Below are 72089 nucleotides of genomic sequence, written 5' to 3'. Positions count from 1 at the left end.
GGTGTGTTCTGACATAAAAGGGCAATGCAAATATCCTTTTCAAGATGCTTTTGTTTGGTATCTATGTTACATCCATTCTGGAAGCAGCCACTGGGAGGGAGGTCTGGCAAGCAGGATCTCCCTCCCTATGGGCACAGGCTGTGAGAGAACTCACAGACTGCTTTGCTTTATGTACGTGGAGAAACTTCAGGGTAAAACAAAAGGCCCAAAACTGCAAAAAACCACTAAATAAATACTGTGCAGTGACTAAATAAACACACATGCACAAAAGCACAGGTCAAAATGTGAAGCTTCAGAATTCAGTGGCCTCCAGTGCTAGGTGATAACTGAGCAGGGATTTTCACATATTGGTCCTGTCAGCAAATCACATTTTTAGTTCTTCATGTTTTTGAATCTAGTATCAGACACCTGAAAATGCAGGCACTCCTGCAGTCACATAGAGCACAGCTGGGTGCCTCATACATCTTGTTCAAAGTCACCTAAGTCCATACCAGAGCTCCAAATTCGATGTTATGGTAGATTCACACCTGCAGCCTTGAGCCTTGAAAGCTGCTGTCTCTGATATAAAAATTTGTCTCACTTTCTCACACCTGTAAGACAGCTGTCACGGACAGCTGCCACCCACAGAAGAGCTAAATCTCCACCAACACTTTCAGCAGAATTCTCATCTTGTTACAGCTGGATTTCCTCAGGATGGTTTCACTCAAGGAATTATTGCCAGAGCTGGCCCAGTCCTTTTGTGTGAGATTCAAATAGCTCCTTGTGGTCAGGACCTTGAGGACAAGTACAGTTTGTTGGTTGTATTGCTGGTTTTGCCATTGTGAATATGCACCCAGTGGAAGGTTTTAATGAATTAACAATGGTTACCCTATGGGTGTAATATCTCACCACAACACACAACCCTTGTTACCTTGCTTAAGAAATGTCCCTAAGCCTGGTGTGGGTAGAACAATGATCCCACACCAGCCATGGATCTGCCATGAGACAAACCACACAAACTGAACAGTTATACAGATTTCCCCCAAAATTCCCCAAAATGAGTTCTGTTCTCTCCTTTCTCCCTCTAGCAGACACTACATCTGTTCCTTTAGCAGTTGCTGGCACACAAGACAAGCCCCGGTGCCAGCTAATACTATATGATCTGCTGCTGAATTAATTTTCCACTTAAAAATTAAATTATGGGCCAGATCCTCATTGGATTTAATACAGCTATCACCTATTAGGCATCTGATGGCCTGGCTTGGTACAGAGATTATTCGCCCTCTCTCTTTGTAGCAGGAACACAACCAGAGTTAGATTTTGATCTGATGTGTGAAGGCAGTGAAAATATTGATTGTTTTGTGCCTGATGCATCCATCGTTGAGAAATTACGACTTTTTCAAAAAGCTGGAGAAAAAAATGCCATTCAAAAAAACAAAGAACAGAAAGAAAGGTTGTAAAAGATACTATAAATCTTTTATTTCTTTTGACTTACTATGCAATGCCCTTCATTTTGAAGGAAATGGTACAATCAATGATGTGTACTTCTTTCTCAGGAAAAGAAGATATTTGCACTAACATTTCAACATTTACTGACAAAAGACAGCTTACAGAAAATGCTCATGGTGGGAAAAAATCATATTTGTGATTACACTTCTTATTGTGGATGATTTCATGAAGTGTTACAATGTCAGGAATTTCAAGTGTGCATTTAAAGAAAGCTTCTAATCCAGTATTAATGCAAAGGAATTTAAACCATCTAAAACCACTGGTGTTCAAAATCACCCTGATTTCTTAGAGAAAAAGCTTAATCTGAATACAATACTCCTGGCCTTATCACTGCACACTGATTTTTAAGAGTAGTCAAGCATACTTAATTAACAGTGGATTTCTTACTAATAGAAACTGCTGATAGAAACAATGTATTTCCTATCTCTACTTAGTTACTAGTCTGTAATCTCTTGTACAAAGTTAAAATTTTGCTTTAAAAATATTTGTTCCTACATGGCTGTTAGTTTATGGTTGGTGCTGTTAACTGTCAGAAAAACACAGGTGGGAAACCACTCAACAACACATTTCACATACCCAAGGACAGACCTTTGGTAAAACTTAACCAAAGGAGAAGAGAAAAAGAAAACCAACATTACATTCAAAATCTGAAACAGATTAATCACACAATATCACCTATCATAGTACTGAGTGGAACAGTGAAATCAAATGAACAAAAAGAGTTTGCCTACAGTTTAATTTATACAAAATAATTTAAAATTTACTTCCATAGTCGAGGGTCCTTCAGACCAAGTAAGAAAATACAGTTTTTGAAGTAGCTTTTGGGAATTTTCCCTGCCTACTCTGCAACTGCCTACCACATTGGCCAGAGGAGTTCTAGAGCTGCTGTAATCAATACCTGGCACTCACACAGAATCAGGGATAACAAAATAGTCTTCAGTTTATGTCTTTGTTCACTGCCATGGAAGGTGAATGTCTAAATTGTGTTTTTAAAATTAATCAACAGATAATTGTAGGTTTTACTACAACACCTTTTCCAAGGCATTATTTGCATCAAACACACCAATACTCCAGGGAAATAAGGCTGTTCATCTACATTTCCTAGCTGGAGCTGCATTTACACTTCTGGGGCTCAGCCTTGCCAGCCTTCACATGTGCATATTGATATTCACAGCATTAGATATGCCCACATGAGTAAATTCATATAGATTAGGTGTTTGCACAATCAAAGGGCTTTTAAAACAAATTATACTAACTTTAAATGTTAAAAATGCAAGGGAAAGTTCAAGCATGACAAGACAAAGATACCGGAGAAGTTTGCAGCAGATCACCAGCTTGGCTTACAACTGCTGTGTAACACACCTCTCACCAAATCAGTGCAGCTCCAGGATTTCCAGGGGGAAACTGAGGCCAAAATTTGGGCTGGGATCCATGAGCCCTTGTTTGGACAAGAGGCCCTTTGAGAAACAGCTTTCACTGCACTACTTGTTCTCCTGTTGATTATGCAACCTCAGATTCTCCAGGCTCTCACCAGAGACATCACATTGAAATTCCAGACCCTCGTTCATAAAGAAGTGTAAACATACACTTAATTTCAAGCACAAGAATAGGCTTACTGATTCTCAAGTGGCCTCAAGTAGGTAAGGTCTACTCAAACTTTAAACTCAATATAGGCTTAAGACCTTTGCTGGGGCACAAGCTCTGCAGAAGGACCACACCTGCATTTCTCTATGTTAAAGCAGACGCAGGAAAGAGCACTTTATTCCTTTCCCCTCTCTTTTGTGATCTATGTAAAAATCCTGAAGCAGACACACACACAAAAGAGTCAGTTTTCCTGGGAGATCTCTTTTTTTTCCAATCAAGCTCCAGAAATCCCAGCTTACTCTGCAGACAGTAACTGAGCAAAGTACAGCAAAGACAAGAAACCAAGAACTCGAGATGTGCTTCTACAGCAATTTCTGTTCTCACATCCAGGTCATTACAGGTCCATGGCTTTAAAACCAGACTGCTTAGAAATGTGTGCAGTGGTGTTTAGTAGCACCTATTAAATAACACTGCCTAATCAGCAGGTAGGGGAAAAGGACCTGCCTGTTAAAGATTCAACAGTTGCATCTTTATCTGCTGGAATAAGAAATCCCTGTATGGAGGCAGCACTCCTTCAGACAAAGTTTTAAAAATGCCAAACTTTCCACCCTCTTCCACTTTTACACATAATGGAATGTCAGGGGACAATAAATTCCCAAACACAACTTGCAGGGAATTTTAAGATTCTAAATATCAAACACCTGTATCCCGGGTGTCAGAGGAACACAAAGGTTTTATAACACAGCAGAATGCATGCCAAATTCTGCTGTGAGGAAAGCTCCCCCTTCACCCTCTGTGCAAGCAAAGCACTGCAAGCTCTGGAATTCTTTGCTAAGGCCTTATGCCTGTGGGGGAATTTATCCTAAAAGGCATGACCGGTACAGAGAAGCACCAAGACCAGCATAAGACATAATTTCAGTAGGTCAAAGAAGCTTTGCTCTCCATTCCCAAGCAGATTTGGTCCTTCTTTTAATTAAAAAAACCCCAACCAAACATAAAACAAACAACAACAAACCCACAAAAAACGCCCACAACAACAACCAAACAAAAAGTGGCAAAAAAACCAAAAACAAAACAACAACAAAAACAAAGCCAGACTATTAAGGTATCTCAGAAGGACAGAAAAGAAATGGCTAGGTGTCATAGTTCTGATGTTTCAGACACAAGGGAAAAATATTTTCACAACTAGTTTACAGTTTAGTACCCTGTAGATACATAATAATTGACATTTATAGCAGTTTCTATACTTTATGACCTAGAATATACTTTAGATCATGAATGAAAAATAAACCCATTCAGAGGACTGGAAAATAACGTGCATAACAATTTACTTTCAAAAGCAAGGTTATGAAGGGTTTTTCCAAACTTCCAAAAATATCTCTAGGAAAATATTATTTTACATAGCTATATTACACAGTGAAATAAACTTTGTTATGTACAAGGTTTCAGTATGAAAGAAACCACAGCTAGACATTTGCTCATGGTCTAGATAATCTGTTGTCTCATATCAGTCAGAAGTACAACAGAGACTCTCCTTCGCTCTTTTTCAGACTGTCTCAGTGATCATTTCAGCTTTTAGTAGTTACTAGTAGTTGTATAAAACCTGTGTGCAGACATCCACATATTAACCCTATCACAGGCAGATATGGGTAGATATGCTTTCAAAACAAGGTTAGACATCTGCTTGACAACCACAGTAACCTGAGAATAACTCAATTGCATATTGGTCAAAAAAACAACACTTAGTGTAGGCACCTGAGCTATAGCATTCTAAGGGAGCTTGGTGTTAAACTCTCCCCTGGACTTGGGTGTTTCACGGGCCAAATCCTAGCTTGTATATTTTAGGCAGAAAACATGACACCACAATGCACTCGACTCAAATTGGCAAAGTTGCTTCACATAATCTTAACTAATCAAAAGCTTATAACTTCCTATTCTTAAACAACAAACTTTGCTCCTGTCACAGAGGTGGAAAGGACATGGAGTACTTTGCTATTTGTGGTATAACTGTAAACAACTGCAGGGAAGACCATATTAATTATGCTTCAAGTTTACATCACACTGTTCATTTCCAGTATTTAAAGGAACTCAAGCTTATCTTCAAGTTCACATCATCATATCGGGTTTTAAGAGGAAGGAATTTTGAATTAGAAACTGCCTCCAAATCAGTGCTTGTTTACACACCCCAGATCCCAGGACAAAGATCAGACAGTGCTGCCTGTGTGGGAGATCAGTTCAATAGCTGAATAAAAGTTCAGGCAATATTCAGGGCAGGCAGCACTGCACTCCCCCTTCCTGAGGGACTTGCACAACTTTGGAGGTATGTCCTCTCCTCTAATGCTATAGCTCAGCTGCATACCACAGAAATTAGCAAAAAAAAGGAAACATGAAATCCCTAATGAAGAGGAAACTGCTTTGGAACACCCAAGCCCCCTGCCTGTAATGTCTTCCAGCCTGTTCTCCCCTCCATCCCAGCTGTGTTCACTGTGGTGCAGAACCCGTGGCATGCTCACAGCCAGAAGCATCCAGCCAAGAGGTCACTCTCTTGAGGGACAGCTTACTCAAGACATACTCTTACACATAAGCAAACTGCTTCTGCTGCCTCTGTGTGTATTACAGGCATGATCAGGAGCCCTGCCTTTTGCTTTAGGAAAAGTCAAGGCAGCTGTACACAGCTCAGCCTGACACAGCTCAGCACTTGCCTTTAGGAGTCCCAACACACACCAGTGTGCAGAGAATAACTGGGGTGGCAAGCTTCCTTCCCTGGGACCTGTTGGCAGTAAACACATCCTCTGTCCCCAAAGCCACACACTGATGGCAAAGGAGCAGGTTCCCCAGCCCACCAGCAACCTCCTATCAATTAGGAAGGCACCAGGCACATCAAACCCATTTCATTAAAATCAGTGGAGATTTCTGCCTTACACCTTCTGGGGAACTGGTTACCAAACCCACGAAGCCTTGAACCAAGAGAGAAGCAGCTCCTTGCAATACCAACAGAAGCCACAGCTGAAGAGAAACAGTGGCAGAGAAGGGAAAACAATATCCTCATGCTCAGAGCTTCGTGGTCATGTACTGGAAATTGTTGGCTACTTCTTAATGGTATTAAATACTATTAACTTCTGCTGATAAGTAGATGTCAAAGGCATTTAAAATCTTGTAGGGTCAGGCCTACTGGCAGATGGTTGACGAAAAGGCTATGCGTGAACATGGCAGAGAGGAAGGGAAAGAAAGAAGTGAGAGAGGAGAGGGATAGAATTGCCCTGAGTTTTATCCTCTACAAATAAGTCAGGGGTTTTATCATCAAGCACTGAAGGAGTTAAGCACTAAAGCACAGACACTTAATCAGCTTTCCCCCTTCCTTTCACATGTGATTGGAATGAAGCTGCACCGAAGCAGCCCAAAGGGCTTATAACAGCTCAATTTCGCAGCCTTCAGTTTTAATCCCCATCACCCAGGCTAAGCAGAATGGTGGTGCTGAGGCTGCTACTCCACAGCAGTCTGAGCACCTGGATGATGATGGTCTTCCTCCTCGTCTTCCTCCTCCTCTGCAGCCTGCAGGTGGCTGGAGAGCTCCTGGATCACAGCAGCCCTACCAATCTGGTCATTTCTCCTCTTCTCCATGATCAGATCCTCCAGGCTCTGAAACTCCAGCGTGTGGCTGCGCTTGTCACCCAGCCGGATCTGCAATCGGTAGGGCTGCTTGCCTATGCGCAGCTCCCCGCCGATTTTAAACTCTCGCTTGCCGTATCGGCACCAGGCAGCAAAACACTCCGAGTTTCTCCAGCTCAGGTCCCGATCCTTGCAGCCCACCTGCTCCAGGGCATTGCGCACCACGGCGGCCGGGCTGAGCGGTTTGTAGCGGTACAGCTGGTTGGCAATGCGGCCCCGCCTGCCCTGGCTGGCATCGGTGAGGAAGCTGTTCACCACCTCCAGCCGATGCAGGTGCACAACTTGGAAGTCCCCGACATAGACCACCCAGTGCGGATACTGGGCTTGGCACACAAACTCCACCAGGTCACCCGGTTTACACCTATTCAGCAGGTTCTCCGGGGTGTAGGTGCTCAGATGCCCCCCACCGCCTTCATCACCCTCCTCTAGCTGCGTGTCCTCCTCTGAAAAGCTCTTCTGGTAAATACACTCATCCCGGTAATAGACTGAGCACTCCACCTCGTGCAGCTGGGGATCGTAGGGCTGCAGGGCAGGGTTCTCACCCCCCAGGTCATGCACCGAATCCTGCTGCTGCTCCAGCTCATCATCGTCATTCGAAAAGATGTAGGAGACCCCGATCCTGGGCCCTTCATCTCTGTCCATACCTGTCGGGTCGGCCGTGGGAACTTCCTTGTAGTTGAGATGGGTCAGCTTCTCCACCTGGTTCCCCATGCCCGCTGCAACGACAGACACACGGCGGGGCCATGAGGGCGGGCGCGGGTGAGCGGCTCCCAGAGAAGCAGCGCGGCTCCCCCTCCGCAGGCGCCCGGCTCTCCCCGCTCAGCGCAGCGCCCCGGGGCTGCGGGAGCCCGTCGGGGACGGGGAAGGGGAACGCGACACTTCCCTACCTGCACGCAGGAAGGCGCGGCGGCACCACCACCTGTTAGGCGGCGGCGAGGAGAAGGAGAGAGGCGCAGGAGCCGCCGGGGAGCGGGCAGGCACCGAGCCACCTGTTAGAGAGGGGCTGCGAGCGTCCGGGGAGGCGGGGAGGTCCGAGCTGGGGACGGCACGGAGCGCACCCCCCCGCCGCCCAGGTGAGCCGCGCCGGGCCGCCGGCCAGGTGCGCCTCCCCCGCCCTCCCCCGGCACCGGGCGGCCGCGAACTTACCCCGCGGGGCCGGCGGCTGCGCGGCGCCGGGAGCGGCTCAGGGCGAGCGGGCGGCGGGGCGGCGGCGCGCCCGGATCATGGCCCCGGCCCGGCGCGGCTCCTGCTCCCCGCGCAGCGGCAGCGCCCGAGCGCCGCGCCGCCGGCTCCGCGGCTGGGCATGAGCGCCGGAGAGGCACGGCCGAGGGGAGGGAGGCAGGCAGGCAGGCGGGATCCACCGCGGACGCCCCGGCAAGCGCTCACCCCCAGCATTTAAAGAGGCAGCTCTTTTTTTTTTTTTTCTTCCTTCCCCCCCAGGTTTCCTCCCCCTTCACCTCCCTCCGCCCCGCACCTTTTCCTTCTCTTCGCTCCTACATGCCAGGCGCTTCGCTCCCCCGAGGCTGGTGGCGGGCGGAGGTCGGGCGCGGGCTGTCGGCGCCGCCGCTGCGCAGCTCCGCCGGGCAGCGCGCTCAGCCCCGGCTCGCCCGGGCGCGGCGCCTTTAAGGGAGCGGTGCCTCCGCAGCCCGGCCCGCCGCTGCGCCCGGGGGAGGCTCCGCAGCCGGAGTTTGCCCGGGACGGCGCCGGGAGGCGAAGCGGAGCCTCGGCGCGGAGCCTCGGTGCGCGGCCGTGCGAGCGCCGCGGGGCCCGCGCAGAGGCGCGGAGCTGCCCCGGGGGAGCCAGGAGGGGCCTCCCTGGGGCCGAGCACAGCCACAGGGAAGTTGTAAAGTGAACGCAATCAAGGAGCCCGGTTCTCCTGGGCTGATTTAGCGCCTTCGATTCCTCCATGCGCGGAGTGTGTAATTAAGTTTATTAATTTATTTTCTTTCTGACTCCAAGAGCTCAGTCTCCTTTTCAATATAGAAGATTATAATTTTTTTTTCTCCCCTGAAAAAGGCATTATGAGATCTGGTGGGAATATTTTGCTTTCTGTGTTTTGGAGAACACAAACCAATATTTTGCTTTTTCATTAATGCCTAGTTAGTGTGCTAGGTGGGTTTATTTTTCATACCATTTTAACATACACTGGTATATTCACGCTGTTAAAATAGACTACAGAGATAATTTATGGGATGTAGGAGTAATGTCTTTAATTTTCCCTCATTTATTCCCTTTGTTGTCTTGTAATTTGTAAGCCCAACTGCAACTGCTGTTCTGAGTATCCGCTAAATAGCGGCGAATGAAGGAACAATTGTGGTGTTACCAGGGCCCTGGGCACTGCCCTCAGGCTCCAAGGATACGGTTTCCATCACATTCTACATCTTTGTGATTTCAGACATAGACCTGCCCTTTGGGGTGGGAAGAATTGCTCCATCTGGGACTGGAGAGATGAGCACTGCTTGGGATGGTGGAGCATTGCAAGCAATTGCAGCAGTGACACACGGCCAGATCAGACCCTTTTGTTTTGTATTCAGCTGGTGGCTATGTCCATGCGAGCATTTTTGAAATGAACCTCCCAAACACCCAGCCCTGACACACAGGCACTTTGGTTTGCATCCCGGTGTGTTTTCAAACAGTGCACGTGTTTCTCTCACATTCAACCAAACTAGATGTACTCACGTGGCAGGGTTGGATCAAGGCTAGTTGAGCAAATGTCCAAAATGTATTGAACGTAGATGTGATTTCTGGGCACTGCATGTTTCCCTTTGCAGCTCCTCTCCTCTGTAGCTGCTGTTGGACAAAAGAGGGCCCTGCTTCGTAGTCAGAGCATTGTGAAATTGCTTTGCTAATTAAAGATGGGCATGTGTGAGAGTATCCTAAAAGGAGGAGCTAAACTGAACATAGAAGTGATTTTTATTGTTCTCTCATTTCCATTGGAACCTTTGTCTCAGCACTGTGTTGTACTATCTCTGGACCAGTTATACTTTGTTAAAATGTTTGGCAGCCCTGTGTTCAAGGCCAAGTTTTTTTCTGAATCTTCTGCAATGTATGGAAAGATGTGCCTGTGCATGAGTGGAAACTCAGTATGGTCCGGGCAGTCACTTGTGTGTTCGTGCACATCCACAAAGATTTGCAGCTCTCTATCATGTTTTCTCTTTTTCTTGTCTGCTGCGATTAGGCACCTCAGTGCCTAATTTCCTGCACCTTGTCTGCTGCTTTAATCTCTTTAATCTGAGTTTCCTTGCCATGACTGCTCTATTGAATCCATATTGTCTGTTCAATCAGCTGCATTCTAGGGTTAGAAACCATTGGTGAGTATTTTTGTATCATAAACCACATCCATAATGGCTTAGTGCACACATAGGTAAGGGATTGGGTGGAAAATCACTTTGACTAGTGCCTAAAATTATGATGCCTAAATTCTTCATGCTTAACCTCTAAGCCTCAAAGCAGCTAAAAACTCTGCAGGCCAATGGGTGGCAAGGTGGCTGAGACACTGCATGCTACCTCAGCAACTGTGGTTTTAGAGAGAGAGTTGACCTCTCATATAGTGTTAAAAAAAAAAAAAATTGGTGCTTATCTGCTAAAAAGATAATGCAGCCTTTGGATATCAAATGGAGGCAGGAGGGGTTGTGCAGTTCCTAAGCTGGGAGCCCAAACTGCAGCAGGGCAGAACTGAAGGCACACCTCTGACCTTGCTGCTAGCAAGTCCTCAGTTAGGTGAGTCCTTGCTCAGGGTGCTGGCATTTGTTACCCAATTTTGAGGCACTGGGCTTTGTGCACATGGAGGGAACACATGGACACCACGGTTACAGCCGTGCTTGCACACGTACTGAAGTCAACAGGGAAGCCCACAGTGTTAAAGGATACCTCCCTGGGTCACTCCCAGGTGCCAGTGCTTGTTCCGATTGCAGAAATATTTCTTCTTTGTAAATTCTGTTTTGGAGAGAAAGCTCCATCCCAGACAAAACACAGCTTTGCTTCTGGGGTGGGTTCATTCCAGCAGCTCCCTTATCTGAGTCCCCACAAAGACTGCAAGGAAGCAGGGTTGAATCTACATCAGATCTGTCTCCCTCAGCTCTACAAGAGCCCTCCAACATTCTGACAGCTGAATTTCACACCCATATGCTTTCAGTCTATTGTTGAATGCAGCAACACATATCTACAGGTTCCTGACATAAAAATACCATTCAGGTGGGTCTCAATATGGCTCATATGGTATTTGATATACCTGAAACTTTGATAGCCCATTTTCAGGCAAAAATACCTGCCATGCTGGAGAGCTCTCTGGGAAGCCAAAGCTGCTTGGCCATATAGTCCATTGATGTATACAGAGGGGACTGCACCTCTTGGCTTAGAGACTGTGGGAAACCTATGGAGCAAATGACTTCTATTAATCTATGTAGCTGCTGTGATCCAGGGACCTTTGTAGTGCTACTTGTGCTTGCTTTAAACTTAAAGCTAATTTTGAGAATTAGATGTAGCAGTTACTTTGTTGTCCCAATGGTTTATCATCTTGTTGCTCCAGTTGCAACCTTGCACATATTTTATATTCAGAGATTGGAAAGGTGATGTTGATTTGAAATCACATGTCACCCTTACTTGGATATGGAGTGCTGTGGTCACATTGTTATTGTTATTCAAAGATATCCGGGGTGAGAAAAAAAGTCTTGCTCTATGTTTATTTTTTTTTTCTTAGCAGTGCTTCTGAGTAAGACAAGGTTTAGTGTCATATTCTGTAAGCACATTCTGTTTCACACATATTCAGCCAGCTGATGGCTATGACACCCTTGAATTATTTAATAGCTTCCATTTCTCTTTTGCAGTAGAGTTTTATGAGAACTGAGATAAACTATGCTCCATTTGGTGTGTAAGCACTCTACATCATAGACCTAGTGAACCAGAGTGCTTAAACACCGTGGTGGAATTAGGGGCACTGGAGAAGTAAACCACTTTCTAGTGAAGTCCATGGAAGTTCTTCCATGGAGTTCTGTAGAAATCAATCATGCACTTAATTGAGGGAAGTATGACCTGAGAGTCACTTGATGGATGGTGTCCTTCCATGACAGCCATAGGTAAGTCCTCCAAGGATATTTGGATTCAGAATTGTAACCATTTGTGACCTCTTTGTCCTCCGGTGGAAGCTGCGTCCCTGAGTCAGGCACCAAGGTCCTGTAAAGCCAGGAATGCCACCTAAAATGAGATTTATCAAACCTGGCATGCCAGTGGTAGCTGGTAGGGAATGGGACAGAGAGTTAGTGTCCTGACAGCTGTTGGAATATGGTGCTTCTTTTCACTTGGTCACAGTGATACTCTCCCAAGGTTAAGTGCTTTAATGAGGTTGGATTTTTTCACACACAAGAGGAAATTGTGCCAGTCAGTTAATAAAAAGCATTAATATTTAAGATTGCTTCCTTGGGGTATGAAAGACCAAGGTTGAAGTCTCTTGCCTCACTGAAGGAATTTCAACTGATATCTCCCGGGAGGGTACTGAAAGCCACCAGACTGTAAGGTCTTTTTGAGCAAGTCTTGCTTTCTCTGTCCCACTGAAGCTGTTCAGCTTTGTATGAGCTCGTTAAATACCCATTCAATCTGTCTGAAAGAAAAGAAAAGAGTGGCAACATCTCTTAGATCAGATGCAGGGAGGCGATGAGAGTGCTTTGAGGTCCTCTTAATGAATATTCAGACGTCTCACAGTCATGCAGTATCTTCATCAGGAGCCATTCAGACAGACCCACCAGAAAGAGCTGAAAGTTTTGGGTTTAGGATATGGTCATGAAAGAGTTTTCTTCATGTCTACCCTGGAAGAGATTGGACCTCTGGGTCTCACACATCCTGCCTGCCTGGTGTAACCCAGGTGCTGTTAGATATCAGCTGCTCTTGGTTCCTGTTGTGTTGGAGCTCTGCCGTACTGCTATCTCTGCTGGGCCAGGCCTCATAAATGCAGTAGTGAGAGTTTGTGGCATGAGTTTGGGCTTCTGTGGGAAATGTGCTGGCACTACTCAGTGGTTCTGCTTGTGTCTCCAGGAGAAATATCAGGAATTTTGAGAACCAGAAAATTTATTTACCTCAAAATGTTGAGAAATATTGTAGAATGTTGGTATTTCTGAACCTTGAGTTTCATATTTGACTTAACACAAGACACATAATGAGCCTGTGGTGTCAGGAAGGTTTTATCTGCACTTAGCCTATAAATCTCTGATTACATTGTAGAGAGTTTGACATCTGTATGCTTCTACACATATGATCTTTGCTATTCCTTATGGTGTAGCATGACTTACCATATATTCAAGAAATGGAAGTTAGACAAACTGCAGATAGGAGAATCAACCCCATCAGAGAACAAATTCTGTTTTTTTCTAAAACTCTTACTGGAAGCTTATGGCTCTGTTATCTACTTCCAACACTGTAATTTGTGACTAAATGTGATCTGTGGCAAAATAAATTGCTGAGATTGCCAAAGCTGCAGAGTTTTTAACTGAGACATCCAAGCTGTATCTCAGAAGCTTTTCCACTGTGAGTTTTTAACTGGTGCATTTCAGCAAATGAAAATGAGGTAATTCATATGTCAGTAGGGGTCTGGATTCATAGGAATTGCTATCAAACCAACTTGAGCAGCAAGAAAAGCTTAGTTAAAATATAGTCCATTGTTTTGGTTTTTTTACCAGAAAATAGGAACTATATTTCAAACATTACTTAACAAGGAAGGAGGTACAGCACACACATCTTTCCAGCATGAGAACTGCTCATCCCTTGCATCTCTCATCTGTCTCATGCTGAGCTGCTGCCCTGGAAGCTCCTCCTGTGATGTGTCTTTTAGCACGTCACAGGAGTGCTGGCTGCCGTGGTAGCACAGCGTGTCCCTGCAGCTGGGAAGGGGAGGGACTTCTGATGGAAGAAACTTCTGAGGATTGCTCCTGGTGTGCAGTACCCAAGCAGAAGCCATTAGTAAAGGGAAGGAGCCTTTTCTTTGGCTGTTGCCATACTGCTGATAAAACATGAAAGTATTAATACGAGATAAACACATCACTCTTTCCAGCAAATCTGTGATGGAACTGCAGGTAATTCAGTGAAACTGTGGTTGCCCTGTCCCTGGAAGTGTTCAGGCCAGACCAGATGGGACTTCAAGCAGCCTGATCCAGTGGAAGGTGTCCCTGCTCATGGCATGGGGTTGTAGCTTTAAGGTTCAACCCAAACCTTCTATGATTCTATGACTTTGTGCTTATGCCTCCAGTTAAATGGAGTGGAGCAGAGGAACGATGGAGCAAAGTCTCCTGTGGGTGCTGCCTGTGCCAGAATGTGAGGCTGGTGAGGTCAGACCACGTAGCCATACACAAAGTGATAACACAGCTGGGAATGTGTGAGATCTGCACTCTTCAGCCCAGCTCTGGATGCTTGCTAACTTGACCCAGAAATACTGGCCATGGCTGCTCCCCACAACTGCAGATCCATGGCAAAGTACGGGAGCAACAGCCGAACAGATAATCCACCTTGTCCGTCACCCATGAGACTGAGAAACAGTAAAATATCATTTCTTCCATTGCCAATGGAAAACAACAGATATGCAAAGCCTCAAGCCATCTGTGAAGGTGATGTTTTGGACTTGTTCCAAATCCAGCAGAGCAGGACCCAGCCCCTGGCTGGTCTCTATTGCTGAGGCTGCAGTGCTGCAGGGTGGCAGCTGTGGGGTTGTGCACAGCCCTGCACCACAGAAGGCCTTGGGCTAACCTGGCTCATGGTGTGTGTGTGTGTGTATGTGTGTGTGTGGAGGGTGAAGAAAGGGCTTTTGCACAGCTTGCCCTCCATGCAGGCCTCTCAGAAGCCTCCTGCCACATTGCTTATCTCCCACAGCCCTCAGCACACATGGATGCACAGAATGAACCTGCATCAGCCCCAGGTGTGTTATGCATATGCCTGTGGAAGGAGGATTTGCTGAGCAAGACAAGGAGGGAACAGGCAGCTGAAGGATCTGCTCTGGGGCATCACTGTTGAGGGAGAGCTGGGGGAAGCTCATGGGCTGCAGTTTGCATTAGTCTGAGGCAGTTTTGCACACACCCTCATCAGACTGAGGCACAGCAAAGCTGGATGTGAGCAGTAAGACACCCTTGAGAGCACCAAGTATACTTTAGCAATGAATTCGGACTTCTAATGAAATGAAATGGAAAGATCAATGCTTTCAGGGCTCTGGTCTCCATTTGCGAATAGCAGCTACTCCTACTTGTTGCACTGAAAAGCTGCAATGATTAATAAAACCATTAAGGTCCTGAGGTGCTCAGAGTGCCTGCTTAACAAGGTCCATGGAGGCAGAGAGGGAGATTGCTAGATAGGTGACTCATTTTTCAAGGAGCAGGAGTATCCAAATTTGAATCAGCCTGTTGATGTCCACAGTGCTTGGGGTGGTCTCTGACTCCTTACCTGGGCCTGCCTCTGGAAACGATGTGCAGGAAATTCCCTGCAGCACATGCACCAAACACCTTCCAGCGAGGTGGTTTCCAGTCAGCTGCAAGCATCACTCCCCTGTAAGTCACTAATGATGCTGCTGAGCTGCTGTAGGCTGCAGGGGACCAGCCAAGCCCGGGCAGGCTGGAGTGACTCCTATGGATTCATTCATTACTGCCTGCTACCAAGAGCCATTTTCTACCTCAGTTAAATGCACACCTTGAGACAACCTCCTCGGCTTGTAGACAAATAGCAGGTACAGCATCTGCTGTGTTAAACACTTGCTGCCCCTTTGTGGAAGGTACATAAGGGTGAGGAAATGCTGCTGTGCTTCCTCTTAAGAAAGCATCGGTATTATCCTTATCTTCACTAAGCCCTTTCTGATAGTGCCTGTGGGAGGAGAGCAAGGAGCAGATGGTTATTCCTTCAGTCCTGTGAACTAGTTAGATGAAAACCATATTCCTAGTAGAATCTACTGTCAAGAAAGCTTCTGGCCTGCTTGATGGCAGTTCTGGGTTGGATTTAGAAAGTTGTCTCTGGATAATAATGTGTGTGTTAGTAATAACAACTTCCATTCTCGTTAGAACTGACAGCCCTATGTGTTTGTCTTTCTGGAGACAGATGTTCTCCCGCCTGGTTATGTGGGTTGATTGCAACTGGGGAAAGAGGACAGCATGAACAATGTGCTGTTCATTGTTATTTCATTCCCTTTTTTATTTCTTTCCCTTCTTTCCTCCCTCTTTCCTTCCCTGGGCTGTCTTTTAGGCAGGAGCCTGACAGATCACATCAGCTGCTTCAGGGAAGCCCCTTGGCCATCTGAGTTCATCCTCCTCTCCCATCTATCAGAGCACAGGAGGAGGCTCAGGCAGGGTTCTGAATTCATCTCAGCTCAGCAGCACTCCAAGCAGTTTGATGATGCTTTCCATCCTCACGTGTGATACCAGCTGAAGACTGGGCTTGATGCTCATGCTTACAGGCAGTGCTTCATCTCAGACAGCCTCTGTCTGAGTTAAAGTTGTCAGCTCGACACCAAATCCCTTTTCTTGGCTTTTTCTGTGTAACATGGTGTTCTCTTGCTCTGATTCAAATGTTTTGTGGTTCCACATGAAGGAGATAATAGCATGAGCAAAGCTGTGGGTAAAGATAAATCATCTGTAGGAGAAGATAGAAACACTGTTTTTTGGAAGGCAGCAAGGCCACCATGCCAAGGGACCAAAACACTTGCTGTAACAAATGTCTGCAACGATCAGCTTAAATCTCTACTGCCTTAAATTCAAAGTGATTTCAATGCAAACCCATTTTTCAGTGCACTTTTGTATCAGAATGAGCTGTATAAAAACATTCCTCTGTGGAAGATTCAGATTCTCATTTTTCACCTGACACTTTGTTGCTATAAAGTAAATCCAACCCATGATCAACTTGAGGGAAAAATTCCAAATTACTTAAAGGGAAGAAAAATTAAGTTGTGTGCATTATGCTCTTTCAGGGATGCACTGATTCAATGGTCTAATTCTACTGGGTGTCCTCTCTTTTTAACATTTACAATCTACTGATCCTAAGAGTAATCAGAAAGAAGACTGTTATTTTGGTGCTATAGAATAGATCAGGCAAAACAATTCCTACAGTCGATGCCATTTCCTTGTTCAAAGTAACAGTAATATACACATGAATGTGATGACTTTGGGATAGATTAATGAACTGTAGCTTGCTCACAACAGAAAAAAATATCAAATTAGTCTGATTTTGGATCTTCTAAAGAAGTGTCTCCATGACTCTGCCACACAGAATAATTTTGTGTATTAATGAAACTCAGCAAGACTCACCAGTCTAGTGAATATGGTTTGTTTGTTTCTTTCTTTTCTTGGTTTGGTTTGGTGTTTTTGTTTGGTTTTGGTTTTGATTTGGTTTTTTTTTCATTTCATTCTTCATCCACGAGAAACTCTGAACAATTTGTGGCCTGAGTCAGAGTCTCTGTTGCACTTTCTTTTATAAGTGCAGAGGGGAAACATTGCCAGTTCTAGGTTTCCAGTACAGACTAATTAAAGCCATATAATAGCCAGATTTCAACTATGTCTTTCCAAGGCAGACTGAGTCCTAGGCTGTATTAATGAGTGTAGCCAGCAGGTCCAGCAAAATGATCTTTCTCCTCTGTTCAACACTTATGAAATTGCATCTGGAGTGCTGCTTCAGTTCTGGGCTCCCCAGCAGAAGACAGCGACAGAGCCAACAGACACAAGCTGAAATCTGGAAAATTCAATTTTAAATATTAAAAGAGTGGGAGTTTTGATGGTTTTGGGGTTTTGTTTATTTGTTTTGGGGATTTGGTTGTTTATTTGTTTTGGTTTAGTTTTTTTTACCAAGGGAGTGGTCAAATATGGAAATAATTTGCCCAGACACATTGTTTAGTCTTCATCTTTGAAAGCATTAGATTCATCTGGATCCACCCTAGAACAACCAGATGTAAGCAGACCTTTGCAAAGGGTTGAATTAGATGACCTCTGGAGTTCTCCTTCAGGACAAATTATGATTCTGTGGTTCTCACAGGTCACAATAAATCTGCTTATTAATAATTCCTACCAGATCCAGTGCCTATAATTTACAGCTTCTTTCAATTCCATCCTGGAGTCTGATTCAGTAAGAACTAGATAAAATCTTCTGCTCAGATTGAAACTCAGAAGAGAAAAGAAATCCTCAAGGCTCTCCTTGTCTAAATACTTAAGTTCTGAATTTCCTGGACTTCAAAGGCAGAAATACTTTTCTGCCTGATAATGTTTTTGTCTATGGATGCCTGAGAATATAACTTTCCTTATCCTTGCAGATACACTGGGTCACCTGAACAAACGACCCCAAAGTGCTCCCCTGATTCTCCCCCAGCTGTTTGTTTGTTGTAGAGCTGTGTGTGCACCCTATCCATGGACAGCACACTCTCAGTTACCTTGGGTGGTGCCCAGGGGACCTTGTCCCTGCCCTAGGATGGGGCTGACAGGCTGGAGCAGTCAGGGGTTCATACAGTCAAGGGTTTCATGAATTCCCTTCCACATCAGAAATTTTTGGCATGTTAGTACTGATGGATTTGAGTCTGAAATCCAAGCTCAACCCAGAACTGAAGTGACTGCAGCGCCAGGTCTTACAAAAGACAGGCATTACAAATCCCAAATAAATTCATGCTTTAAGGCATGAGGTTGCTTCCATTCTTCACTGATCCAAACAGGCTTGTGAGAAGGTGCTACTCTTGCAGGCAAGGCCGTGGGAGCTTGGCTCTCCAGGGCTGTGGTCTCCTTGGTACTGCTGTGTTCAGTGCTTGTGATGGACACCTGGGTGGCATCTGGGGTGAAGTCACTGAGAGCTGTGCATGTCTGGGCTCCTCAGGCTCGAAGCTGGCCTTATTCACTCCACAAAAGAGGCTTTGAAAAGTTGATTGCTTAGGTTTTAACTTTTCCAAAAAGGTTTCTCTGTTAAAAGCTTCTGGTTAGAAATACCAAACCGTGTTGTTGCTAAGATTAAGGTATTTGTTTCTTAGAAATGGCTTATAAGCAGAGACCAGCACATGGATTATTGCTCCTTCTTTAGCCAAGTGGAGCGAAAGTGCTTCAAGCAAATTGGGCTTTCAGGAGGATCAGTTTTGCATGTGATTTTGATAATGGTTTTGGGGAAGGAAGGGTCAGGTCTAATTTTTTATGTTTGTAATACATATGGAAAAAAAAGAAAAGCAGTACTTACCACTAACATATTGGGGGGGTTAGGCTGTTTTAAATGAAGATAGCAAAACCAGCTACTGTGTTTCAGTAAAAATTTAGAATGTGTTTTATTTTGCACACTAATGAAAAAATGGAATATGATCAGATTTATGTGTTTTGCTTTTCTGGAACAGGTTTTTTTCCCTCACTTTTTTTTTCTGTGGTTCACCACTGCCCCCCTCCCCAGGTCTAATGCCATAAGCAAAATAAAATCTGGCTAATTAACAAGACCTCAGAAGATTGTGAATACCTATCAGGAAACAAGAATGTTTTCTGCTGTTGCTAAAAATGACCTTAACTGCGACCTGGAAAAATTGTGCTTGTAATTTGTGAATGAAGTCAGTAACCATGCTGTGGTACTGCTGGCCTTATTATGAAATGCACATCACAGATTGTGTCTAATTGCACATGGTGGTTTTATGGTATCTGTAGTTACTGATCCAAGACTCAGATATCTGATATCAGCACTCTTGCTATAGTTAAATGCTGCTGCCATGTAATAGGTTCTGTTTATCTCTCTTCCAGCTTCCAAATTGCTGTGTCTTGGGTCAGTGGCCTAAGTTCAATTTTCCTAAATTCCTGACTGAAGTTATTAGCTCTCCTCTTTAAAACCCAGGATGAATTAATGTTGCATTATGCCCCATTCAGGGAAGCGTGGCCCCAGCTTTTATCATTGTCACTGGGCTTGCTTGTGCTAGGTTTCAGCAGGAGATTGGTGGATTTCCTTCAGGAGGGTGTATCCATCCCTTTGCTTACATGAAGAGGGAAGTTTTCTGCTGATGTTCACAGATCTTGCAGGATTGCTTTATCCCTTTGGAGGCCTGGGAGAAGATAGACCTATGATGTGGAGAACAGATACATCCTCATTTCCCCCAGCCTCAAATGCACATGAGCTTGAGATGTACTTACAAAATGTACAATAAAAAAATGAATATTCATGTTCCTAAAGTTCAAGGGTGCAATGCTGATTCCTCAGAGAGCATCACCACTAGCTTACCATCCTTAGTCCTCTTGGTCAGGCTCCCTGTGCCTACCAGATTCCAAACACCATGATCTGCTTCTGCATTGCCAAAGGGCCCTTGTGGTGCCCATGCCTGGCTGGACCCTTCTGCAATGCCCTGAAATGTCTTTCACGTTCCCCTTCAACTTCACACCAATAGCAATGGTGTCTTTCCACCAGTGCCACCAGAATTAGGTGCTGCTGAGAGGGATTGTGTGGGTCCAGTCCTGTCCCTGTTTTTCAGACAATCAACACTGAATAGAGCCACTTTAAGCCTTCAGCAGATATGGTGTCAGCTGCCAGGAAAAGGACTGAAGTGCTGGGCTCCTTGCTGCACTTAATTTTCATGCAGCCCTTTACTGCTTCCTGTTTCCACTTTCATAACAGTTTTTGCAGAGTGCTTTGTTCTTCCCCTATGCACTTGGAACTGGCAGTAAAATGTGGATTGTTCTCAATGTTTAGCATCAAGTCCTACATGTGGGAAGTGATTTATCAATAAGATTACAGGCTGGAGTACTGTGGAAATTGGACTCCAAGGTGCCATAATTCTTTGGAAAATGCCAGCCACGGTAGGTTTTACCTCCCAGCGGCTGTCCATTATTGATAGCCTTATTCTAATATTATGTTTATATTGTAAGCAATGACCAGCTTCTCAGCTTTATACTTATACAAGTGCAGCTAATTCAAGTTTTAATCTTCATACCCATCTCTGTTCTTTCGTGTCAGTCCCCTCTTCCTCTGCCCTTGGGGTCATTTTTTTCTTTTGTTTCTTTCATTTTATGGAAGAAAGCTGATCTCTCTTCCAAAAAACCCCCACTTTCCATGCCATAAGTAGTGCCATAAGAAGTCATAACTACTAAGATATTCTCCTAGATACATGGACATGTCAATGCCTAAAACATTCTGTTGTGACAGATGAGACATCAGGCACTTGGGCCAGTTCTACAGTACGGAGTTTTCATGTCATTGATAGATCATGCTGCTCAGTGGCAGAGAGAAAAGAATATTGTAGTTCTCCTGGGATATTTTTTAATTACTAGATCTATGGCAAGGGAAAGGAATAATTAGCACAACTGCCCACTTTAAGATATCCAGCCATTGGATTTTTTTTCACAGGAGGGCTACAGGGTGTGTTACAAAATGTGCTCAGTGGGGTGAAGTGGCTGTTCTTGAGCTGCCAACAAGGAATGAAGTGGTATTTCAGTATGTCTACCTGCCAGTGTTGCTTTCTCTTATCTTCTTGGCTCCACACCAGAGCTTGCTGGCCCATAAACACTGGTGATGCTCTCAGTTTCTAGATAACCAACCTGCTGAACCTGGGGACCCTAAACTCCCCTGGGCAACATCAAAGGTCTCAGAGACAAAGTTAGTGGGAGGAACAAAGAAACTGAGAAATTTGACATGTGTCTCCCATGACCCCATGAAGCTTAGAGAAGTGCCAGACTAAATTGCTCTCTATGTTTTTTTTGCTTTATATCCTGTTTTATCTGCCTGTCAGAGCATTGTCTCTTTCCTTGAGAAACTAAAGAACAGCAGGCACTGAAAAAAATCAAAGTGGTTGAACTGCTTGGAGGCTGCAGTCAGTAGTCCCACTAAAGTTGGAGGTATGGAGACTTCTAAGGCAGGCTGTTACCTAGAAGCTGCAATAAAATACCTGAGAAGTGATCAAGTGTAAAATTTACCCATAACTGTGCCAGCCTGTTTTAGACTGGAATTCTTTTACATTGAGATAGGCATCACAGACTATCCACAGATATTTTGTAACCAGCAAGTTTAGAAGGCAACTGTGATACAAATAAAAGGAATTTTGAGGGTCATGAAGCAAATAAAATTAGCAGAATTCCTATTGACTTCACCAGGAACAAATTTGGGCCTTGAGTTATTTGGCTGATAAATCTTCAGCAAGACTGAAAGAAAAAGGGTCTAGGATTTTTTTGATTCTAAGATTTTATTAATGTCCAGCCAGGATGCTGTGCAATCTTCAAAACAAATACCAGCACTCAGAACACATCAATTGTTTGTATTCTGAGCTCTGTGTTACTCTTATTCATGGACAGGGAAATTACAATGACAATAATCATTGTCAGAATACTAATGTGATGTAAACTAGTGTAGAGATATTTATTCAATAGAATGCAATTACCAGCAATACTCTATTTTCTGAACAGTGTGACTGTAATCCAATTTAGGCTGGTTAACCCCTGGTGATTTGTTTCCGTTTGTATTGTGGTAGGCTGAAAACAGGCAGGATTGCTGGGGGCAGCAAAAGGGAGAGTGAGGGGAAACAGGACCCCATGTAATCTTAGATCCTAATGACTTTACTAAATCTACATAACCACAGGGCTGTTCTTCATGGTTGTGCTGCTAATTGAATTTTAAAATAAAGGTAGATCCTACACTACTTTCTCCCAACACCGTTTCATTTTCTGACGAATGCTTAGTCACCAGTTTAAAAAGTCCTTTATGACTTCAACCTGAAGTTACATCAGGACCTTGGATTTCATATAAGACAGGATTCTCAGGTACATGGTGGAGGCAAGTGATTAAGAAGATATTCAAGGTGACTTTCATGACCAGCTTCTCTTGCAGAAGTGTTCTCGACTGCAGGAGTTGTGGCAGGATCCCACGGGCACAGGGCAGCTCCTGTCCTTCAGAGAGAGGGACACCACGGGAAGGACAGAGCGTGGGGACCTTGCTGCAGGCACTTTCTGCAGACTAAAAACCTTCAGCTAGATCCTGGTACACTCATTAGCACAGAGGAGTCCCCCTGAAACTAGCACAGTTTCTGTGCTTCTGAAACTAGCACAGGATATCTTATCAGCACAGATAGAAGCCTTGGGATCTGTTTTTTAAATAAAAGTACCTGAGTGATCTTGTTTTAAGTGTAGAGGGATATTTTGTAAACACACAGAAATAAGTGGGGAAGACCTCTGTCCACCTGGTACAGAGTTTGCTAATGGTGATGGCAATTTCTCCAAGACAGGCAGCATTCAAGCAGAAACCATTGTGTAACTGCTACCAGACTAGAAAGCACAGAAAACAGTTCTCTCCAGAGAAATGGGCCCTGGATGGGAACCTGAGTACGATTTCCAGTTAGGGCTTTTGCACTTCTGTTCAAGTTTTTGTGTCACTTAAGCACTTGCCTTGGGCAAAAGATGCCAGCTGGGGCTTGCCCACATATGCTGTTGGTTCATCTTGTAATATAAGAGGGAAGCAGAAATGAGAGGGCAAGGATTGCAGCCAGGACAGAGTGGTCCTAACTCCCAGGGATTCTGCATACAGGATATTTGCAAAATTAGTCCCTTAGTATTTCCAGCAGCCATTCAGCCATAAAAGCAGTGACTTAAAAAAACACAGTACAGCTACTATTCTTTTAAGTCTCATTCAAGCTGTTAATTTTTTCCACTTAATTTTTAATATAATTTGTCTTGTGAGTTTATATGAGGCGTCCCTCCCCAGTCGTTTGCCTAGAGTGCTGTGGGGATTCCTGACAACACAACTTTGTGTTGTCACCACATCAGTGAGCTAAGGAGGAAGGCAGTTGTGTTTCTTACAACAGTTCTTACCTGGGCCCAGCTGGATTTCAACTGCAACACAGTGGGAGCTTTGTACATCTGTAACATAAGAAACACCTGCAGAGCAGACTGTCAGGTGACAAATTTCCTCTCTCTGGACTAGTTCTCATCTAAGCTGAATTCTCTTTGCCAATGTTCTCAGCCCATGTTACTTTCACTGGTGTAAAATAAGGGGAATCAGAGCCTTTCTTTCCTTAACTGGGAAAACTTTGTCCAGCATGTGGCTGCAAAGCAAACCCGGCTGCAAAATGCTCAGACTCTCCTTTTCCAATGCCATTCCCTCTAAGCAGTCTTCTCATCTTGAACAAATTGCAGGACATGGCCTCTGTGAACAGCCAGGCCCTCTTTGCCACTTCTCATACCACCAAGCTTTGAAAGGTCAGTGTTTTACAGTGAAGTTGAATTTTGGTTTCTATTCAATACATATGAACTTTGAAATGAATTGTAGCTCCATCTAAGCCAGTTTTCACTGATCATAGGCCTTCATAATTCCTACAGAGGGATTATAGCCATTTCAGCTGATGAAGATTCTAAGCATAGATTTTGAGGTAATGTTTTTGGCTATGAAGATGCCATACCATTTTACCTGGGAGAAAAGACTGACCTCTGCCTGGCTCCAACCTTTTTTCAGGTGCTTGTAGAGAGTGAAAGCGTCTCCCCTGAGCCTTCTTTCCTCCAGGCTAAACATCCTCAGCTCCCTCAGCCCCCTCAGCCACTCCTCATCAGACCTGTGTCCCAGACCCTTCACCAGTTCCTGAGTTGCCCTTCTCTGGGGGCTCCAGAACCTCAATATCTTTCTTAAAATAAGGGGCCCAAAACTGGGCACAGCACTTGAGGCCTCACCAGTGCTGAGGACAGGGGGACAATCACTGCCCTGGTCCTGCTGGTGACACTATTGCTGATCCAGGCCAGGATACCATTGGCTTTCTTGGCCATTTGGACATCATCATCTGCTGGCCTATGCTCAGCTGGTTGACCAATACCCCCAGCTCCTTTTCCCCTGGGCAGCTTTCCAGCCACTCCTCCCCAAGCCTGTAGTGCTGCAGGGGGTTGTTGTGATCCAAGTACAGGACTCAGCACTTGGCCTTGTTGGCCAGGTTGGGCTGTTGATCCCATCTTTTTTGAGTGGGAAACCCTAATTCCTGTGTTACCATCCTCAGGAACTCCTGTGGTTTCTATCACATCAAGAACCCTGTGTCTTTGCTGACATGTGGACCTCCATCTCTACCTCCACTGAGACAGCAGACTGAAGGACCTTGCAAGCACACTGTCCCTCAAATGCTGCCATGGTGCCAGGCTTATCTCTGGTGTTCCTGGTTTTATCTCTTTCCCCCTTCAACTCTAGCTTAAAGGACTTCTAGTGAGCCCTGCTATCTCCTGCACAGTTCCTTTTTCCTCTTTGTGACAAGCACACCCACTATTGCCAGCAGGCCTGGTGTCATGTAGACCAGCTCATGAACAGAAAATCCAAAATTCAGTCAGTGACAGCAGGTGCAGAGTCAGGTATTGGGCTGCTATTATTCTTATTTCTTCCCCCATTATTCCCTGCAAGTGGAAGGATGGAGGAGAACATTACTTGTGCTTCAAATGTTCAACTGCAACCTTACTGTAATTTGTAGTGATGAATTCCTATTTTTAGAAGTATGCATGGGGACAAAAATCCTTATTTGAGGGGATAGTAGGGCTGAATTTGTCACCCAGTCAGATCTCAAAGTTTCATAGTCCAAGTAAATTTTGCACCTGATAAAGCCAAGTGTTCTGCAGAGGCTTAAATGGGAATGTGTGATAAAGAGATTTTAGAGAAGGAGTTCAGTAAGCAGAAGGGAAAATAAAAAGAAACACATTATTAGCATTTCACATTGTCCATGTAGAAGCAAACTAAGGTGGGAGATGAAGCTTCTCTGTACTGTTCATCACTGTCATGGTTTGAAAGGTCCTGGTGTGTACTCCAGGCCATATGAGGAAGCTCTCCTCACCTACATCCTACATTCTTGTTCCAGGACAGTTCCTCCTCATGTTTTCCCTTGTTACTGATGGTATAAGGTTGCAGAAACAGCTGCAGAGGAAGTGTTTGCCACTCATTTGGTGACAGGATGGAATATTGAAGGATCCCATACTTTTGCACTAAAAGGATTAAAGAAATACCCCTCACCTCCTCCTCCAGAAAAAGTAGCAACTGAAGAACGTTTAGGAGGGACATAAAGATGAAAAACTACTGAGAATTTGTGCACATTCATGCCTTCACAGCCACCTATTTGCTGGAGTTGTGGCCATAAGTTTTGGATCTTTGCTGCTTTAGGAGTGGTGCATTTGTCATCAACCTTCCCTCTAAGGTTTCATTCATAAATCACTTTTGGAGTGTGAATAAGCCATGGGGATGCTTTAATAAATGGTTCCTCACATAAAGTTTTATTCCCCAATAATGGTTAGCTTATTAGTAAATCCCTGATGGCATTACTAAGGAGGTCATTATCATTATCCCTGTTTTATATCTGCAGAAACTGAACCAGAGGAAGGAAAAGTCACCACTAAGTAAGATTTGTGGATGCAAACTCCTGAGTCAAAGTACATGCTTTCTTCAGCAACTCACAGGACTAATAGAAGCTTGAAATAGATAGTTAATCAACTGGTTTATCAAATCATTACATCAGAATGCTATAGGACAGTGATATCTTCTTAGAAGATATTTAAAACCATAAAGAGTTACTTGTATCTCTGATTTGTTGTCAACATTTAGTAGCCCGAACTCTTTATAGAGGCCAATTTAAAATACACATAACTATAGAGTTCAACTTTAGGATCCTCCATAGGTTGTGTGCTGTCAGAATTTGTGTCATCATATCCTGATTTGTTAAAAAGAAACTGGCATGCCATTTACTAAGTTTTTTACTCAGAGGCATCCTTTTTATTCAGTTTATTCTTGATCATTTTGAAAATAGTTCTAGTGCACTTGATTGTTTTAAGAGTGCATTACTGGCCATAGAAAAATCTACTGCTGTCTCAATATAAAGGACAACAAAATGCAAAGTGGAGTTAAATCAAGATAGATGTCATGAAGGCTGCTGCAATGATTGCAGTCACACAAGGCAGTCTTCAGATTCAGTGAAAGACTTGCATGCCTTTTTCTGACAACTACCAGAGAGGATTTCCAATACATAAGGATTCCTCTTGAAATAGAAACCTACCATGCCCAGCTATACATGAGTGGCCTAAATATTCCTTAAGGTGGAGAGAGAAGTTTAGGCAGAGAGTGCTTCTTGTCTGCATTGTATAAATGATAGAATCAGCATTTTTAAGGTTGGAAGGGACCTCTAAGATCATTGGTCCCACAGTTAGCCTAGCCCAGCTCTGTTCACCACTAACCCTTGTGCCACAGCACACACTTTTGAATACTTCCAGGGACAGTAATTCCAGCACTTCCTTAGGCAACTTATCCCAGTGCTTTTTCACCCTTTGAATGAAGAAGTTTTGCCTTATATCCAATCTAAACCTCCCCTGGTGAAACTTGAGGCCATTTCCTCTTGTCCTATCGTTTGTTACCTGGGAAACCGACCCACACCTTGCAACAATCTCCTGTCAGGGAGCTGTAGAGAGGATAAGCTCCCCCTGAGTCTCCTTTTCTCCAGGCTTAGCCCCTCCAGCTCCCCCAGCTGTTTGTCAGAACACTTGTGCTCCAGACCCTTCCCCAGCTCCACTGCTCTTCTTTGGGCATGATGATCCTTGGACTGCAGCTCCTCCAAGCAGGCTCAGGCTCTGGGAATTTACACTACTTAAAATTCAGTGCAGTAAAATTAGTGTAAGTTTAGTACATTACTGAGCAACTTCCCAATTCCTTTTGTAATGAATGGTGGGGAAAATAAATACTTGTGATATGTACCATGTGATTTACCTCTAATGTGCTGAGCATTGGGTCCTCCAAACCAATCAAGGAGCAAATCTAAAAAGAAGTTTGAGAGGCACTCATCTCGGCTTATTGGTCCTGCTACTCAGAGTCTGAAACCACTCTTAAACTAAGATGATATATTTGGAGACTCTTAGAATACTTCTGACACCATTTTGCTTGTTGATGTTGTGGTGAAAGCAGCCAGTCAGAAAGTGGGATTTGAAGGTCTGGAGTCCTTCTCCACCAGAGGAGGTTTGACTCTGTGACTTCTGAACTCCATGAAAAAGCCTTGAACGTCAGAGCGTAACAGAGTCTAAAGGGACAGTGGGGTGAGCAAAGGTGCCCTCTACACTTCACCAAGTCACAGGCTAGCCAGCCATTCGTTGCTGCAATGGAAAGACAAATTCAGAGAGGGCAACTTCCACTGCAGCCTGTGCCAAAGCTCCTGTCTGATTCCTGGATCTCTGCTTGCTGCTGTGAGAATTTTTTTCCTGGTTACTGTTTTTATTCCTTCAGTCGAGGCTCTCTAATGAGGAATGTGTAAAGAGTTGTGGGAGCAGTGTAGGTTCTTCAGGCTCTCCCTTGCCAGCTGAATATGCAGAAAGCTCACACACCATCCGTGTTGCTCAGGGGAGCTGGTTAAGGTAGGATTGTGTGCATGAAATGGGCATAGTTAATGCCTGTGAAGTAGTTTAAAACATCTAAGGGCAACTCAGACTCAAAACCTCCTGCTCCAGTGTGCTGCAGAAACCTCAAAGACCCTCTGGGGGAATTGTTTTCCCCCTTGGTTCAAAGACTGCCTGTAATTGGTCCCTTCAGTGGAGTTTTTGCATGTGCAGATAGCTGGCCACCTCCTGCAACACTGAACAAAGAAGTGCAAGGCAAATTCCAGTGCTTGGAGTGTGACATGAAGCGTTTGACATGCTGCTAAGGAAGCCACACATCCCTATAATGACTTAAAATTCCATGCCTGGCAACCAGGTGCAGGGGGTTAATTAGGCTCATAAGCTGGGAGAGCAGGGAGACCTTTGGGAGAAGCTTGTAGACAAGCAGCAAAGCATATGACCTCATTTGAATTTTCCTATTAGATTTCCTGCAGAGATCTCAAAAGCATCCTCTGATTCCATGCCTGAAACTCTTTAGGTTTCACATTTGCAAACACAAGGAACCTCCATTAGATTCTGAAGCTGCTGCACATGTTTTAAAAGATCAAACTGATGATTATAACAGGCAAATAGATCCCCCCTTCCTTTTGTTTGTTTGGACTGATGACTCTCTTGACTCTTGGGGTAAACAATCTGCCATTCTTCCTTTAGAGCTCTTGTGGTGATGCAGGTTGGAGCTGAAATAGTGAGACTGGCACTGCTGGACATAAGGCTGTGCTTATGTGAGGCGTGACAGTCTCCAAAAAGGCTGCAATAGGAGCCTGAGCTGTGTCTCTGTAATCTGCAGCTCCTTTGGTTGCAGTGGGCTTTTGTACAAGAGTTTGGTGTTTCTCTCCTGTTCATAAGTTAGTGTATTGTCCCTCTCCTCTCCCACAATGTCATAGCTGTGGTCCCAGTTCAGCACATTTCAGTCCTGCAGCCTTTTGGTCAGAACAGATTTCCCCAGACTAAAAGGCAGCTAGTCTGGGCCTATGCAAAGGGCTTTGCTGGAGAAGGAAGAGATAAAAATAGGAAGGGCCATAACTTGAAAGCCAGCACCAAACCTTTCTCAGGCCTTCCTCCAGTTGGTGAAACCCACTGCTGTTCATGGGGGACCTTCCCCTGGCCATAACAACCACTGGGAGAGCGTGGGAGGGGGAAGGAGGGTTACCCATCACCATGTCCAGCTGCAGCACACGTCACTGGAGAAGTGTTAGGGGAGTCTCATTTGAGTACCCCAATCCCTCCTGTCCCAGATGCATGCTTTGCTCCTGCACATAAAAGCAGTCCTTGCTATCAAAGGGAGATGGTCCCCAGTGTCAAGACAGAAGCAAATAATAACCTTTACATCCATCTAGACAGAAATCAGGTTTGGAATAACTCGCTGGGAGGATTACAGGCAGTTTCACCATTACCGTGGCACCCGTTCCCTGTGACAATGGCATCAGGAGATTCACCTTCAGCATTGTGGGCACCCTGTGATCCCAGGCAGCACCTTGGCCATGGACTGCAGGCAGCCCCCACGGAGCACAGACGTCACGCTCCCCTTCGGCTGCCTTTCTCCATTATATGTGTGTGAGTAAAGTCAGACCTGGGGGATTTCTTCCCAGCACTCCAGACACCAACCGCACCACAGAATACAAATGTGAGAGCTGGGCTGACGCAGGCGTGAGCAGTTCAGCCCTCAACCCCAGGGAACAGCAACAGGCAGGCAAGCCTTGGAGGGCAAGAGAGCTCGTTAACTCAGTGCTTTGAATAATAGCAGTGGTGAGGGTGCTGGTGATGTGTGTCCCTGCAGTGTGCAGCTGTGTCTGTGTGCTTTGACAACAGGCAGGAAACAGCACTTGCTTCTTCGCTCCTCAGGCAGCTGCCCTGTAGAATAGCACCAAGGAGGGCATAGGAAAGAGGTTATTTAGTTTTTTCTTCTCCTTGGAGATTTTGGACTGATTAAAGAACTATTCTTGCTAGGAAAGCAACAAGGAAAGAAACCCCAGCCACATGTGCAGGCATAAAAGAATGTTTGATTCTTCCGACACGTACAATAAGATTTAATATCTTTGCTGCTCGACCCAATATTGTATCACAGGCATCACTGGTGGTGTGCTTCCCAGCATGCCCTAGCATTCCTTCAAGCAAACATTCACAGTAGCAGAAAGTCCAAGAAAAGGCTTACTCCCTTGAGGATCAAGAAGAAAGCAACAGTGAAGAAAGGTATAGTAGCTATTAATATTAATGTTAAAAGAAGAGGGGGGAGAGAGGACATAGGAGCAGCAAAAAAGCTACTACTTATGGCTTTGATGTGTTCATTTTCACAGGACCAATAGCAGCATGGAGAATACGGAAAGCAGATAAAGAGGAAAATGAGGAGGTGGAGGTGAGTAGAAGGCAGCTCAGTAAATTGCACAAGCTGTGGGGAGTTTTTCCTGTCTAGACACTTGCACACAGCAAAGGGAGTGACTGCCATCTGCATCTCCTCCAAAAAAAGGAAGGGAAAAAAGGGACAGGGTTGAGACTGGAAAGGAAATCCACCTTCATGCCTCTCATTTTGGCTGTGCTATGGCTGATCCACACTGAATGCCTACTGTGGGAGGGGAGAGAAAGCTGAGAGGTATTGTTGTGTCTAAGGAGGCACAACATTAAGACAGCATGTGAATCCTCATGCAGGGCTCTGTCCTACTGACACAGTGGGAACAGGAGGGAGGGAACTATTTTAGTCCTGTTGACGCTGCTGAAGAGTAAAAATGGAAGTAATTAAAGGCCTATTCTAGTCTCACTTAAATCTCCAAGTCTTCAGGCCAGAGTTATTTTTGTTACATTGCTTTAATGGTGTTACATTGATGGTTACACTGGGTTGGATTTTTTTTTTCCTACTCTGAATTTAGGAAATAAGCCAGCACTTTTCTGTGGCAGCGCACTCAGTTTGCTGAAATTTTGCCTGTGGAAGATTGTTCAGGTCCCAGGAGGAATTTTTCTAAATCCCAAGCAGCCCCACCATAATCAGTGCTTGGTCAGCTCGGTTACTGCCTTATGTTGTAGAAAGATCACAATGTAGAATGAATCCCAGCATTAGCTGGTCTGAAGCTCGACTGGAAATGAGAATGACTCCTGTACCTTAGGAAAGGTGCTTGATAAATAATGGCCCTGGAGTCCTATTGTCCCCTGTATTTTCACTGAGAAAAAACCCCAAAACTTCACTGATTAGGAACAAGTAAAAAATTCAGAGCAAGAGCAGAACAGGTTTATTTGTAACAGCACCACTTCTGCCAATCTTGTCCTCAGTAAGGTCTGCAGTGGCTGTAAGCAGTGACAGGAATGGCCTTCTCTAGCTGCCACGTTCATCCTCAGTGAAACTTGTCTCATCTCAGCATCAGTTTTAGTCTTTCTGCTCCCAGGTTCCCCTGTGCAGCCACTGCAGGCTGCACCTGTGACTGTGTCTGCTTAGTTGGCACCTGACCCATGTGGGATTAACCCACATCTGCATCCTCCAGTGGCCTCCCGACAGTGCAGGGTGTCAACAGGAAGAGATTGGTCTCTTCTCAGAGCAGATTTTTGTCCTGTGCAGGCTGCCCTCATCTCACAGGTCATTGCAGGCAAGGCAGCATAAAGAACACAGAATCTGATGCTTGTTTTTCCCCAAAAAATCCTATCTTAAGGTCTCACATGGCTGTTTCAGAACTACCAGTTCATATAAGCAGAGGTACAAAGTCCTCTGTTTGCAGAGTCAAGGAGGACCCTCAGCCCAGGGTGCATTAGGTCTAAGCAGTCACAGAAATCAAAGCATGGAGCAGCTTGCCATGGGAAAGTGTTTCACTGCCCTTGCAAGTGGGGCTGAGCATCACATCCCAGCAATACTGCCAGCCTGCCCAAAACCTCTCCATCCTTTGTTCCAGAATAACCCTTGAGGATCATTCCCCTGCAGACCAGTTGCCCCAAGGAGGAAAAGGATGCATTTAACCAGCCCCAGTGAGAGGTAATGACTTGGTTCCTGTGCTCACTGAAAATGCCTGTGCTAGGTGGGCCACAATACAGGTACCACAGGCTCATTTAGCAGTGGGGAAAAAGCCTCTCCCTGTCTTCTCAGAAAAGCAATAAGTGATTGAGTCTTTGGACCAGTGGCTCAGGTCAACAGAAGAGGAATTTGGTGGGCACAGTGAAATGCCATGAGGGGAAGGATAATTTTCAGGTATGTAAGCAGGGAAATCAAGTCAGACACTTTGAAACCCAGTCTATATGTTTTCACCTCCATGTGGTATTGACTGGTTATACTCATTTGCTGAGACTGACTGAGGTGTATTTTAGACCTTATACCATTCTTGTTACTTCACTCTGAATTTTCTACAATTCTTGTTTCAATTCCTGAAAGCTGTTTGTCCAGCTAGACACAGGAAAACTACTGAACTCCTCTGGCTCTGAGCAGAGAAATAGAATTATAGACAATGTGTCTTAGGGGCAGTTCACCCCTTTATTCATCTCAGCAAGGGAGTGGATTATGTTACATCTCAGTGTCCCTTCTGAGCCCATTTTTTACATTTGTGCAATCCCTTTAACCTCTCCAGGGATACCAGTCACTGTTATGTAAGCTCATCAGACTTGATTTCTTGTGGTTGCCACTCTGTGTGCCTCACACTTCCACAGGTGTGTTAGAAAGAAATGACCTTGTTCTCTTCCCTCAGCCTCCAGCCTGTGGTGGTTTGAGGCTGGCCCTCCCAGGCACCCACAAGAGCTGCTCTCTCACCCCCTGCTACAGCTGGGCAGTGGAGAGGGAAAAACAATGAACGAGGGGTTCATGAGTGAGACACAGACAGGGAGAAAACACTTCAGGGGTAAAACAGTCTCAACTTAAAGTTGCAAAGTGAATTTATTACTAACAAAATCAGAGGAGGATAATGCGAAGTAAAATAAGCCCTTAAAACACCTTTTCCCCCCCAACCCCTCTCTCCTTCCCACTGACAGCACAGGGAGACGGGGCAGGGGGGTTGGGGTCAGTTCATCACTGAGATTTTCTTCCACTGCTCCAGGAGAGGAGTCCTTCCTCTGTGAGGCCGTGGGGTCCCTCCCACAGGAGACAGCTCTCTGTGAACTTCTCCAGCGTGGCTCCAAATCTCATGAGCAGCAGACCTGCCAAAACTATTGCAACAAGTCCTTCCCACGGGCAGAGAGTCCTCCCAAAACTTCTGCAGCATGGGTCACTGTTCCACAGGCTGCAGTCCTCCAAGGACAGGCTGCTCCAGCCTCCACCGGGTCTTCCACAGGATCACAGCCTCCTCCAGACATCCACCTGCTCCAGCACGGGCACCTCCCCAGAGGCTATGGGTGGATCTATGCATCTTCTGTGGATCCCCACGGGCTGTGGGTGGATCTCTGCATCCCCTGTGGATCCCCACGGGCTGCAGGGACACAGCTGCTTCACCATGGTCTCACCACAGCCTGCAGAGGAATTTCAGCTCTGGTCCCTGGAGCACCTCCTGCCCTCCTTCTCCACTGACCTTGGTGTCTCCATGTTGTTTCCCTCACATGTTCTCATCTCCTCCTCTTCTCTGACTAGAAGCAGAACTGCATGACTTGGTTTTGATTTTCTTCTTAAATATGTCATCACAGAGGCATTGCAGCCTCTCTCATTGGCCCAGTTTTGACCAGCAGCATGTCCATCCTCAGAGCCATCAGGGATTGGCTCTGCTGGACGTGGGAGCTTTGCTGGGCCATGGATACCTCCAAACTCCCAGAGTTTCACTCCCAGAAGAGTGAACGGCATTGATTGATGTCTCTCAGTTACTCATTCCAGCAGATTAAGGCTGATTATTCCCTGTTCTGGCTTGTGGAAGAACTTTCCTGTTCTTCCAAGCATAGAAGAACAAGCTAAGCAAGACCTTGAAGAAAGAAGGCAGCCAGGACACTTCTAGTCCAGGGACCTGCTGCAGTCAGTTCACTACTAGTGAGCAGTTGGTGTCATTCCCTCTGATGAAGGCTTTTGAAATCCTGCTTTGGGCTTGCTGCTTGCCCTTTCTGTAGGATGAAACTCAGCAAGATGTTTAAGCTAAAGCGGGTGAGTAATCATGTGTGTGTTTGCTGGCTGGGATGAATGATGAAGGCATGTGCTAAAACACTTTTCTGAATCACAGCTGCAGCTACAATTGAGACCCCCTTTAAAATTCACCTCTGGCTGTGTTCCTTTGCATGGCTGATACAGAGTGGTCTGGTTTTCAGTACTCTGCGTTGAAAGAGATCCTTCTGTACTGCCTGTGGGAAAGTAAGACAATGCACACTCATCTCTGTTTTGTAAAAAGTTATTTTAGATCCCTAAATGTGCAAACACCAGCACACCTCATTGGCATCAAGAACCAATTAACATAACTGATGAGTGAAAGGAAATCAAAATACAATCAGATCTAACAGACCTAGAGTCAGGAATGTAAATTACACAGTTGCACATTCTCTTGTAAGATGACTTGGTTTGTTCTCTTTCCATTGTAATCAAAAGTGAATTACGATCTTGAAAGGTTCTATCTCTCCAAGATAACTGAAAAAAGCTAATTAAAAACAAAAGTCACAGATGTAATCATTGCTTAATGTTGTAAGCATAACATGACCTAATGCTATTATGAATTCTGAACAAATTTCAATTAGGACTCCAGCTGGTAAACAGATAAATGTGATAACAACATTTTAATATTACTTGATAATTTGTTAGTAAAAGCAATTTTTATTTCAGCCATTTTTAGGTATATAAAATGAGTTTAGATATGTTTTTAAGCACAATTACAAGACAAAAAAACATTTCAATGAGTAGTGTTAGAGAAGATCCTCCTCGTAGATGTGTTCATTTTTTAGAAGTTAACGAATTTTGGTTTGTTTTTTTAATACAATCATCATCACTTTGTAGCTTGCTAGTTATTTACACCATTACCAGATCAGAAGAGTAATAAAAACACTTTGTACTCTGCATTGGGAGGAATCGCTTCTAGTTTACACTGGCCTTTTGTTGCTTTATTATTTCTTGTCTTATTAAGCTTAAGAGAATGTAGAAAGTCATAGCTGTGGTGTGGAGTCAGTGATATTTCAGAGTATGTGGAAAAACTGAGGTGCAGAACCGTAAGCTCTTTCCAGCAGGGAAAGCTTTGGTGTAGTTCTGAGAAGCCAACAACCATGAGTCTGACTGGATCCCTGTGCTATGTAAGGATTCTAGCATGGCTTTGGAGAGCCAGGACCCATTCCTTACTCTGCCAGACTCACAAAGGAAGAAAGGTGAATAAAATACTCAATTTACTGTGTCTCTGTTTCCCTAAATAACAAGTACCTAGATAATGACTTAAGTGTGCCCCTGGAAAACAGCAGTACACAAGGAAACCACAGTCAATCAAGCTGGTGTGATTTTTTTTTTTTGGTTGTTTTTTATTTTTTTATGTGTGTGGGTTTTTTTGTTTGTTGGTTTGTTTTAGTTCTTTGAGAGTCAAAGGTAAAAAGCTGTGGCTCTGGAAGGATGGCCTCTCCTGCCCAAGCTGGCATTCCATGTCTCTGCTACAAACAGTGCTCAAGACCAGCATTTGATTTCAAGACGGGTGTGGAGTAGCTGCCTGGTAGAGTGGTGACAGCTTATCATCTAATCAGCACACAATTCCCCTCTCCCGTGATTTAGAACAGGGATAAAATAAATTCCATCACTGCAGGAGCATAGTGGCCTGACAGCGTTGAGGGAGGAAATCCAATCCAAAATTTCGACACTGAAGGAAGGTGCAATGCAAGGCTCTGCTGTGCTTTTAACCAGTCTTAACCTTGTCCTCACGGGACCACCCCTAATGTGGGAGCACTCAGCATCCACTGCCTGGCCTCTGTGCTGAGGGGACCCACCTGCCATTTAGATGACAATGATGCACATCATGTGGACACCTATATTTCATTTGCCTTCATTTGCATGCAGCAGTCTTCCTGAGTTCAGAGTTATTTGATGGCAGAGACAACAGAAGCTGTCACTACCCTGAAATAAAATCCTTGCTGTCCTTCTGTGACATGAATTTTTCCCCCTTCCTCCTTCAATTTATCCATTTTAAATATTTATTTTATACCCTGTAAGGTTACTTTCACTCTTGAAAGAGCAAGGGTTAAGCCTTCTTCTTTTTAAACAAGAGACAACACTGAAATAAATCACTTTTCTCAGCAGCAATAACAATAACACACACCAAAAAGAGAACAAAATCCAGTATGAAAACATACTTTTCTTAGTTAAAAGTGCAATCATTCTTGGGGCTGAAAGCTCTCCTGACTAGCTGTTGTGTCTTCTCCATTATTTACTCATATCACAGTAGCAACTGGAGGTTTGAAATAAAAGATTGCATGTGCTAAGCCCTGTAGGATGCAGTAGGAGCTCTAGGACTACATGAGCAACAGAACACTGTGGGAAGTGGAATGTCACTGTGTCCATAGGAGAGACAGAAGTGTAGAGAAACAAAGTGACTCAGGTGCACAGGAGGTGGCAGATGCAGTTTGTGGTGAGGTCAGGACTGAAAGGATGCTCTTGGAGCATTTCTACAGCTGTGAGTTCATACTGCCTGATGGGAATTTATGTGACCCTCCCAAGACCTGTGTTATCACTCTGATCCCCGAGTGGCTATTAGGGGGATTAGTGAGATGCTGCTTTCTAACTTGGCATTTCTAAAATGTAAGTGCTTACCTTTGAGGCAGTTATGTGGAATTCAACTCTGTTTATGGAGAGCCAGTCAATACTATCCATAATACCTGGGGCATGATTCATCTGACCTAAATGTGAGTGTCTGCTTTGGAATAAACTGACTGATGCCTTATGGCTGTATTGACCACATCTCCAGCGAGTGTAACAGCAATGCAGCCAACAGAGACAACCTAATTTAAAGAGATGAATAACACCCCATTTCAGTCTGTGCACAGTGATGCCTTTGCAAAAGCTCTCCTGTCTTGACAAATGCTGATGTGTTGCTGAAGTTGGCACCTATGGTGCTGAGATCCTAAGCAGATGCAGGGATCTGAAAAGACTATAATAAAGTTAGTTAATGGGAGACACATTTTGCCAGAGCCAACACAAAATTGGCAAAACAATATTTAGACTGCTGCAGTCTGCATCATAGAAGGCTTTTTCTGTGTAGTGTAGGTGGGTTTTTTCATTGTCTGCTTCTGGAAATGGGCTTGGCTGTCTTAGTGCATGCCCTAGCAAAGCGGGCTGTCCAGACACCAGAAGAAATTCAAGAGATCTTGAGGGTGAATGGTAAGTGGAAGATATTCATCATTTTGACCATCTGGCCTGCCTGTGCCAAAGCTGCACAGCTTCAGGAAGGATAAAGTCCATCTCTGCTGAGTGTTGACATGGCTCCAGTGTTTTGAATGCCTGCAGGAAATCTTACAACAAGCCATGATATTGCCCTCAGCTGCATCATGTCCCCTCAGATAAGAGACACAGCTCAGTGGCCTCAGCCATGGGAACGGGATCTGGTCTTTGGCACTGCCCAGAGCTAGGACAGGCCAGGGCATTCATGGAGATCTCACAGAGGAGGGGGCTCCAGCATGGCTGTCCCAGCAGTAATTTCAGTTGGGTCCTGCAGAGGTTTCCCTCTTCAGCTCTGAGTTTACTTCTTTTAGTGCTTATCCTTACTTCTCTGCTGAAGCCTGCTGAGGTTCATTCATATGAAGCATATCAAACATTCCTGGTAGAATTTCTTTCATTTCTTAAGCCCTCTTTTCCACTTTTCTCTCCACACAATATTTCACTGATTGCTATCCAGATCAGATAATGCATATCAGATAAAATATAACCAGCAATTCCTTTCTTCAGGAACTCTCACTTTATCTAACCCCTACTGCCTTGTTTATGATCAGCATCCCAACCTATTTCCTATCTACCTTTTCTCCTCTTCTCATTCCCTCCTTCTCCACTCAGAGAACATATGTTTTTCGGAAATATAGGCCTACTTGTGTTTTAATTTATCAAAATCCATTGCTTTCAACCCTGCACATGCCAATTGCAGTACTTAAAGTCAGACTGTGATGATGCCAGACCCTTCCTAATCCCTTCCTTCAGCTCCTTTCACACTGCACTAACTGTAATGACCTCTTCCTAACCAACACTCCACCCTCAGCTCTTTGACACTATCAGCAACACCTTCCATGACCCAGTTCTCTCATACCTTTTCCCCCATCTGTAACTCTTTCTTCTCCATATTTCTCATTTATTCTCCAAAGTGGTGATTCTGTTCTAGAAATGAAATACTTGTGGCTCTTCTCCTGCCCTATTCAGTTACCATAAAGGTACAGCAACAAATCTATTTTAGTGTAGTGGAATATACAGAGTATCTATAAGAATATAGAGTATATTATTGTATATAATATATAACTCAGCTGTAGCAGCTGTATTTGATCTCAGAAACATTGCTATGCCTTGAAATTTCTAGAATTTGTATTTTATTTTATTTTATGCACTTCTTCAAACATATTTGTGCCCCATAAGTCTCCTGAGTACCTTTGTAACTACTCAATGACCACAAATCAAAAGAAGGAAAACTCAGCACAACTCCTTTATTCATTGAAGCCATGCTACTACAGATTTGTTCTTTAGTTCAATATTTATTGTAGGGTTTTTGCTTATCTTCTGGTTTCTGCAAACCCTAATTAACTGGACCGCCTTTAAACACTGTTTTATTTCAGGGTATTCAGACAGCCCTGAAATCACCATATTAATTGATTTTGTTGAAAATCTGGCTTTTTAGTGGTCAGCAACCCTTCCTCCAATTCATCCTTCCAATCTCTCAACAAGGTCATTTTTATGCTCTGGTGAAAGGAATAGATTTTTTAGTATTTCTACAGTTAAATTGCTCTGACATCAACTGATTCTCACATCAAATGTGAACGTATGCAATTATTATCATCCCTCCTTTATCAAGGAGGAAAGAAAGGGCAACATTCCCAGAGCACTGAGCATACCCCTCAGGTTAGTCTCCCCAGGCTCTCTGTACAGAAACAAGCTACTCCAAAGGGCAACATTAGAAAAGCCTGCTGAGATGAGCCTACTAAGATGAGTCAGATAATTCAGCTGGCTAAATTAAACTCTTCAAATGAGTCAGTGGTAGCATTCCTAATGGCTTCAGAGGATGTATATTCCAGCAATTAGACACAATGTGTAACTGGAGTTCTATATAATTAGCTATACAAATTGCAGCAATATACAATAGGTTGCTATGTCTTAAATAAGCAATGAATAAGTACAGTGTGACTGGAGCTCAAGGTTATTCTTGTCTTCAATTACCTCCTACAAGAAGCCTGCAGGGCTTTGATTTCCAAAGGGAGATGAAGTTTGTCTTTGTTAAGCCTATTATAACCAGATGACAATTCTTTAGGCCTGGCTTAGTATTCAACTTAGGCACCTCTTTTCTGTCTGCCTTACATATTCCCTGGTTATTGAATCTCATTTTGTGCAGTGACATTTCTGTTTTTCTCCCTACACCTCATTTCTATTCTTCTCTAAAATCTTTCAAAGGTATGATTGACAGGGAACTCCAGAGGCCAAGGCAGGGCATCAATGTTGGATCAGGTTCCTCAAGGCCTTTGTGCTGCCTTGCTTTGAATATCTCCAATGGTGGAGGCTGCACAGCCTCTCTGGGTCTCTGATGTAATGTTTGTCTTCACTGTGAAGAACTTTTCCCTTATAGCTAATTGGTATTTCTAGTTTCCATTTGCTGTACCCTGTGTCTGCCAGCCCTTAATCTGGATTAATCTTTTTTTTTTTTTAATTCTCTTTGGTAGTTGAAAATACTAACATTATTCCTCTTAGCCTTCTTTTTTAGCAGCTAAACAAGCTTGGCTTCTGAAGCCTCATCTTGTCCATCATATGCTTTGGTCCCTAACCATCCAAGTGAAGAATTTTCTTTAGCTCATTGATGACTTTGTTATCCTGTGAAGCCCAAACCGAACTCAGTAGTCTGGATGTGTTCTCTTCACCAGTGAAAATCAGAAGGGGAAATCCACTTGCTCAGATGCTCAGCTGTGTTTTTGCCAACACAGCCCTTTGTGCAGTTGGCATTTCTCATTATAAAACTGGTTGGCAAAACTCATGTTCAACTCCTTGTCCCTCAGCACCCCAGGTCTGTTCTGCAAGGATGATTCCTAGTCAGCCACTCCTCACCCTGAGCTGTTGCCTTTAATTATTCCAACCCACATGCAGATCTTTGTTTCCAGGAACAATTTCCAAACCTTGATCTTCACAGGTTCTAAGAGTGCTTGTCAGATCCATCACTAATGGCTGTTAGCAGAGTTCTGCTAAAGCAAATGGAATAAAAAACATTTATCCAGCAAAAGATCTTGATCTTGCTTTCTTTTTAATCCTGATATTTTTCTCTGAATATCTTCCTTAATGATATAAACATCCAATCTTCATTTCTATTCTTACTATGCTTTTAGCATCAATATCAACTTGTGGTAATGATTTTATTTTGACTGGTTTTTAATCTGAGATCCTTGATTCAGCTTGCTTCTTTCTTTAACAGGATCTTTATTTCACGCTGCATGTTATAAATATGCTGATAAATGTGTTAATTGAAATGACTGTCAGATATACTGAAAATGAACCCTTGCAGGAGTCCTACCCAGAGAGTGTATTCATAGCTAATTCTAAAGCATAGATCTGTACAAGTTTTCTGTTTTTTGCACTATAAAGAAACAGCAATGAATAATTTGCTGTGCAGCACAAAGACAAACGTGCATAGGGATGCACACACCAGTGCACACACTCAAGGAAATGGTTTAGGTAGATTCATTATAATGGTGGACAGCGTGGGCAGTTTTATCAGTCAGCTCTAATCAATCTGTCTAATGCCTTTCACAATATCATTTCATTAGAGGCCCAAAATAATCATTTGCTCATCTGCTCTTCAGCTGCTGGGTTTGATTTGTGTTCTTTTATTGTGGGAACTAACGTGTATCCCACAAGAGCATTTCCTATTTATTGCTTATGTGCTAAGACTATATATTGCCTTTATTTTATAGACATTAGAGGGTGAAATCCAGTGGGGGATTTCTACAGAGTGTGGTATGTAAAACAGTTAAGTTCTTGTAAAATTGAAATGGCTCAAATATTCACTGAATTATCAACCATCTTCCCCACATGAACCAGGTTAATTAACATCCTGCAGAAGCCCTTAGGCATTTTTATTGCAATTCTTCAGGCTATTTTCCATCTTTATTTAGATTTCAGTTTTCAATGAGCTTAAAGGTAATTTGAATGAAGAAGTGGATAGTGCAAAAATCTGCCTTCCACTTTCAACAGTCTGTGTCCATCTAGAGAGAATGGGAGCAGAGGTGTAATCAGAGGGGTGAAAGTTCCCTTTGATACAGAGGAGACCATAAAAAGAACTTAACCATGGAAAAAGCAGCGTCCAGTAAGGAACAATAAAATCCTTGGGCCAGTGTGACCAATATTCCTGTTTCCATATATTGGTTCCTATCCTTAATCAATTACCTTTTTCTTCCCCCCAATACTCCATAATGTCATTATAGAATTTTATACACCTTGATAATGATGTTTACATTTCCCTCTATTTACATGCTGCATTTATTCACATCCAGTATTTATTTGTTTTCATGTTAATAGCTGTCATTATTCAAACAACACATTTCAGCTGCCTTGCTGAGACACCAGTGTACCTCCATAAGGGACGTGGGTGTTTTGCATGCCAGACTGACTGAAGCTTTCTTTAACCTCTGTTCAGGATCCTCCACAGGCTGGCTCACTGTGTCTCAGATCAGAAAAGCTGTCTGAGGAGCTTATCTTAGATTCTTTGTGGCTGAGTGGAACTAAATTACCTTCCTCCATTCCTTTCTCCAGGTCAGAATCTGGGCCACAAAACCCATCTGGTCTGAAGGAACATGGCTGACCAAGAAGGAAGAGGAAGAAGCATCTGCAGCTGAATTTTGTCTTGTCTGGCTAGAACTCTTGTGAGAAAGAAGCAAGTCTGGGACCAAGACTTTCATGTGCCAGAGAGAGGTTCACCACAGTTCTTATTCTCTAGAGATGTTTTTCCACCAGTGTGATCTAAAATCTTCATGGGACTATACTCTGCTGAAGATGGGCCACTGTGCAAAAAACCAAATGGATGATATCTGAATCCAGAAGGATCTTGATTCTTTAGCCTATATAATGGGGCTGTAGCTGAACAGTACTGGATTCTTTTATTTATTTCAGTGCCTGTGGCTGAATTTCATGTACTGACCTTTCTGGGTGAAAAATACATGCTGTTTCTGAAACAGGCACTTCTGCTGATTGCAAGGTGATTCCTCATCAGCTAAAACAAGGTATTCTCCCCACTGCTGAATTATCACAGAGTGGTTTCATCACTCCCGGAAGACCCAAGAACATCATTTACACCACCTTTGCTGGAAAAATGCCTAGGATTTGTGTTTCCACCTCCTCAGTCAGTTGTGTGACCCCAGGCTCCACTGCAGGTGTGCGTTCCTCCTGCTCTCAGCACTACTTAATGCAGTTTGAGTTCTCCTAGTACATTGGTCTGAGAGGTTTTTGGTGTCCCTTTGTCCACCTCTGGATTGCACCTGAGCACCTTAGCTCTCAACAAAGAAATAGCAACACAGCTTAGCTGCTGACAAGGGCAGGTAGCTGTCCCAGTGCCCAGCCTTCACATGGGTCTCACGATGTGCCTCAGGTATTTTTATTCCTTGGTAGCTTTTTACTGTCTGGCAGACTTAGTAAGAACAGTGACACTCTCTCCAGTATTTGTTTTTTCTCCTCTAGTAAGTTAGATTGCCTTGGTAATGTTAGGAGTCCTTCTCTGCCCATCCCAGTTTGAATTCAGGTTGCACACTGCATCCCACACAAATTTCAGCAGAGCCGTGTATTAATACTACAGTATCTCTCCTGATATAACCAGTCATCTACTACCATCTCTCCTGTCACTTAAATATGAGAAAAAATATGAGTTTGCATGAGCAGGTCACCCAAGTCTTTTTAGATTATACAATGAGATGGTAGCCAGCAGATCATAAAGGGTTTTACTAACCTTGGCAATGCTGAACATAACTTATTTGTCTGACATAATGCTCACCAAAAACCCTTAAAACTGAATTTCAGACTTTTGCTATTTAGAGCACCTGTTGTTTATTTTTCTCTCAGACATTTTCTCTGAATTGTGAGGGAATTTTCTCACTTCTGCCTCTTTCCAGCTTCTCTGCAGTGGTAACACAAGTTGTCATTTTATTTGTACCTACAGAGATTTCTTGTTTGATAAGGGCATTGAGGTTGTCTACTACCCAACTTTAAGGTCCTCTGATGACTTTTAGATGTCTGGTTGTGAAGCAATGGTAGAGCAGGACTAGGGAAATGATCATTGCCCTGTACTCAGCACTGGTGAGGCTGAACCTTGAATATGTATCCAATTTTGGGCCCTTACTGCAAGAAAAACACTGAGGGGCTGGAGCAAGTCCAGAGAAGGGCTGAGAAGGGCTCTGGAGCACAGGTCTGATGAGGAGCAGCTGAGGGAGATGGGGGTGTTTAGCCTGGGGAAGAGGAGGCTCAGGGGAGACTTTAGTGCTCTCCACAACTCCCTGAGAGGAGGTTATGGAAAGATGGGGGTTGACCTCTTCTGCCAGGTAATGAGGGACAGGACAGGAGGAAATGGTTGTATGTTACACCAGGGAAGATTTAGTCTGGATATTTGGAAAAAATCTCTTCACAGAAAATGTTATCATGCACTGAAACAGACTGCCCAGGGAAGTGTTGGGATCACCATCCCTGAAGGTGTTTAAAAGACGTGTAGATGTGTCACTTAGGGACATGGTTAAGTGGTGGAGTTGGCAGTGCTGGGTGAACAGTTGAACTTGATCTTAGACATATTTTCCAACTTAATTATTCTGTGATTCTATGATATAAGAGAAATTATTAAAATTCTGTACCAAATGAAGTTCTATTACCCTAAGAATAACCTAAGGATCTTATATTCACATCCATAAGTGCTGGATCCTGCTCTGGGGCCCTCAGCAAAGAAAGAACATTGACCTGTTGGAGCAAGTCAAGAGGAAGCTACCAAAATGGTTAGAGGGATGGAGCAGCTCTCCTGTGAGGAAAGGCTGAGACAATTGGGATTGCTCAGCCTGGAGAAGAGAAGGCTTTGGGTTGATCTAATTGTGGCCTTTCAGTACCTGAAGGGAACTTACAGGAAAGATGGAGAGCAACTTTTTACGAGGACATGTAGAAACAGGACAAGGAGGAATGGCTTTAAAGTGAAAGAGGATAAATTTAGATTAGATATCAGAAGAACATTCTTTGCTGTGAGAGTGGTGAGACACTGGAACATGTTTCTCAGAGAAGCTGTGGATGCCCCATCCCTGGGAGTGTTCAAGGCCAGGATGGTTGGAGCTCTGAGCAATCTGATCTACTGGAAGGTGTCTTTCTCTGTGGCAGAGGGGGTGGGAATGAGATGATCTTTGAAGTCCCTTTCAACCCATATCATTCTATGATTTTATGTTAAGTGTTTCAGATTTGGGGTGTAGCATCCTGGGCTAAGAGAAGTAGCAATAACCTGGTTATTGAACTGATACCAGTTGGTTACTGGTTCTTTCTTCTTTGGTCTGAGCCCCTCTCATCTTTTGCTCAGTCTGCTGTTTATATACAACATTGAAAACACAATAAGAAACACTTGAGCATTTATCAAATTATTTAGAACAACCTACAGATAAACCAGGTGATATTATATAATTTCATCTCAGGAAGCAAAACTCTGCAAGGTAACCTCAGTTGCAAAAAGCAATGAGGGCCTTTAATATTCCTGCTTCAAACAAATTTTTGAGTTTTTACTAAGATGGACTTGTGAAGTCCATGCAACTATATTCACATCAAGCTGGAAATTATCAAGTTATTTTTTCACTTATTCAAGTGTTGATATAAAATTTCCACTCAATGCTTTTCCATAGTAGAACCATATTTGTGCAGCTCCCACAAAAGTGAAACCAAAAAGGTAATAAGGGAAGTTACTAGATTATGTCTTTTTCTTTCTTCCTTCTTTTAATTTCAGACTATAATATTTATTCTTTAGTAATATTTATTTAGGCTTTGTTGGTAAAAGGAAGCTGAATTTTTCAAAGCTCAATTCTCAGTACTGAATCAAGAAGATCCAAATATAAATACAGGCTTTTAAATTTTATCTAGAAGGATTATAGTGGGAGCTATTAAAGCATTAGACATTTTGAACATGTGGCCTCTACACAGGGTATTAAAAACAATTGTTCCTTTCTGAAAACTTTATTCATACCTGCATGTATGAGGAGGTCTGGCTTCTCCACTCTTCAGTGGTTTCCTGTTCTCTATCCTGTTACTGAGGCTGAGACCTGCAAACTCCTGAGAATCGATCTGAGAGTCTAAAACATATTAAATGATTGCATGCCAGAAGGCTAACTGCAAAAATGGCTTTCAAATAGAATTCTTGTACAAAATCTATGATGCTGCTGAAATCCTTTCTTGGAGAAATAGCAAAGGGTTATGTGGTACAGATTGAAATCTGGTGGGAGAGGAGGGGATTATGTGAACAACAGCAGGGAGACAGCCATGTCAAAAGTTCATATGCAGTATTTGATACTAGTAATTTACAAGGCATTCCCATTCCTTTTCTCTGTCAACAAAGCCCTTTGGAAGGTTTGCCTAGTTCACTGGTTCTGCTACACCACAAGTCAATGAAATATTCTTACATATAAGATGATATGTCATGTATGTGTATCTTTACTGTGTCTGCAGTGCAGTGCAGCAGGATACATTGGCTGTACTCACCAGTGCCAGGTAGCATCCCTTGACATCATCATATCCATGGCTCTGTTATTGCCACTGAGATCTCTGAACATCTTGCCTTTTTTTTTATCAGCCCATCCTTATGCATCAAGTGACAAGAATAAACTCCTTCGAATATGTATGTTTGTGTTTGTCTGTGTCAAAAATTGCTGGAGGGGGGGAGCCTTCAGAATGTAAAGAAATTTTGTGAATTGCCTAAGGCATTGGAGGGGCATCCCAGTTTGATAAGTCCCCTAGAAAAGGTTTTCAGTGAAAGGAACTGGAATGCAGCTTGCTTGATTACCCATACTGAGGTGTGAGGGAGAATAGATTATATTTCCTATCTTTCCTTCTGCGTGCAGTACTTGCATGGTGCACAAGATGAGATATTGATGGTCTAAGGGCATGGCTCTCCCAAGACCATGTTTTTGAAAACCTTATCAGTGCTCTTTCTGGGATGAATAACTGAACAACAGAAATTACCACCTAGATATGAACTGGGAGGATAAAATGGCAAATCACCAACTTGAGATATATTCATTTTGAAATAGAAGCATGAAGAAGGGTAGTCTGATCTGTATAAACTCTCAGGTATTACAGGAAATTTTAATTAGGAGGACAAACTGGGGCTAGAGATCTTGAATGCGGTTCTGTGTATATACAAGCGTGCACTAAGCCTGTTATCCTGAGCATGGGGGCAATCAAACATGGTTTCCAGTCCCTTCTCAGCACCCTCAGAACAACCCCTGTCTTCTGAGACCCTCTCTGTCCTTGTCCCATCCTGGTAAGCTTCTAATTGATCCACTCAGCTTGTTCAGTTTTCCTAGTTATATTCCTGGGCTGAACTCTCCTACACACACTCACACCCACTTCCCTTTCCCATAATAAATGGCCACTGAAACACATCAGCTTAGAGAACTGAAACTTTGTGTTAGGTGAATATATGTATTTTACTCTCCCTTCTTCCCTCCTTCCCTCCTTCCCTCCCTCCCTCCCCATGCAGCCATCCCTTCTTTAAGGAATTATTTTTCCACTGCAATTACAACCTGAGGGGCTGACCCTTGGGTAATCCCAGGGGAGGGGCCACCTCTATGAGAAGCCAAATGAGATGAATTATGCACTTGTTCAGCAATTAGAGGACTTGGGATTGGTTCCCAGAACTGTCCCAAACTCTGCTTGTGACTCTGTATAGACATGTCTGGTGTGACTCTTCAAGGACTCTTCAAAACTTGGTTGCCTCTGTGCCTCTGAGCCTTGGGAGCTCTGTCCACTTCCTATGGAGTAAAAGGGAGTGACAGTGGTTTTTCCAGAGCTATTGCAGCATGACAGCAAGATAAAACAGAGAGACATGAAAAGACTGTGAGGAGATCTCTCTGTTTGGTGGGAGGGAGTAGGCAGAATAGATGAGCAGGGAGCAAACACCAGTTTCCCTGGAAATGGATATTCTGTCTCTGTGTACAGACATTTCATGGCATCTCTTATCTTGCCTTCTTGTGCCACACATATTGTAACAATACCTGACCACTAGTTTCCTATCAAAAGATGACCTTCAGCGAGTAAAAAGAATGAGGAATGTAACAGACGGAAAAAATCGGGAGGGGGAGTTCGGGCTAGCAGGATAAAAATTACAGATATTATAATCCTCTCCAGCTCTGATGATAGGATCTGTGAAGTGATTTAGCCTGGCACTGCTCTGCTTGCTGCCATGCAGTACTGTAGCTGAGACCACATGGGGCCTGGCCTTTTGCTCCCAGCATCTGCTGGAGTGACACAGCCTGACAGCGAGGACAAAAAGAGCAGTCAGGCAAACGCTGGACACCCTGCCCCATTCTCACTGGCACACAAGTCCTGGTAAATTCATGAGTTTTAGGGAAGTCACTGGGAGGAGTGTCACAGGGGTTCATAGAACTGTCTAAGACTCTGAGCCTTGACTGCTAGCTGATTTAACAGTAAGTCCAGTGTAACTGGGTGTAATTGAGACCTGGCCTTCTGGATCTCTGAAACCAATCAGCACCATTTTTAGCAGTTTGTTATTTGTCAGGAGTCACAGGAACATAAGGAACAGAGCATGCCAGCCTTGGGTGCTCACAGCCCATGCATCTGTCTCCAGCAGTGACCCAGGGCAGAGGCACAGGGAGGAGAAATGTAACAAGCAAATAAAGTGGGTTTTTTTCACCAGGACTCTCAGAGCTTCCGTGTAACTTAAAGTATAAATACAGATTTGGCTTTCATTATTCCATTTGCACACCTCCACAGGAAATTTCCACTTAAAGATCATCTTCTTGTCAGTCAAGACGTTAGGCTTACAAATGAGGCAAGTCTGGCCGGCCTGTCCTCCCTGCTTACTGACCTAAAACTCCCTGTGGCATTTGCCATTTTGCCATCAGTGCTTTTTCATATTTTTGTTTCCCTTATGCAGCATTAATTACTGTTTCACCAAACAAAAATGAGTCTCAGAGACCTCGATCTGGGTGGCCACATTTCACATTGAGAGAACCAAACTCACATGGTGCTAGAGTAAAGTAAATTCTAGTGACTAATTATATTTCCTAGTGTATGTTACAAGCCAACCCTCTTAGACTAAGCCTTGAACTATTCCTTATCATGCCCAACAAGGGGATCCCCAGCTCTTGCAGGCCTCCTGACCTAAGAGGTCATTAAATGTTTACATTTCTGTATGTGTATAAATATGCCTAAAATCTAGCCATTCTGTACCTAAAACCCAGTGGTTTTCACCAGCATATATTTGCACTTTATACTAAATGGAAGGATATACAGTACAGAGACATTCTAAACATCCTGCATTGTTAGGTTTAATAATTAATTAGGTTTAATCCTTTACAGATTGTTCAGGATGGGATTTTTTCCCCCATGTATTTATTTGTTAATAGTTTTGCTACATAACATTGTAGGCATTGCTGATGTGAGTGTTTTGAGTACAGGAAGTTCATGTTGTTTCATGAAAACTAGTTTTCTGGAAACAATAGATACTATTCTTCAGCTTGGACTATCACCAGTAATTATCTCCTGGCTGCTACGCAAATATCTCATGTCCTAATTTCCACACTTGTTCATTTAACACATAAGCTCATTACAACTGAGGTGGTTTTTTAAAGGGGCTGCAAATATCTCAAAGCAAGTTGCTCAAAAGCTTTATAAATGAGAAGTTTTCTTCACTGGGAAATTCCATCTTCTCTTACAGACATGGTCTGCAATCCACAGCTATTTTTTCTGTAGTCTGTTCAGAATGGACTCCACAATCAGGCACACGGCCAAACTTTGATCCATCTCTTTACTGGTTTCAGCTGAATAACTTCAGATTTCTACTGGTTCCCTGGCAAACAGAGCCTGTCCTTTCACTCAAGTATCTGCCCAGTGCTCAGCTGCTAAGGGGAAAAAGAAGAGAAAAATAATCCTTGTTTGCATGTGACACCTGACTTGTTACCTCTCTTTGCTAAGAAAGCTGAAAATCCGAAAGAATGGCACTTGTCCCCTCTCTCTCTCTCTCTCCAGTCCCGGCAGAGCACAAAGGGCCATCAAACTTCATCACACTAGGATGTGTTCCTAGAGGCTTGTGATCAGTACCCTGACAAATCGCTTGCAGGTGCAGAACTCACATACACACACACACACACACACATACACACACACACAGAGCTGTGTGGGGATTGCAGTGCCTTGGTACAGTACCCAAGGGCTGGCCCCAGTCGGTCCCATAAAGTCAGCAGTGGTCTGTTTTGTGGACCACCTTTCTATCCAAGCCCTGCTCCCATTTACAGCCACACAGCCCTAATGAGGCCTCACACCAGTGACCAAAGCCAAAACTCGGGCTTCAGCAATGCTGCCTGCAGTACAGCTATGAGCAAAGCATGACCAGTTTGTGGGGAAAGCTGATCATAATGCTCCAGTTGGATCTTTTCAGTGTTTGGAGCAGGACCTTGCTGTCCATGCAAAGAGATTAGTAGAGTTTGGCGTAACACAGTGCACTGCTGACAGCTATTCTAACAAAGACTCAGTAAGCAAAATGAGAAAGTAGTTCACACATTCTTATCTCATTCTTTTCTCCTTCCCAACCCCTCCTTCTGCTTAAAATACCTAAACACAAGAGTCATGATGAGGGCAGCATCCCCATTGCAGTGCAGGGCTGTGCACTCAAGTGTATCGGACCATTTGTCTGAGCTGCTGAAGCCATAACAGGGACAGGAATGTGGGGGGAGGAAACTACCCCGAAGGCTCCTCCAAAACCCCTCCTCCAGTCACTGGCAAACCTGCCTTTTTGCTTATCCTGCATTCCCTTTCTGGATCAAAGAGTGAAGAAATGTCAGCCAGAGGCCCCAGAAAAAAAACTCAGTTGTTGCCTCCTTCCCAGTTCTTCTCTTTCAGGAACGGCAAAGGTCTTGCACAGAGACTTCTTCGTAGCCATGCACATCCCAGAGCCTGAGTTAGGTCAAGGTGGCAGATAAATGGGAAGTAACTTGTGTTTTCAAGTGTTTGTAACAGTCATATAACATAAAACCCCTCAGATTCTTGATTGTCTCTGCTTTCCTCAGCAGCTTGGAGAATTCAGCCATGACTGATGTTTCTGGCTCCACTGCAGGCCGGCTGGAGCATCAGGCAGTGGGTGCCAAGGACAATGTCCCTCCTGGACACCTCCACCTTTCACGGATGAGATGTGGTTCTCTTTATGCAGCTCCATGCAGGCTCAGAGGGAACTGAGAAGTGCTTTCATCCAGCACTGGGAGCTGTTTTGGGGTGCACCCTTTTGTGAGCTGGGCTATACCACAGCTGCCTCAAGCTTATTCAGCACTCATGGGTTCTACACCTAAATTCAGAGGTTGTTCCCGTTCAGTTTCCACTGCTCCATGAAGCAGAACCACCCCTCTATGCCTTTGTCAACTCTAGGTATTGACCCTGCCCCAAAGATTATCTGCCTAAATGATAAAAGTGGCAGAGATACCGGCAGCCAGGGGAAGGTGAAAGCCTATTATCAGCAATACCAGAAGATACTGAAGGGCACACACAGTGCAGCTCATTTGGTTTACAACAGCTCTTCTGGAAGCACAATGATCTATTGAAGAGTGACTATCTCTGCTCTTGAGTGGATCAGCACAAAGAAAGGTTAAGGCAGCACCGTTTGGTAATTGGTTTGTGTCATATAAATTGAAGTTTAGAAAGCTGGGAAGAACAAAACAAAATCAGACCAGAGCACACAGCAATTAAATTCCTTTAAAGAGTGCATGGAATAAATACTTACCCTTCTTGCAATCCTAATAAACCTAATCAGGATTAATTTCCATGTCTGTCTTGAAATTTTTTCCCTGCCAAATGTTCCTTTTTTTCTGACAGATTCCCTCTTGATATACCTATACAGCTGAGGCAGGCAGGTTTCAAAGCCAAAAGACTTTTCCTAACACAAAAATCCCCAACACAGCCGAACAACAACAACAAAAAAGATTCTTTTAGCTCCAAATATCTCTTTCCTGATCGATTTTGAGCCCCACTAAACACATTCATGTGAAGGAAAACAAATTCCAGTCTCTGTTTGTTTAATCTGTGGCAGTGAACCAGCTGAACTGGTTCTCACTATAATCTCAGGCCCCAAACTGGGCCTTTTCTGGGAGGACCTCCCAGCACTTCAGAGATGTCACAGTAGTCAGTTTGCACTCAACTCACAGATCAAAAATATTATAAGGTTTTGATTTTTCCCCTAAAAGACAGAGTTCTTACATTGGTAAATCCAGCTGGTAAATGAACGTTAGAGGAGAAAATTATCTGCATCCACCAGTGGTCCTGTCCTTATTCTGGGCTGACACAAAAATACATGTACATGCATGTAAAATTCATACAGATTGAGCAAAACAGACAGGCAAATGGATGCTTAATGAAGAGCCTTTTCTGGGCAGTTCATATTGGAGAAGCTATAAGAAGCTCATAAATTCCTTAATTCCAGTCCTGTGATTAGCCCACTCCTCTGTGTATGCAGCAGCCCTCTCCAACCTGCAGAGTTCAAGCTAATGTTAAAAGAAAACGTTGTGGGAAGTGAAGCAGTTTAATTAGCTTAACAAATATATTCTGGAAAAATGATGCAAGGAGATTTTTTCTTCAGACAATGCACAATTTGCCTGAGGAATTCATTACCATAAGAGATAAACTTTAAAGAGTGTCATGAAATTCAGAAACAGATTGTTTGTACAGAAGACAGTAATATCTAGTATTAATGGGAAACAGTTACTTTTGAAGGGCTCCAACCTAATCTTCATGCAAGCTGTACACTTTCTCCCCAAACACTGACAGGTAGGAGCCTTCCTTCAGGCAAATTACTTGCTCCTTCCTTCTGAAATCAGCGATGCTGGCTGCAGCCTTTGCTTGGATATCTGGCAAAGGGAATCACATGGAGAGGATGGATCTCATCGAAATCAATCCCTGTATCCAGGTTAAACTGGCATTCTGGGTGTCCTCTCCAGTGAGTGCACAGACACAGGTACCTGCAGGCAGTGACTCACTTTGCTTCTCCTAGGTAACAGGTTGGGATGGACCATCCCTTGGTGTTCCCATAACTCCCATGACAAGAGGAGGAAACCTGAGGTGGGACACAGCTCTGGATTACATCTACAGATGAGTGTCTCCACATACATTAGACACTGGAGCTCCCTGCAGGTGAAGATGGGGATACTGATTTGCATCCCCAAGCAGAGAGACCCATGCAGGTAGTGACAAGATTGTCTTCCCCTTCTCTTCATCTTGAGCCACCCCATTCCTGGCAGAACTGAGAGGACATTTCTGACATGCCTGGCAGAACTAATAGGACATTTCTAGTCACAGTGACTTCTTCACAAAGGCTTGTCTCCTTCACTGGGGTTGCTGAGCAGCTTTCAGATGTTAGGTGAAAGGTAACTCAGCAGCTAGCAAGGCTGGGTTGATAAGGCTGGGTAGAAATGGCTCCTTCAGAACATCTGTTTGGGAACATCTGCAGCCTCCCTGTGCTCAGTCCCAGTTTCATCCATGGTACAGCACCAATGAGCAGAGCACTCTAACAGCCAGCAACAGCCATGAGAGTTAACAATCTGCATCGAAGGGCTTGCTCTCAGCTCTGCTTCTGATAAACACTTTCCTCCCAACCCAGCCACAAAGTCAAGCTAGTGACAACTTGAAAGGATAACATCTATCAGAACTAATAAGCACTAATCTAGTGTGGAAGAGATAACAACCAATTGAGTCGACAGGCAGAGAGAGGAACAAAGTCTGGCTGCAGCACACTGAGAATCTCTACAATTATAAATCATAAATTATAAACCAGCTCACTGTGGAATAAAGGTACATCCACAGTAACAATTCTAATAAATATTTGAAAGAGTGCTTTGATTTGGTTAGTGTTATAAAATTTGACTACAAATCAAGTCCTTATAACTGGAAAAAAAAAAAGGAAAATTCTTACCTGAATCTTCTATTACTAGTCAGAAAAGATTCCTTCTAGACAATCAGTTTATTTAAGGAATTGGCAGACAGTTGACTGTGTGTATGTGTCACAATTTTGAAGCTGTCAGAGCTGCATTTATTCTTATTCGCTAATCATACTCATGTACCTACAAGCTACAGCTTTAAATGGTATGGATGAATAATCTCTTTGTAGAGAGGTTTTTTTATGGCTCTTCTAAGCTGTGCATCTATTTTCACTTGATTTTAAAGCAATCAATATGCTGGCACAAAGGCTTTGGGATAATTCATAGCAACAATCTTTAGCAACTTACAGACTGATCTGGTTCTTTTAGATTGTTCTGATGAAAAAATTATTAGAAGATTCCAAATGCATAGTTAAAAAAAAAAAAAAGGGAAGGAAAGAAGAAAGAAGATGAGGAAAGAAAAAGGGAAAAAAAGAATTATGTGTTATAAAATTTCAGGAGAGGAATTTTCCTTAATAAGAATCTAAGTATGACCCTTTAGTTTACATGGAGACCTTCCAAATTGGTTCCAGGGTGGCAAGACAAGAATTTAGCCCCAGAAGTAACCCCTGCTCAATGACACGGATTTCAAAGATGCAGGGTAATGAGTACCAGTTCTTAGGTCAGTTGCTCTGGTCACAAAGAAAGACAAAGAGGGGCACAAATGCCTGCATTTGGCTTTTATTGGTGCTCCTTTGTACTGAGCCTTTCAGAAGCTGCCTTGGCAAAGCCAAGCAGCTCCTTTTGGTGGTGACTGAACACGGAGGCTCTGCACAAACTCTGGAAATGGAGTCACAGCAGAGATCTCCTGCTGCCGGTGGGTCACCTGGCACCCAACAATTTTATATACAGCCCATTATAACACTAAACCTACTGACATCTGCCACATAGATAGGGGTTAAACAAGACACACTTCTTTTCCAGTTACTTCACCCATTGCAAGATATAAATTAATTGGTTGATAGATTTAGTTGGCCAGTGTGATCTGTAAAGAAGCAACACATGGCATCTGCATTGGCTGGGAATAATGGCTCTTTGTAGAGCCTCTGTTCCTGTCAACATCCCCAGCAGCCATGGCACATTCTGCAGTGTGCATGTGGAGGTAAGGCTGCTTCCTGAGGTTTTATCAGGGTGAGCAAGTGCTGGCCAGCACAGTGGTATCCCCAACACCGAGCGCAGTGAGGAATTCATATCAGTCCTGCTACAGGCATAGGCAACTGGTGTGAGGGAAAGGCTCTCTTACATTTCTAGTACATCAGACAGACCTTTTTCAGCTGAGGTCTCAGGGCATGGCCAAATATTCCAGCTGTGAGGAGAGCTGATTTTCTTTCTTCTGTATATGCATGGAAACCTCCTCTCTGCATGTTCTGGAGAGGATGTAGAGCTGAGAAAGGAGGATGTGGGTCAGAGATTTGGTATTTATACACCATCCTCCACCCTGAATTCCACTCAGGAATTGTGCAGCAAAAGTAATTCTAGTCCTCTGGAGATACATTCTAAACACTTTCCCTACAAAGGTAAAAGCAAGAGTGTTTTTTGTAAACACTGAGGAAGCTCAGGATTTTAGTGCTAGTGGTCTTGGATTTCAACAAATCCTTTATTGAATTATATGTTCAAAAGCACTGGCTGTCCTGTGATCTCAGAGAAAATTTGTGCTGCCAATGGTGCACACAATTTATCAGACACCACAATAGTTGATAGCAGATGATATTTTGCTTTCTGTTATTTCTATCATTTATTTCTGATATTGGCACATCTGAGATAAAGCTCAACTTGGCTGTTCTCTTAAGGAAGAATCCTGGCATTTGCTACAGGAGTGGTAGCCAGGAGAAATAATGAGCAAAACAGAGGTGGATTATGCCTCCTGGAGCAAATGAGCTGAGTGAAGACAAGTTGGTTATTCACTGCATTGAGTAGGAGCACTTTGGGATTGAGACAAGATGCTGGAAGGTCCCAGAGTGATTTATAAAATATAAGGGGTATTGTAGTGATTGATAGAACAAGTAATAATACGTATGTGAGAAATGATGCTCACTTTTAAAATTTCACAGGTTTATTAAACCTTAACAAAATACAACAAAATACGAAATAAGGAGAAAGAGCAGTGATGGTAGGATGGAACTAAACCACCCACAAAATGGCTGCTCTGCATCAGGTAAACCTAACCCCTCCCAAAACATTTGCCATCCATTGGTGGAGACTGCTTTCTTGGGACTTGATTGGAGGTCAAATGTTGCCATGCCCCCCCAGTACCAAGCCTTCCCTCCTCCTCAATGCCCCACACGGGGGGCACAGGTACAGCTCTCCCTCCACATGTCCTGACTATCAGGGCCATCCATTCCTTGGCAACCATACAGAGGGAAAGGAGACTATGGGGAGAACAGAGGATGTCCAAACAAATCATAATGACATAACTATACATCAGTAAAACTTCTCTAATCAGACACATAATATTCATCCCTTAATTGTGAGAGCCAATTATTGCATTACTCATCTATAACAGGTACAAATTGAAAGAGGGGAAATTTAGGTTAGATATTAGGAATAAATTCTTTACTGCAAGGGTGAGAAGACAGTGGAATAGGTTGCCCAGGGCAGTTCTGAATCCCCCAACCCTGTCAGTGTTCATGGTCAGGGTGGATAAGGCCTTGAGCATTCTGGTTTAGTGGGAGGTGTCCCTGACCATGGCAGTAGGTTTGAGCCTAGATGATCTTTAAGGTCCCTTCTAACCCCATAACATTCTATGATTCTATGAATCTTAAGAAACAAGGAAATATAAATTGGAAGACAAAGTTTTGGAATGGAGAGCCAGTAAATATTTACTGACAGTGAGGTGGACTTGTGCAGAGCATCCCCCTTGCCACTTCTGCAAATGCTCAGCTGTGGGGATGAATGTTGGCTTAGCAAGAGACCAAGCCAGTTTCCTCCTCACAGGGAGCAAGAAGGCAAGGACAGATAAAAATGCTGATGAAACCATAACAGTCCCAGGGACCAGGAATACGGATAGCAAAAAGGTGGTGTCCCACCTATCTGGGAAGCAGAGCAGTTCGTACACAGTGAAAAAGCTTTCCTGGGTACAGGGGTTACATCAGCCTTAGGAGATTGATTTTTTTAATATATATTTTTGGGCAGTGAGAACAACCCCTGTAGGAGACTTCACATCCATGCTGCTGATGTCTTGGTCCCTAAGTATCAGAAATTCTGTGGCTCCACATACAAAACCTGCCAGGAATGATCCCTGCCTGGTGCTAGTTGCTGAGCTGCAACTGGGAATGGTTTGGGAAGATGTTATGTTAGTGGTCCCAGATCTGAATCAGGCCGAGAACTACTGTAACATTTATCAGTGCAGACAACTCTGTTTCCAGGATGGGAATATTTCCTGTGTTGTTTAGTTTTCAAAAAAGGTGATTCCTGAGGCTATCCTTGATTTGATATAACTAAACTCAACGAGGACCCTTACTCCTGTACATTCTCATGCTTTCTGTATGTTGTTGCTACTGCTCTCAGACTCAACAACTAAAATGGGCACAGAAGCAAAACACTTCCCTGATTGATCATGTGTAGCTAATAATTCTGTGAAAGCAATTTATTCTAAGAACACTACACATTAGGAATACCATCACTTTTTGGATTAGTCTGCTGTCCACTAACTGGTCATGATTACTAGAAAAATCCATCTGTTAGTCACAAGCACCTGACAAATAGTTTGCATACAATAAAGCTTAGCATGGGGGATTTGTCAGCTGGTTTGCACGCACAGTTCATTATTCACTGCATCGTGTGACTAGCCCCTTTTAACATGTGACACAGTTCCTCCTCTTTATTTACAGAGAGAAAATGTAAACAGGAGAAAACCAAACAGATACATATCTAGACATACACATATATGTCAGTAAAAATTCTAAATAGCTAGACTCTTATTCTACAACCATTCATTTTTGCAAGTCCCCAGGTATCTTTGAAAATACATCTGAATAATTAACAGTGATGACTCACAGCACATGGTCATGAGCACGGCCTTCTATTTATAACAATATTTCTATATTCATCTTCTTCTTAATAAGAGCAGTAGCAGCTGAAAATAAATCACTGCATTAAGCACCCCTTTGGATAAACTCACACATGTAGAAACACTTTTCTTCATTGTTGCTACTCTCAGTCCATGAGAAGCTTGTGGGAAGAAATATGTCATATCAAGATGAACACTTTTTCAGAGTCAACAAAGGTAGTTAGCTACAAAGATGCTCACTGAAATTAATGACTTGTGTGGCTAAATTCCCTGGTAAGCCCTGAGACTAATCAAGCAAGGTGGTTTTAATCTGTGTACAACTGAACAACTAGTTCTGACAGATCAACCAAGATTCTCAACATAGACATTTTTGTTCCACATTTTCTTGTCTTTCTTCTACTTTTGTAATCCTTCCATGCTCTGCCTCAGCATTCAGCTTGCTAAGTAATGTGTTTTCTCATATCAGGCACTGTGGTCTTGTATCACTTTATCTCAATTTTAGGGGCAATCAGTTGAAGTTATATAGCGATATAAGGCCTCTGCATCACCCTGTTATCAGATCCACTTTGCTGTTTATCAATTAAAGGTCAAACACAGGTTAGTGCGGAAAAACTCTCTGAAACTCTGGTCTGATAATATTATTATAGCTTGTGCTTTGGTACGGGGTTAGCAGTATGTCAGCTGTGCAGCATATATATAGAAATGGAAGAGAAATTGTAGGGCTTGATGCTGAGAAGTAAAATGGAGCTAAAATAGGTATGGATAAATGTGCATTTCCAATGTTTGGGAGACAAATATTTTGTTAAAAAAGGGTATTCTGATACTACTGCTTTCACTGATTTTGCTAAAAGGGGCAGACAAAGATTTGTGTGGGAGTGAGGAGGTTTTTGGCTTCGTTGCTCTTGTCAGGGCTCTGCTAGACGAAAGCAGCTGGAACAACCCCCATTGTTGAAAAGCTTGCCATGGGACTAATTTGCAAATCTCACTGGTCTACAGGATGGCCAGAGCCATCTGTATGAAGCACAGATGCCTCTGCTGCAGTATCAGCAGCTCCAGTCTCATCCTTGGCAGGAATGTAGCCATCATGTTGTACTAGCCAAAATTCCCCTAGAAGAGGGAACTCAACCCATGAACATGAGATGAGAGGTTGTGTCACATTTTCCTACTAATCTCTGTTCCATTGGGGAAATCTGGTTGTTGGTGAAATCTGGACTCAAGCCCTCACAACTGCCCTAAGCCTTGAGCCCTGAGCCCTGATGTTCATCCTTCACTGTGGAGCTGCAACTGCCAGCAGGGCCCAGGACCAGCTTCAGAAGAGCCCATTGGAAAATCAGTGACTGATCATGATGAACTCCCATCCCCCTTCTTCACACATTCCCTTCTCAGCCTTCTCAAAACACCCCAAGAAATGAGGGAGGTGTGATTTACCCTGCAGACTGCTCTGTTAGTGTGTCCCTGTCATAGTAAAGGCATCTCAGTGCTTTACAGCTCTGCCTTCAGAGATGTTAAAAGCTATTTCTCCTGGTCCTGTCACTGCTGTAACACTGAGCCTGGCACGGGGTTGGATATTTCCTTTCCAAGGTGTACTAGCTGCTGTTAATGATTCACTGCGAATTGGAGTATCACAGCTTGGGCACTCCAGGCTTTCATTCATTCCTGATCCTCAGAGAAATAAGTCATCCTGTTACCAATCAAATGCAGGGAAACTCTGCCCCATGATTCACTTTCTGTTAACTGTGCAATGGGCACAAGCAGAATATGAGTGGATTTCTTTGGCAGAGGGCTCAGGCTGAAGAAATAAAAACCTTAGGAACAACAGAAGGATCTTAGATCATGGGTCATGTTGGGGAATGCCAGCCTCAGAAAATGCTGCCTCTGTCCCCACCTTGTGCTTACCTTGGGGGCTCTGCCAGAACTGGCAATTTGTGGTTTGACACTGGCCAAATGCAAGGCACCCACACTCACTCTCCCCTGCCATAGGTGGCCAGAGGAGAGAAAAATTTAGTGAAGAGTGTGGGTGGATCTCTGTATCCCCTGTGGATTCCTGTGGGCTGTGCGTGGATCTCTGCATCCCCTGTGGATCTTCATGGGCTGTGGGTGGATCTCTGCATCCCCCGTGGATCCCCACGGGCTGTGGGTGGATCTCTGCATCCCCATGGATCCCCACGGGCTGTGGGTGGATCTCTGCATCCCCTGTGGATCTCCATGGACTGTGGGTGGATTTCTGCATCCCCCGTGAATTCCTGTGGGCTGCGGGTGGATCTCTGCATCCCCATGGATCCCCACGGGCTGTGGGTGGATCTCTGCATCCCCATGGATCCCCACGGGCTGTGGGTGGATCTCTGCATCCCCATGGATCCCCACGGGCTGTGGGTGGATCTCTGCAACCCCATGGATCCCCAGGGGCTGCAGGGGCACAGCTGTTTCACCATGGTCTCACCATGGCCTGCAGAGGAATCTTGATTCTGGCACCTGGAGCACCTCCTGCCCTCCTCCACTGACCCTGGTGCCTCCATGTTGTTTCCCTCACATATTCTCATCTCCTCCCCTTCTCTAGCTGAAATTCAAACTCCCCCACTACCTCTGTTTTGATTTCTTCTTCAATATATTATCACAGAGGTATTACCATTCTCTAATTGGCCCAGCCATGGCCATCAGCATGTCCATCTTCAGAGCCATCAAGGATAGGCTCTGCTGGATATGGTGGAAACTTCCAGCAGATTCTCACAGAAGCCAGCTCTGTGGGTCCCCCAGCTACCAAAAACTAGGCCATGCAAAACCAATACATTGGCTTATTGAACTCTCTGGTGGAAGAAAAAAACATTTTTTCTCAAAGCTGTCGTGGCAACTCATTAAACCACTGTAACCACTGAATCCTCCTCCTTGTCATGGAACTGCTATCCCAGGCTGCCCAGTCTTTTTGTCAGCCTAGTTAATTTGTGGACCAAGCAACACAACACAGAGATCATTCCAGCAGGGATAATAGCCATGGCATTCATAGCCCTTCACTGGTCTGCTGTGGAAGCTGGAAGAAATATTTGCTGATGATACCTGTCTGGTTACGTGCACATAGTCACTAAGCCTGTGCAAAACTATGCCTGATGGGTGTACTCTGGCCAATGTATTTCTGTGTAGTCATCATGCTTGGCTTTTTGGAAAAGAAGATCTGGCATCCTCAATGGATCCAGGAAAAAAACTTTCCTTTTCTGCAGAGCCAGGGTGGTGGCAGGCTGTAGGAGAGTTTCAAAGCCAGTAAGAAAACCTATGAGGACCAAATTCTGGCAAATTATTGGCGGTCAATAAAGTGACTCTAAAGAAATTCCTCTTCCCATGGGGTAGTTAAGGAGGAATACTTGGATCTGTGGCACTTAGTATTAGGTAGATTCTTATAAAGTGAAGGAAAGAGAAAAACAAGGATGCTTAGGGAAGAAGCATCTGACAAGTAGGCTGAGGAGTGTTAGTGTGGGTAGTTTGCTGTGTAGAAGGATGCCAGCTGTGTAAATCAAGATTTAGCTCTGCCAATCCAGGCAAAGACGATGTCTCACTGTTAGCTTGTTTTACATTTTTTATAGAAGCAAATCAGTAAACACAGCTGTACACATGGGGAAATCTTTTATCCCAGATGAAAAAGTGTACACAGCTGAACCTCAGCCCTGGTTCTTGATGCCTTTTATGTTAAAGACAGCTATTGTTTTGAAAATAACCACTTAGATTCCTAGATTTCACTTTGGAAATAACAAAACAATATAATGGACATCTATCAACATTACTTAAAAAAATCTAAAATACTAAATGGAAAACACGCTTTCTTCAGGAATTTTGAACCATCCCTAAAATGCCGAAGCAGGGAGAAAATTTTCTCTTAGATATTACAGATCAAAATGTTAAGTTCCATTTGGTGCCTTAAGTTTTAGCTTCCATATTTTCCATATTTTGTACTGCATAATACATAACCCTGAACTTCATATAAAGTGTTAGCAAGTTCTCTTCATAATGTGGTTAGACAAAACAATCCTTTTCCAGCTCCAGAACCAAGGACACCATTGCAGATTCAGGCCCGAAAACAACAGAGAACTGAGGAGAGCAGTCTGAGAGGATGGGACTTCATAACCTGAGGCTGTAACTGGACAATTAACCCCAATATGTAAATGAACCAAAACTTATAAAAGTGTGAAAACTCATGACCCATGGTCCATCTTGGGTGGAGCCTCGGCTGGGCTCTTGTACTGCCCAAGGTGTATCCTTTGAAGGCCTTTTAATAAATACCTACTTTATTCCTTTACCACTGTCTAGCCTCTGTTCTAGGTAGCCTCATCATGTTACCATAAAGGCACTTGAAAGTGAATCATTCCGAATCATTCTCAGAATTTTACTTAAGGTGAAGGTTCATGGCAAGAGAGGGACCTAGCATTTTATTCTTCTGAAACAATTTTTCTGCCTACTGCCTTTAGTAGTTAAGGACCTAAAAGCCTTTGCTAGAAACCAGTCTTATCCTGTATCAGGTCTACTCATAGCACTTGGGACAGTTTTCGGGGCTGCCTGGTGACTATTGTGGCAAGGTTTTCCTTTGCCTTTGATGGCAAATCCCAATGGGGATTAAATCTGTTGCACTGATTGTCTTTTTTACAGAAGTTCAGTACTTCTAGGAACTGCCTAGAATGCCATGAAGTTATCTCTACAATGATTCCTTACCAGATATTATCATTGATGGGTGTCTTTGTCCATTGTACTGATAAAGATAGATGAGCAGTATTGTATAAAACTAAATCTTGTTATTTGTCAGCAAAGCTACTGGTCTTCTGCTGAGGGGTTAACAGAACATGTTAGAATTTTGAAGATGAATTCAAATATTTATGACAGGGAATATTAAGGGATACTGAAAAAAAAATCTTCTCTAAAAGGGATCAGATATCAAAGCATCACTTCAGAATTGTCCAGACTAAAATTCTACCTATTCTACCTCCCAACCAGCCACATTTGGCAGATCTACTTGTAGAAAAAAAAAATGCCCTTCCATGCTTTTAACAGAACAAAAGATCAGAGGTAGAAAAGATTTATCAGGTCATCCAGACCATCTTCTTGATAATAGAACATTGTTTTCTGAAAGTGCGTTTTTTTTCTAGTGCTTTCACTAGTTTTAGAAGACGTAAATGATGGATGGTGTTTTTATCATTAACCTTGGGAAACCATTCCAGAACCTAACAAATCTCAGTGTCAGGCTTCTCCACATTAATGCCTCTGCTTTGTCAGTAATTTCATAGGTTTATACTTGTTGCTTTTTCTCCAAAGTGTAGGCTCCTACTGAGTTTATGAACAGGATTAGATACTGCAGATAAATCTTGACTATCCATCCTCATGCGGGTGGGCTGCTTCTCTGCAAAGCAGTTTTTTTGAAATCTAAGAGTGTTTCTTCACTGAATGAGCAAAGGGGAATCCCAATCTGGCCCTGAAGGGAAAATCATTGCTATGCACGTTGCAGAGAGCAAAGCTGCAGAGAGTTCACCTTGTCCATGAACCCCGTGAATTACAATGGGAAATAAACTTGGGATAAAGCTTAGTTTTCTGTAGCTGCAGTGGTTAACCAGTTTGGCTTTGGAAGGGACAAGGAACACATGCTGCCAGAGATCAGCTCTTTGCTGCCAAGGTGGTAACATTTTACAGCATGGCAACCATCCTGTCTGGTTGTCCTTTGCCTGTTTTTCCATTGATTTAAGCATTTGTTTATATTTTAAGAGCACTGCCATTCCAAGGGATTTGGACACCATGACAGTAAAGCCAGTAACCCTTAGCTGGAAAAGAACACAGCCTGGAAAGGGACAGAAAAGGACTGTGGAGACAGAGAGCCCTGAGTGCTCTGCAGGCAGCAGGGAGGGTGACAGGATCTGTTTCTGTCTGCACAAACAGCATGAAGGCAAGCACCAGCAAGAAGATGGGAGCTGCTTGGCCTTCAGGACAACACTGCCATGAAAACAATGGGCAAAGGCTGCTTGTGAATAAATAATTGTGGAATATGGAAGTGTTCTCTTCATATGGAAAGAGGACAGAAAAACAGTTTTAAGAAGTAGTTCTGCTGCTTTTTGAAAGGGAATGCGTGATCTATGAGAATCGTAGAATCATTAGGATTGGAAAAGATCTCTAAGATCATAAAATCCAAACATTAACCCAACCCTGTCAGATCCACTACTAAACCATATCCCTAAGCATCACACCTCCACGATTTTTGAATACTTCCAGGGATGATGACTGATGATGACTCCACCACTCCCCTGGGCAGGATGTTCCAATGCTTGACAACCTTTTCAGTGAAGAAATTTTTCCTAATATCTAATCTAAATCTCTCCTAGCAGAATTTGAGAACATTTCCTCTCATCCTATCACTTGTTACTTGGGAGAAGATACCAACACCCACCTTGCTACAATCTCCTTTCAGATAGTGGCAGAGACAAAAGGGAAGGAAAAGCCTGTACAGCTAGTTAAGTTAGTTAAAGGACTGAAATTTGTAAGTTAATTTCTGTTAACATTGCCCTAATAGAACAAAGCAGAGATTCACACTCTCTTTCACCATTTAACAGATCAACTCATATTGGTAAAAGCAAACTTCCGTGTAATTAAATCCATTTGATGTAAATTTTTTCCCTGTTGCTCAGAGGCCAGTACAAACCTTTTCGCAGTACTCAGGCTTCATCCAACATATCATTTGAAGCAGGATTTGGTTTTTGTAAAGTAAAACAGTTTCAAAGAGATTGTCACCAGTGAAGTAAAAGGCAACACTTGCTGTGTTTACAGCATGGGCATAAGATGTCAATGGAACTTTTTTTTACTGAAGAATACAAAAATAAGTGCTTTGGATCCACCAGCTTGTTTTATGTTAAGAGTTTGCTTTGTGGTCCATGAGTTTCCCATTTCCTGTTTCATTTGTCACTTGTGAGTAAGGTAACCCATACACAAGGGGAAGAGCTCCCCACAGTTTTTCCTTTTATAACAATATTTGTATCTAAGACTTGGACGTAAGATGCATGTTGAGGGTGCTTCTGTGTAGGGAAAGGACAAGCAGGACCTCAGCTCTCCCTCAGCCAGCCCCACTGCCACAGGAGCTATGCTTTGCTTACTCCCTATCACTTGAAGCTGTGCTCTTCCACCACAGGAGGAGGAAAACATTTAACTGTGGCCTGCATCTATCGATAGTAGTGATGCTATGAGGGGAGAGCTGTGATTGAACATTCTTCCCTTCAGATGAAGAGCCAAACATAAACGGATTTTGCCTAGACTGAATTTTTGTGTTAAGATGACTTAGTTGACTAAACATAAATGTCTGTGCTATTTGATGGGCCCTTTGTGTCTAAGACACATCTGTGGACTGATCAATATAATACAGGAGAAAGCAAACACCTGTGTTTTTCAGCAGCCTGGGTTAGAAGCTGAAAGGAATACACTAGGGCATCTCAGATTGCACACATCTATATTTAGGTAACCAAATCCCACCAACATTGTCCTAATATGCATCATACAAAGCACCAGTAGAATAGTAAAGGTGAGCTGGGAGAAATACATTACCACCAAAAGCCAAAGGGTGGTGACACAAATATAACTATCTTATGTGAGAGAAACCCCAAATATATACACTACAGTTAATTGTATGCCAGTTCTCATGTATAATGTGGTTCAATATATGTGGTCTGTGTATTCTTAGACATATGGAGAACTGGGGCAGACAAGACCCTGACAATCTGATCAAACATCAAAGATAGCCTGTTTTGAGTAGGGTGTATGGCCTCCTGAGGTCCCTCCCAGCCTAAGTTGCTCCATGATGCTGTGATTTATCCAAAGATGGGAAGGAGCTGGAGAGGAGGATGATGTTGAAAAGGGGAAGATCTTTATCTTGGGGTAGTGCTCACATGCTATCTGCCAGACTGTCACATTCAGATTGTAACCTCGGAGAGCTAAGGCCAGGATCTGTCTTCACTTAAAATTAGTATCAGGTAGAAACTAGTGATGAAAATTAAAGATCAAAAATAGAAGACATATAAATAATCATTTGTCATCATGGGGTGGCATTCTACAAGGAGATTGCTATGGCTCATTCTGCCTAACATATTTATCAATGATTTAGGAAAGAAGGACAAAGTTAATAGAAACAAAGTCCAGCTCTGAAGAGCTGCAAAAGGTATTGCCCTGGCAATAATATGGCTGATAAACTCAGTGGGAGTAAATAATAAAAATGCATTAAAAATGGTCCAAAGCTTTCTGAATGAATGATGAGCTCGTATGACTTTACTACTCAGGGAAACAATCTCTGGATAACTTGTTTACAAAGATCTTATCTTCATAAACATTTTGTCAGTACTCACACACTTGGAAAAACCAATCTAATCTAGGATTAAAGGGCTAATGAACAGAGTAGATGAGTATGTGTCATGGTTTAAGCCCAGCCAGCAGCTCAGCCCCATGCAGCTGCTCTCTCTCTCCTACATGGTGGGATGGGGAAGAGAATCAGAAGAGCAAAAGTGAGAAAAATCATGGGTTGAAATAAAGACAATTTAACATGTAAAGCAAAAGACATGTGCAAGCAAAGCCAAACAAGGAATTCATTTACAATGTCCCATGGGCAGTCAGGTGTTTAGCCACCCCCAGGAAAGCAGGGCTCTGTTACATGTAGCAGTGACTTGGGAAGACAAATGCCATCACCCTGATTTTCTTCCCCCTTCTTCTCCCTTTTTCTTCTTTCCCCAGCTTTATGAGCTCAGCATGATGCCATATGGTGTGGGACGTCCCTGGGGTTAGTTGGGGTCAGCTGTCCTGGCTGTGTCCCCTCCCAGCTCCTTGTGCCTCCCCAGCCTCCCTGTTGATGGGGTGAGGAGCAGAAAAGGCCTTGACTATGTGTAAGCCCTGCGCAGCAATGACAAAAACATCCCTGTATTACCACACTGTTTCCAGCACAAGTCAAAACCACAGCCCTATCCCATGTAATACAGAGAAAACTAACTCTACCCCAGCCAAAACCAGCACAGTGTGTTTCTACATAAATACCACATCTTAGTGTATCTTCCTGTTCCCCTGTCACAGGGGAGGTATAACAAAACTGAGAAAGGTTCAGGAAAAGGCAACAAGGATAATAAAGGTGTGGAACAACTTCTCTGCAAGGAACAATTAAGCTGACTAGGAGACCCCAGGGACTATTAAGGGATATATGATAGAAGTCTATAAAACTATGAGTGGCCAGAAGTGGGTACATAGGTAATTATCATTCCCTTTCTCTTCCAAGAATAGGATTAGTGGGCACAGTGTGCAGCTAGAAAATGACAAGTTCAAAGTTCACAGAAAGAGAGGGCTCTTCAGGTGCTGTGTGGCTGAGCACCACACCACAGGCTGTTGTTGGTTCAAGAGCTGCCTACCAGATCATGTGAAACCAGAGAGGAAAAGAATGACTTTATGGAAGAAAAATCCATTAAGGTCGACTGAACAGATGTGACTGGTCTTTCATCTACAGATGTGACTGGTCTTGCATGATTTTGTCCTGCTAACTGTTGGCAGGTACTTAAATGTCTGGGGAGCTACCATATTTACCCGCATGATTAAAACATTTCCCTAAGAATGCTCTTGACCATGTACACCGGTTGGAAACTGCTGGAAAGTGGTGATCAGACTCAGTACAGTGACTCCTATTTACTCTTGTTCTGGTATTCCTGGAGTCCTGTAATCAAAATGCTTAGGAAAATACTTTGCAAAGATGTCCATAGTAAAGGTGTCCATAGTAAAGACAGTAAAGCTCACGTCTTCTCACCCCTCAAGTTTTCTTAAAGAGCACAACATGCATATTTTTGGAAATCACTAGCAGATTCTTATCTGTAAACTCATCTATATTCAGCTACTAAGCAGGCTGGAGTAAAACTTGCAATCCAGTCCAGCACAGGAGAGAGCTCAGCTGCACTGCCCTGGGGGCAGGGCAAGAAGCAGACAGTCAATTAAACCTGACAGCCTCAACAGAGCACAGCACGTTTGCTAGATAGAGTCGATATCCCTTATTACTTAAATAAAACAGGAGGGCACTTTGTATAATAAAGGAGTATTTAATTGTAGTGCAGCTCTGTTTTCTGGTGGAATATAATCATTATTAATCTGTCAAATTAGGAAACACAGATTATCCTATGCAAGTTTCCTTAAGATTTCCTTGCCTTTTTATAATGGCAAGCTTTTTTTTTTTTTTTTTAAGATAGATTATGATACACTGAGCTTTTTTTCCAGCAAAGCCTCTCTCTAGTTGTGAGAGTGGATGTGCTCCCCTGTGACTGACATAATCTGTCCTGCCCCTCTCCAGGGTACCCCACAGGCCTCCCCCAGGTATGAAAACTAGCTTTGAATGTTACTGCACTTTTCCAGCTTTACAGACAAGACACATTTCTCTCTAGCTAAAAAGACCTTTCCTTGTTTTGGTTTCCTCAGCTGCAGTCATCTGCAAGTCTTGTGGCCAAGGATGTCGACAAAGAAGAAAAATCATCAGATGATGAATACTCATTAAGGATGCTCTGAACCCAATCTTTACCCAGCAAAAGCCAGGCATGGGGATGGAAGGTATTTGGGGAAGGCACTTCACACATTTAATTTTCCTTTTGGTATACTGTAAATTGAACTTGAGATTTTGAGCTTCTCCATGGAAGAACTGCTTTTTTTTTTCTGCCTGAGAAGACCCCAGGATATTCTCACTGGTGGATTTAAACAATGGTAAAGACTTTTTTTGAGCTTCTTCATTTATGCTCTGGGATATGAGAACTAGGCTAGATGAGTCTTTGAGGTCTCTTCCAGGCCAATTTTTTTGCAATTCAAGGATTTTCGAGATCAACCCATTCAATATATATTTCTAAATGGAATTTGACACAAAGCTGCTTCTATGTCTCTTCAGCAGTGAATATACACTCATGGATTTTTTCTTTCAAATCATTTCAGTTTATGTACTTTCAATTAAAATGTTATAAAACATTTATTGCTTCTTGCTGCAAAGCATCGAGGACGTTTATATTTTAAAAGACACTCTCCATACTGAATTTGTGGTGCTTACTGCAGTATTGCTTGCAGTCTTGCCTCCAGTTCTGTATATTTGCCAGCTGTTTCCAACACAGTCCTTGGATTTCACTGAATGTTCCCATATGGACACTTTCTGGAGCTGAACCCACTGAGTTTGAGCTGTTTGTTATTGTGGCAATACAGAGACTAGAGATGATCTGTATTCCTAAATACAATGAGCTGATGAAGAGTTCAGTGACAAAGGAATCCCAACAAAGGCACAGAGCACAGTCCAGTGCTTGTTTTGCCCCAGCATTTCCATATGGCCATATGAACTTGTATCTTGGGTCCCAGTGGGGCAGTTCATGATCTCCTGTCTCAGAGTTTCATGAGGATGGGCAGGTCATGACCAGGGGGCTGGTTCTGGTGGGACAGGGGTCAGGTGGTGAGGGTGGCTGTGCCAGCTGATCAGTGCATGAGTAAAGAGGAATGTACAAAATATGGACCCCGTCATATATGTTGTATTCCAGTCTCCCTATACTGCTTGCCTTGTCCTTTTTAAAATTAGTTAGGGCCAAGTCCTCAGAAATATTTAGTCAAAGAATTAATGGGAACTTTGACAAGCTAGATTTTACATCCCAGTTTTGAAACCTTGACACCTTAACACCTTTGAGTCTGACCCTTCACTGGAGATAAATAACAACAAAGAGATCTTTTCCCATAGAAAACCAAACATTTGACCATTCTGGGATCCCACTCCACTCTTTTCTGATAGACACTCACCATGAGCTTCAGCCACAAGTCCTCTATGGAACTCCATTTGCACACAAGATTCTGTGAAATTGCATCAGTTGTCTTGAAAATGTTTTTGTTACTTCTAGCTGTCATTTTCTTGCCAAACCCACACCCTGAACTATCCCATCTAATTATACTCACTGGCCATCTTTCCCCTTTTTATTGGCAATATTTTTCTTGTTAATTGTGCATGCTTGGTTTTAAAGAATGGCCTGCCTTTCCTTATGTGATTCTGCAAGGAATATTTCTGCATCCTGGGTAGTTTCTCTGACATGTTTATGCCTTTCTTGTTACTGTAAAAAATGCAAGACATATTATGTACTGCAGAAAACCAGGCTGGCACTTTGCAGTTTTAACATTGTGCCTTATTGTATAGTTAAAATAAATGTACCTGGTATCAGCTTTATTACCTCTATTAGTTCGTCTAACGTCTGGATTTTCAGGAGTTCTTCAGCAGGATGTTAAAGGGAAATCACCAGCTGCTCAGTAGAGTCCCATACTCAACAGCACCCAGGGAGCAATCAGGGACTCTGCAGAGAAACACAGGGTGCTCATCCGGGGCTGTGTTAAGGCTCTGAAGTCAATCTCTTCCCTCCAGGTACTACAGTTAACATGTGGTAGACTGTCAAAAAGAAATTAGCACCACAGGAATAGGAAAGAAGATCCACAGAATTTGTTTGTAGTGGCTCTTCATTTCTAATTTTCATTAAAAATATTCTGCCTTAGATATTGCAGAGGGTCCCCTCTGAGTGGTGCTACAGCAGTCACACAGGACAGGTTTATTCAACACTGCTAAATTTGTTCAATAAGTATTTCTGTGATGACCCTCCCTTAAGGGGAAGGAAGTACTTAAGATTTGAAAGGGAGGGTTGTCACACGTGTGGTTTGAAATATGCTACAACCATTCCTGACTTAAATATGCTACAACCATTCCTGACAGCTGTAAAAAGAAATGAATATGGTAATCCAGAGGTCAGCACAATTTGTGGTCTTGTGAGTTTCTGCAGCTCACATATCCTGCCAGTGCTTTGATGGTATACGTACAGCTGAGCAAGCCACCCTGGGGTCCCTTCACAGACTCAGCGGTGTTCATGATGCAGTTCACCTCTGTGAACTGTACTCTGTGTTTGGTTAGATGAATCACATCAAAGTATCTGTTGACTGTGCTGACTAAATCTGCACTGACCATTCACAGACCAGATACTACCTGAGATAGACAGGAGTGTCAGACGCACAGAATGTTGGGCCAGATGAGCTCCACACAACAAGTGGGCTTTGATTTACATAAAGATTCACTAAAGATTCCCTTTGATCTAGTTGTCCCTGACTCTCTTTGACTCTGATTTTAACTGAAGACACTGGAATCATCTCTTTGATCAGAGGAACTCTGCTCTCTGTGTCTCTTGGTGAAACTAATTTCCTAGAATTACAGAATATGCTGAGTTGGAAAGAACCCACAAGACTCATCCAGTCCAATTCCTGTTCCTGCCCAGGACCATCCCCAAGAGTCACACAATGTGCCTGAGAGCTTTGTTCAAATGCTTCTTGAGTTCTGTAAGGTTTGGTGCTGTGACCACTTCCCTGGAGAATCTATTGCAGTGCCCAACCACCCTTTGGGTGAAGAATATTTTTTTAATATTCAACCTCAACATCCCCTGACACAACTTCAGGTCATTCCCTCAGGTCCTGTCACTGGTCACAAGAGTGAAGAGATCAGTGTCTGCCCCTCCTCTTCCCCTCACAAGGAAGCCATAGACTGTGATTAGGATTCCTCTCTGTCTTCTCCAGGCTGAACAGACCAAGTGACTTCAGCCACTCCTTAGATGGTTCCCCCTCAAGGCCCTTCACCGTCTTTGTTGTCCTCCTTTGGACATTCTCTAACAGCTTAATGACTTTCTCACATTGTGTCACCCAAAACTGCACACAGGACTGCAGGTGAGGCTGCCCCAGTGCAGAGCAGAGCAGGACAATCCCCTCCCCTGCCCAGCTGCTGATGCTGTCCCTGATGCCCCCCAGGACAGGGGGGACTCTCAGGGAACTGCTGTCTCCTGTCCAACCAGGACCCCCAGGCCCCTTTTCCTGGCTCTGCTTTCCAGCCTCCCATTCCCCAGTCTGCCTGTGAGAAACAGAAGCCAGGGTGGTACTTATTACACTTTTGTTAGTACCTAAGAGTTGATTAATTGTTCTCTGGTTATTGAGTTTACCCCATGTTAGTTGTTAACCTGTTGTTCCCTTGCTATAGAGTGTATCTCCTGTTGCACCCCTGTGTAGAATTTACCCCTTCCCTTTTACCCCATGGAAACTCACCCCCTTCTTGATATCCCTTCCCTTCTGTCGGGAAACTGCCTCAGCTGCTCCCTAAAATGGCGCCGCCAGCTACCTGTACTGGCACCTCCGGCTGCCCGTAGAGCCTCAAAATGGCACCCGCACAGAATATGCAAATTAGCACTACAGGACACCTTTGAGAGAAACAAAGCCCTAGACCAACAAGCCAGAGACTAATTAAGAGATATGAACAGTAATTCTAGACTAAGAAAAGAAGGGGCTGTCTCTTAAGAGCAGTTTGTAATTGTCACCCTGACAGCTCAGAACTGGACCAGAATGGGAACCCCCAAGACAGGGAGCCTTTGTTGAGGTCTTTCTATCACTTCCTGTGAATATGCAAGCCCCGGATCTTCTGTGGAATGTGACAGAGCTCAATTCTTTCTTCTCAGCGTCAGGCTGGGGAGCAGGGACAGTGTACCAGACCCCTTGGGCCCCACCCCAAAGCTGTCTTTTTGATGAAGGTGTTTTCAAGAAGGAGAGCTATTTCCTGGCCCAATTTATAACATGCCTGTACATCCAGGATTGCCACATCTCAGTTGCAGACTTTTCTCTCGTTGAACTTCATAGGGTTGGTGATTTCTCAGTCCTCTGATTTGTGAGGTGTCTGTGCAGGGCCTCTGTGCCTTCGAGGGAGTGAACAGCTCCCTCCAGTTCTGTACAATCTGTGACCTTGCTCAGCATCCCTTCCAGTCCCTGTTATCAGTGCTGAGGAATGTGGGCAGGGA

The 72089-nt window shown here is 43.6% G+C and overlaps 1 protein-coding gene and 1 long non-coding RNA gene across 6 annotated transcripts; one reads left to right on the top strand and one right to left on the bottom strand.

Moving 5' to 3' along the window:
- Positions 1 to 1433: 1433 nt before the first annotated feature.
- Positions 1434 to 8622, bottom strand: LRATD2 (LRAT domain containing 2). Of its 4 annotated transcripts, XM_063412490.1 has the most exons (3): positions 7888 to 8140; positions 7629 to 7730; positions 1434 to 7457 (listed from the first exon to the last, which is right to left on the bottom strand). In XM_063412490.1, exon 3 carries the CDS (start codon positions 7450 to 7452, stop codon positions 6556 to 6558), a length of 897 nt encoding a protein of 298 aa, XP_063268560.1. In that variant the 5' UTR covers positions 7453 to 7457; positions 7629 to 7730; positions 7888 to 8140; the 3' UTR covers positions 1434 to 6555. The 4 variants fall into 4 exon arrangements, with proteins under 4 accessions (XP_063268560.1, XP_063268734.1, XP_063268646.1 ...); XM_063412664.1 differs by lacking the exons at positions 7629 to 7730; positions 7888 to 8140 and adding an exon at positions 8216 to 8622; XM_063412576.1 differs by lacking the exon at positions 7629 to 7730 and having other exon boundaries at positions 7888 to 8141.
- Positions 8623 to 26240: 17618 nt separating this feature from the next.
- LOC134558418 (uncharacterized) lies at positions 26241 to 69597 on the top strand. 2 transcript variants are annotated; one of them, XR_010082353.1, is made up of 6 exons: positions 26241 to 30230; positions 30335 to 30393; positions 31910 to 31989; positions 33038 to 34062; positions 41857 to 42015; positions 67687 to 69597. It is a non-coding gene; the product is annotated as an uncharacterized LOC134558418 (long non-coding RNA). The 2 variants fall into 2 exon arrangements; XR_010082355.1 differs by lacking the exon at positions 67687 to 69597 and having other exon boundaries at positions 41857 to 45919.
- Positions 69598 to 72089: the final 2492 nt, after the last annotated feature.

The sequence above is a fragment of the Prinia subflava genome, chromosome 1 (assembly GCF_021018805.1).
Source record: "Prinia subflava isolate CZ2003 ecotype Zambia chromosome 1, Cam_Psub_1.2, whole genome shotgun sequence".
In the NCBI taxonomy this organism is placed as follows: domain Eukaryota; kingdom Metazoa; phylum Chordata; class Aves; order Passeriformes; family Cisticolidae; genus Prinia; species Prinia subflava.
Note: the sequence above shows the minus strand (reverse complement) of the source record. Positions and strands in the feature narration are given on the sequence as shown.

Coding starts and splice junctions, on each gene's coding strand:
- LRATD2 (XM_063412664.1), bottom strand. CDS start 7,452: ATGGGGAACCAGGTGGAGAAGCTGACCCATCTCAACTACAAGGAAGTT.